This window comes from Chrysemys picta, chromosome 2 (assembly GCF_011386835.1).
Source record: "Chrysemys picta bellii isolate R12L10 chromosome 2, ASM1138683v2, whole genome shotgun sequence".
Classification (NCBI taxonomy): domain Eukaryota; kingdom Metazoa; phylum Chordata; order Testudines; family Emydidae; genus Chrysemys; species Chrysemys picta.
The window spans coordinates 109,354,887-109,426,975 of record NC_088792.1 but is presented as its reverse complement, the minus strand read 5'-3'; the positions used below and the strand labels follow the sequence as shown (position 1 = coordinate 109,426,975).

Below are 72,089 nucleotides of genomic sequence, written 5' to 3'. Positions count from 1 at the left end.
AACTCATTGTCTCTGATTTAAGAGATTTGCAGATCCCAAGGCAAATAGTATATTATCAAGCACAGCCCATTCTACGGCTAGTTAAAAATGTCTTGCTCTATCAAAGTAACAAGAGATCAAAACGTTCTAAAGGTGGTTTTCTAAAGACATTAGAATTTAAATAGGAATTTAAAACGTATGTAAATCTTGAAGGGAACATTCAACTATCATCATCCAACTTGTTTCACCCTCATGATTCCACAAAGCTTAATAATATAAATGTGTGTGTGTAACACTGAAAATCACCTCATAATCTGATCTAAGTGTTTGACACCTTGCCTTTTACACCCCAATGGAAAACTAAAGATTTAGATGCTAAAGGCACATTAGAGGACTGATTGATTTGAGAAGACTTCAGCACCTCACAGGATCTGTGGATAAGAAAGGCCAAGGCACACAAAACAAGATTAAACTAGCTAGAGACATAAAGAATAACAAGAAAACATTCTACAAATGCATTAGAAGCAAGAGGAAGACCAAGGACAACATAGGCCCGTTACTCAATGAGGTGTGAAAAACAATAACAGAAAAGGTTGAAATGGCAGAAGTGCTAAATGATGTTTTTGTTTCAGTTTTCACCAAAAAGGTTAGTAGCAATTGGACATATAACAGAGTGAATGACAGTGAAAATGAGGTAAGATCAGAGGTTAAAATAGGGAAAGAACAAATTAACAAATACTTAGACACCAGAGCCTGATGAAATACATCTTAAAATACTCAAGGACCTGACTGAAGAGATATCTGCGCCATTAGCAATTATCTTTGAAAAGTCATGGAAATGATTCCAGAGGAATGGAAAAGGGCAAATATAGTGCCTATCTATAAAAAGGGGGGAAAGGACAACCTGGGGAATTACAGACCAGTCAGCTTAACTTTAGTGCCCAGAAATATAATGCAGCAAATAATTAAGCTATCAATTTGCAAACACTTAGTAGATAATAAGGTGATAAGTGACAGCATGGATTTGTCAAGAACAAATCATGTCAGACCAACCTAGTAGCTTTCTTTAACAGGTAACAAGCCTTGTGCATGGGAGGAAGCAGTAGATGTGGTATAATCTTGACTTTAGTAAGGCTTTTGATACTGTCTCACATGACCTTCTCATAAACAAATGAGGGAAATACAGCCTAGATGGAGCTACTATAAGCTGGGTGCATAACTGGTTGAAAAACCATTTCCAGAGAGTAGTTATCAGTGGTTCACAGTCAAGCTGGACGGGCATACCGAGTGGGGTCAGTTCTGGATTTGGTTCTGTTCAATATCTTCATCAGTAATAAAGTTTATGGATGATACCAAGCTAGGAGGGAGTGCAAGTGCTTTGAAGGATAGGATTACAATTCAGAATGATCTGGACAAACTGGAGAAATGGTCTGAAGTAAAAAGGATGAAATTCAATAAGGATAAATGCAAAATACTCCATTTAGGAAGGAACAATCAGTTGTACAAATACAAAATGGGAAATGACTGCCTAGGAAGGAGTACTGTGGAAAGGGATCTAGGGGTCTTAGTGGATCACAAGCTAAATATGAGTCAACAGTGTAAAACTATGGCAAAAAAAGTGAACATCATTCTGGGATGTATTAGCAGGGGTGTTGTAAGTAAGACCCGAGAAGTAATTCTTCTGCTCTGTTCCATGTCACTTAGGCCTCAACTGGAATATTGAGCACAGTTCTGGGCACAACATTTCAGGAAAGATGTGGACAAATTGGAGAAAGGTCAGAGAAGAGCAACACAAATGATTAAAGGTCTAGAAGCATGATCTATGAAGGAAGATTGAAAAAACTGGGTTTGTTTAGTTGTGAGAAGAGAAAACTAAGGTGGGAAACATGATAAAAGGTTGTTACAAGGAGGAGGGAGGTAAATTGTTCTTATTAACCTTGGAGGATAGGACAAGAAGCAATGGGCTTAAATTGCAGCAAGGGCAGTTTAGTTTGGACGGTAGGAAGAACTTCTTAGCTGTCAAGGTAGTTAAATACTGGAATAAATTGCCTATGGAGGTTGTAGAATCTCCATCACTGGAGACTTTTAAGAGCAGGTTAGACAAACAGCTGCCAGGGGAGGTCTAGATAATACTTATTCCTGCCATGAGTGCAGGGGACTGGACTGGATGACCTCTCAATGTCCCTTCTAGTCCTAACGATTCTATTATAAAGCAAAATTACACCAAACTATATGAGGTTTTTTGTTTTGTTTCTCCCCATTACTGAACGCTTTTTAGGTAATGGGCAAGCATCCATCTTTTTAGAGCAAGGTCTCCCCAATCCATTATCCCTCCTGCTTGACTGATTTGTGGGTTTACTCTAGCTAAATACAGGAGAGCATTTTTTTAAAAAAAAGATCCTCTAGACTCCACTATTTTCACAGGATTAGCAAAGGGATAAAAGTGATAATTGACAAATGTGTGATAGGTACATCTGTTTAGATCTAATCTAATCTATCTAATTTCAGTGGGAGCTTTAGGGTGCCTCAGCACTTTTTAAAATCAGGGTACAGTAGAACCTCAGAATTACCAAAACTAGAGTTATGAACTGACCGGTGAACCACACACCTCATTTGAAACCAGAAATACACAATCAGGCAGCAGCAGAGACAAAAAAAGAAGCAAATACAGTACAGTACTGTGTTAAAAATAATCTACTAATAAAATAAAGAGAGTCTAAAAAAAATTGGACCAGGTAAAGAAACTTTCTGTGCTTGTTTCATTTAAATTAAGATGGTTAAAATGCAGTGCTTCTGCATAGTAAAGTTTCAAAGCTCTATTCAATAAACCTTCATTTGTAAACTTTTGAAAGAACCACCATAATGTTTTGTTCAGCGTTACAAACATTTCAGAGTTATGAAAAGCTCCATTCCCGAGGTGTTTTAAACTTGGAGGTTCTACTGCACTTATTTAAGTTCCAGTCATGCAAACACTTTCATATGTCCTTATCTTTAAGCATGGGAGCAGTTCCAAGGAATCTAATGAAACTATTCATTTGCTTAATGTCAAGCATCTGCATAATGTTTGCAGGACTGGAGCCTGGGGTGCATAAATATGGACTTAAGAGGCTAAATTTAGGCACTCAGTTTAGAAAATCTTGGACACATTATAATGCCTCTTAGTTGTTAAATGTAAGATACATCAGATAGTTATTACAATCTACATTATTTATCCCTTCTTGATTTTTACAATAAGGCATCCTTGTGTAGTCAAATTTCCCTGACTAGGGAAAAAAATACTTAGTGCCTTCTAACCCACAATTATAATTAATACTGTATATATTCTTCCTAACAAAGAAGAGATGAGCTGCTCAGTTGTCTTCTGACTTACATAACATACCAAAATATTGTTTTGTTTTTCATTAGAATCAGTATTTGAAATTCATGCAATTGAAGTGGTTTCCCCCACCTTATTTCTATGCAGTACTCATCTTAAATATTTAGAAGAGCAGCTATTTTTTTTTAAGCTTACACTATAAAGTTATTTGTATAATCTTGGGGGAAGAGGGTTGAGGGGGAGGGGCATCAATAAACATTTAAGAAAAAAGAAAGGACTAGGTATTGCACTAATAAGCATCAACTCTGATAGAAACCTGAAATACAAAGCTTGCTTGTGTTGCTTGCTGAACTTGAGGCTTCGTTGTTATAAGCACAGTAACATCTGAAGAGATTTTAGCTCTCTGTTAGGTCTTTCATAGGGGAAAGGGTGGGGGTTAAGGGGAGATTAGCAGAATAGTATCCTCTTACTCAAAATCTAACAATAGTCTAGAAAACATAAAGCAGAACAGCAGCATCTTATTTCCTGGGATATATGGAGAACACTGGCAATGCTTGTCTTAGTGATGACTTGCATTGTTTCCTATTTAGATACTTTTCACTGGAGCTCAAAGGCATATACAGTTTGCCACTTACTGGAAAATTAGACTGGATGAAATCCAGAATCAATTTTGTTTCTAAATGTAAAAGTGCAATAGAACAGATAGCATGATAAGGGCTTTAGAACATGAGTTAATTGTTTTAGTTGGTCCTTGATGTAAAGGGACACCTTGCTAAAATACATTTAGTAATATTCTTTGTAGTCAGTGCTACAGTTTATTCATCAGAAATATCACAGAGCAGTGGCTTGTTATGCTACTATCTTTAACTATTAAAATAGAAAAAAGAATAAGAATTGAATTAAAAAAAAGCTAGTTTGGTAACTACCAATAAATCTTCTAGCTGTTTATCCAGATAGAATATTTAAATGGATGTCATCACCATAGTATCTTAAATAAGCTTCATTTTCCCTATTCATTGTAAAGAAGCACAGTTCTAACCTTTTCACAGTAAAAACAAAATAATGGATCCCTAAGTGAAAAGTATCCTGAAGAAAATGGCAACAAGTAACAGGGCTGGACCTCATCTTGGTTTCCACATTCTTAATATAATAATACAGATAGTTTGTCGGCCTAATGGTTAACCCAATTGTGCTAGGAGCTTACTCCTGCAGAACTCCACATTGAAATCCACCTCCAGAGCTGAAATTTAAATCAGCAGAACTACTTGGGGAATATAGCACTACTCAACATGAGTGGCAGAATCTGGCCCTATGTCTCTGCTGATACAAGGTCTCATGTTACAAATTCAGTCTTGGTAGAAAACACACACTCTCTTTCAGTGCACCTTCTGAGGCATGATGGCTCCTAAACAAATATACCAGCTTTCTATTGGCTGTGAGCTATTATCCTGAATTTAATCATCTATTAATATATAGGCTCTAAAAATGTGATTCCATGGAATGACAACAGTCAGTTGTTTATAGTTGATGGTTTGATGCTGTGATGTAATTTCCATAAGTGTAATATTCCAGTGGAAGAATGTGTAGCATCACTTAGCATCACTGGCACTTCAAAGACTTTTCCTGCTTGTTAGTCCCCATTCCTGAGGCAATACTTCCAACACCAGCCAAATTATGAATATCACAAGTACCAAAATACACAGCTCATCCACAGTCTCTGCCTCCAAGCACTTTTATATTCTCGCTACCTATTTATATAACTGCCTCTGTAGAATTCAGTAAGGGACCATGTATTCCCCTGTGGGGAATGCCCCACAGAAGGGAAATTGTTAGTAAAATAAATCTATGTCACTGAGGGTACAGAAATAGCATTATCTCCTTTTTACATTTTGTAGACCACCTGGAAGAGACAAGGACATGACCTTATAACATATAGAAACAGGATCCCTAAGGAAATCCTCCCACCCCTGTAGAATGTGAGTGCATGTGAACCCATGTTTTTCCTTAGCAATCTCCCCTCCGCCCCCCTCTCACCCAGCATCAGAGCACATGCTGCCAGTAGCTTCCACTCACTGTCGCTGGGTTCTATTTCCCCCTGTAATAGGATGAGAAGCCATCTTACAAAAAAAATTAAATTAGATAGCAATTTACCATGTAAGAAATTAGGCCATTTTACAAGAGCATACTGTGAAAACTGGTTGCTCATCAACTCCATACCTTTCTGTTTATCCACATTTCCCAAAATGGTGCCTATTTGTTCAATGCAATGAGTTCTCGTGGCAGGTCTTTTGGTGGCTTTGTTTTATGTGTGTGAGTGGAATCCTTACAGCACCCATTTCAGTGAGATTGATGCTCATTTGTTGTCCCTCATTCCTGGCATCAGAAGGGAGCTCACAAGACTAAATCTTTATTTTCAAATGTGGCATAAAATACAAATATTTTATCAGAAAATAACTCACTTGAAGAGGCTACTAACCTAGGGGTGTAAGGATGTTCCCAAAGTGGATTATGTTTTAATTTGTGGTGGATCTTACTGCGGCAGTGAAACTTTATGCACAGAATTAATTGGGAATGTTTTCCACACTGCTTGGGTAATCAATTTCAAATCCTGGGCAACGGGCCAAAGTCTGCAAAGGACCAGAGTCTAATGCCCTTGGCAAGAGCCATTCATCTTTCCTCACACAAATAAGCCCCATATCCCTTAGGAAGAAGAATCAGGAAAACGAGGAACAATTGGACTAACAAACTTATCATTCAGCAGACAGCATGAAAGACAATTTATGGGTATGTCTACATAGCAGCTGGGAAGTGTGATTCCCAGCACAGGTAGATTTACATGCACTAGTTCTGCTTGAGCTAGCATGCTAAAAGTAGCAATGTAGCTGCAGTGGAAGGATGGTGGCTTGTGCGAGCCACTCGAGTACAGTCCTGCCCAACCCCCTGGGTAAGCATTGGGGTGGCTAACCCAAACTGCTGCTCATGCCACGAAGGCCACACTGCTACTTTTAGCACATTAGCTCCAGCAGAACTAGTGTGTGCATATCTAGCTGTGCTGGGAATCACATTTCCCAGCTGCTGTGCAGAATTACCCTATATGTGGAAAAAGAATTCTGGAGGCTGATGATCTTGAATTCTTCTGTTGTCTGTATCTATTAATTTTGATTGGAAAATTAACAATAAAGGGTGGGATTTTGAAAGGAGTCTAAGGAAACCAGGTACAGAATTTCCCTGTTCAAACTCCAAGGCTTCTGGAGGATATGAAGATTCAGAAGATGATGGGAGATGAAGGAAGATTTTCACACATGCCATATTTTACTTAGTACTGTGTGTTTTCCTAGGCTCAGCTGGTCTATCCAACTATTTGGTATTCAGGCATGAATATGACTCTGGTTCACCCACTATAAATGAACGTTTAAATAAATAAATAAATGTACCCTTAGTTTTAGTCTTTTAAAGTTGTTCACAGCTATTTAAAAAAAAACCCACTTTTTTTGGTGCTGCTCCTTGCTTTCCTTGAATAATAAATGTGTAACGTGAGATGGCATAAAACATAGCTGATGTCTCATCATATTTTCCTGAAAAAAAAAAAATTATTAAACAATCAGAGCTGGATTGTCCTCTATCTCCTTTGTCTGAAGAAATCTGTGTAAATTTCATCTTACGGGACTGATAACATTGATACAACACTGAATGAAACAAACAATCTTGCTAAGTGACAGGTTTCAGAGGGGTAGCTGTGCTAGTCTGTATCTTGCTAAGGTTATTTATAATTGTAAAAATATATAAATGTTATGCTTTGGTGATTTTATGAGCTTCATATTCCATGATGCCTACAGTCTATAGAAACAGTGTGTTTCAAATTAATGGCTAACTTGCCATCTGTGGGATAGGTTTGCTCCCTCCCACCTCCAAGGAAGTGGTTACCAAAGTGCATCTTCTTATGTGTTACAGTACAGCTCCATTGATTTTTCACTTTCAATTTTATTTGACTTTTAAGTTATGCTAAATGTTCTGGCTAGTCTCTTCATTGGCTTGATAATGGTGATTGGCATAAATTTTTAGAAAACAATAGGACTGGTCCACATAATCTCTCACTAAATCAAGAGAATAACTTTGCCCCTGTGCTGTCCTTTAATTCATTTCCTATTAAATTCTAGTGACTGTTGTAATTGTGACTTGCCTTTAAAATGCCATTTTAGGAGCTTGGGTTTTTTTTTGTTTTTTTTTTGGTAATTAACCTTTTGTCAGTTATGGGCCAAGCTGTAATACAGTCCCAGAATATCTAAGGTATTTGGGCATCTGACTCTGAGGGAGTTTGGCACCTAAATATCTTTGAGTATCTGGCTCACCCTGAAAAGTACCTTGCACTATGAATAGTCCGTGTGAAGTCAATAGGACTTCTCTGTGGAGTAGGATTCTATTCACTGTGAGTACAAGTGTCACAATCCGACTCTAGACTTAAGAAAGAAAGACAAAGAAAGGGATTTGTATACCACAACAAAAATACACATAAAGAATGACAGTCAAACAAATGAAAGATATCATTCCTAGATTAATACATATACAGCATATTCACATAACATAATTCAGAAGCTGAAATGTAACTCTTCCAGGAGAAATTGTAAGTGTAATTCTGGGTTGTGCAGTATCAAAACAACAGCTGTAACTGTTCTGCCAGGTTGTTGACAGAAAGGGCTGGGTTCCAATTTCTAGTGGTTCCTTCTGAAAACTTAACACTGGGCTGACCCTGCACCTCTGGCCAAGAAACCTGGGACATTATAACTGGCACCCTGCGCACCTTTATAGGCAATACTTCCCTACTTGCAAGCAGTGAGTCCAAGGTTTAAAACAAAGAGAATTTTATGATGGAGAAGAAAGTGGTAACAACAAAATAAACCTGAAAAAGTCAGCAATTAATTCATTAACAGTATCTGTAAGCTAAGACTCCCACCCCACCAGGGTGTCTTAATCTCAGCCCTTCTCTTGCACTCATGAGTGGCTAATGCATTCCAGCCACTTCCCTCCTCCCCAGCTCCCGCATACACCGTTTGTTGTCCAGGGCTTGTGGAGTCCAAGAATTCTGGCAGGTCAGTCTCCAGCCCCTCAGGGACATGCTTCCTGGGCTGTTTTGGAGGCTCTACCACCTGACCAGTTAAAAGTGATCTCAGCTTTGATTACTGGCTTGCAGGGCCGGCTCCAGGGTTTTGGCCGCCCCAAGCAGCCCTCCCCCCCAAAAAGCCATGATCGCGATCTGCGGCGACAATTCGGCAGAAGGTCCTTCGCTTCAAGCGGGAGTGAGGGACCGTCCGCCGAATTGCCGCCGAATAGCTGGACCTGCCGCCCCTCTCCGGAGTGGCTGCCCCAGGCACCTGCTTGCCAAGCTGGTGCCTGGAGCCGGCCCTGCTGGGTAGTGAGGCCCACACCAGAATGCCTCAGGTAAGTTGTTGTTTTCTGCAGCTTCAGCCCAGGCCACCTCGACACTCCCCTGCCTCACCACCACTTCAGCTCAACTTTGCCTACTATCTGGATCCCACTTCAGCTCAATCCGCCACCTCGAAGCCACCATCTGCTGTTTTAAAGCTGACTCGGTGCTGAGTCTTCAGAGAGGAATAGGTGGTATATAGGAGCTTTAATAGAGACTTTACCAGCAGCAAGGAACTGCCAGGAGAAAGTAGAACCTTCTTCCCCCTCACTCTCCTTTTAACCCTGTCCAGGCATCCTTACCCAATTGTGCCTGACTGTGGTCTTGGTGAGGGTGATCCCTCACCCCAGGCACTTTTGGTGCAATTATTTTGTCCTTTCATTTCCCAAGAAGGATGATAGAGTTGTATGGCCCACAAACTCAAAACTTAACTGGGTTTTAACCAAATGCCTCTAACCGTCACATAGCTAAAAAGTAAATGAGGCCTGGCCCATTCAGTCAGTTCGCCTTGCTCACCAACCCATGCTGGCAGAGCCCCATTCACACCCTAGCCCCATCCCTGTTTGAAGTTCTCAGGCAGCTCTGGGCTTCTCTTTTCCCTATTCAGCAACAATTCCTGCTCTCTAGGACTTCAGGCCGTAGTGTTTACAGATAATTTAAAATAAGATTTGAAATAGCTCTAATTTCTTTAGTAAGAAAAAGAGCATATAGGTGTATATGGATATACTGTAGATAGTTTTTCAATTTTATTCTGGTTAATATGTGTTCTTCATTTTTGGTATGTTATATGTATAGTTTTTTGTTTCTTTCTTTCTCTTTTCTTTCCATATCAAAAAGTAATACATGGATATAACTAGGAAGAGCAGGCATCCTCAGATAAAACACTGGATCTGGTGGAGGTATAATAGTGTTAGATGAGTCTCTTTCAAATTGTACAAAAGTGCTTACCAGCTCCATTTTGCTGGAGACATTAAATAAAATATCTACACTGAATCCTGTTTATATTTTCTTATTCTTCTGCTGTAGACTACAAAGTACATGATCCATTTTAGGTAGAAAACTATATTGGAGTGTAATGTTCAGATCCAGATTTAGTTTTGCATCCAAATTTTTGAAACCTTTAAGGCCACCAGATATGCAATTTTGGTTCAGGCCCAACTCCATTATCAGGGAGCATTTGAAACTTCTATTTTGCTAGGCAAATTTTTTCAACAAATTGGGCTTAATATTCCAATTTACTGAGTGTTCTGGCCCTGTTGTAATTAAGCATATGTTTAACTTTAAGAACATGACTAGTTTAATTGAGCACAATGGCACTACTCACTTGATTAGAGTCAAGCATCTACTTGAAATACTTTGTCGGATCAAGGCCAGAGTGCTCAGTTCATTTCAACCCTAGAACCCAGGTCCTCAAAAGTGTTTAGGTGTCTAAAGTTAGTCTCATAAATTCATATTTAGGTACTGTGACAGACCCAGACCAGTGGGGTACAGGAGTCTGATAGAGGGCAAATATACTGGTCACTGGATGAGTAGTTTTCTGTTCCCTGAGTGACCAGAGCAGGGGCTGCACTAGTAATCAGGAACCTGCTAGAACCAGTTAAGGCAGACAGGCTAATTAGGACACCTGGAGCCAATTAAGAAGAAACTGCTAAAATCAATTAAGGCAGGCTAATCAGGGCACCTGGGCTTTAAAAAGGAGCTCACTTCAGTTTGTGGTGTGAGTGTGAGGAGCTGGGAGTAAGAGGTGCAAGGAGCTGAGTGAGAGGGTGTGCTGCTGGAGGACTGAGGAACACAAGCATTATCAGACACCAGGAGGAAGGTCCTGTGGTGAGAATAAGGAAGGTGTTGGGAGAAGGCCATGGGGAAGTAGCCCAGGGAGTTGTAGCTGTCATGCAGCTGTTACAGGAGGCACTATAGACAGCTGCAGTCCACAGGGCCCTGGGGTGGAACCCGGAGTAGAGGGTGGGCCTGGGTTCCCCCAAACCTCCCAATTGACCTGGACTGTGGGTTCTCCCAGAGGGGAAGATCTCTGGGCTGTTCCCCACCCCACATGGTGAATCTCTGAGGCAAGAAAATCCGCCAATAAGCACAGGATCCACCAAGATAGAAGAACTTTGTCACAGTACCTAAATAATTATACAGATTTTCAAAAACACTGAGTATATAACAGTTCCCACTGAAGTCCTAGCTTTGCCCACTTGTATCCTGTGCTACTTATTCTGGCCACAGGGATGGGGTTGACATAAAAGCCAGTAAGTTAGTTCTGCACTACTGAAAGTTTCTCCTACCTAGACAGACATGCTAGCTTTAGAGCCAGCCCTGAGGTTCAGGGCTCAGGAATGACAGTCAAGGAACAGTGAAAAATATTCCGTTACTGCATAAATAGTGGCTTCAAATGAAATTAGAGCACTATCTCCTTCAATACAAAATAATTATCAGCTGTGCTTCATTAATCCCAAACAAAACATGTAGCTAGTTAAGGTTGAAAACACCTGAAATAGACTCCAATATGACAAACCCAATGTAAAAGTTGTAGCTATGTCCATATAAACAAATATTGAAAAGACAAGGAATTATATAAATGGCTGCTTGAAAATGATACCTTTTTAATCAAGTCAACTGTTCCTGTGTAACCACTGCCATTTCTGCTGGCCTTACAAAAATACATTTTTACTCTGATTAGCATGTCAGAGTCAGCACAGTTACATGAAAGTGAACTGGATTCTACTCAAGGTTGTAACACATCAACAGAACTGTTAGTGAATTTCCAATCGCAGGAAGCTTACTATTGGTAATGTAGAGCCAGAAAGAACCCAGCTTGGCTTTCAGGTTACAGGCTGAATCTACAGGGCTGACAATTTGAAAACAAAACAAAACCTACCACCAATGTCTTTTACTAGTAAACTGAGGAGCTTTGATCTCAAAGTTTTCAAGAGACAACAAACATGGAATCTCACTATGTCATTTTCAAAACTGGTTTTCATAGTAGTCCCCATAAAACTGCTAACCCTTCATCTTTCCTTTATTTGCTACCTTTATGTCTCTGCCTTACATTTTCATCAAAGCCTTTCTTTGCTGGCTAAAAGTAATGCTGAACCTATGTTTGTGACCATCTTAAAATTAGGAGAAAAAATGTGCTTAGCAATTTATTTATTTACTTCTTAATTTAATTTAATTTTATTTTATTCCAACCTTTAGGTTTACTCCACTGAGTGACCAGCAAAAGCTACTCTGTAATGTTAGAAGTTTTAGATGAATTAGTGAGCAGAGCAGGTGAGGCACTCTGTAGTGTATGATAAATGTAATTTATCACATTGCTATTACTAGCACGCCATTGGTATGTGGAAGATACACACCACATTCCTCCTTTTAGCTTCCTTTCTCTATATGCAGCATCTTTTTTTAGCTCCTGTTTCCATCTCTATTTCTCCATCTTTCACTGTGTGTAATTGAAAATATTCTTAACTGATTTTCCATCCCTTTATCATGTGTCTGTCAGACTTGAAGCTCTAGGGCCAAAATGTCTGTCTAACCTAATCACTACTGTCATGTAATCTTTCATCACTCATTATCACTCCACCTGACTTACACTGCCCACCCAAACTGAACTTGCCCCCTAAATTATTGCCAAAATATATGCCTAGGTCAAGATAACTAATTAGGAACAGATAACAACATTGATTCAATTGACACATTTCCAGTATCTCCTAGTCATTTTTTCTTATTATTTTTTATTATAAATAGTAATGCTGTTTGTCTTTTAGCATATTTTAGGGGGTATAATTATATCCAGGTGGGCAGTGTAAGTCAGGGGGATGATAGTGAGAGATGTCAGTATGCAAAAGAATACCTAGGGTCAAATCTTTATTCAATTCATACCAGCTAAGCATCTGATCCCTGATTTATATGTATTTTGAATATCACTAGAAAGGTTCCTTTTGTGATTTGAACTTCTAAAAGTTTACATGAAAAATATAATACCTTCAACTGAAATATCACTCAGCACATTCATTGTAATTGTTGAACTTCTGTTCCATAAACCTTCTTTGAAATAAACTTCTTAAATCAAAATGAAAGTCAGAGTTTGATACAAGTATAAATTACAGTTACTACTTAATTCCTTTCTGTGGATTTCTCTTTTATACATCCATGAAAAGTGTCCTGTTTATATTACTCTAGGCATAGTCTTTTAAAATGTCTTAGGTTATTGTTGGCAAGGGAACATTATAATGCTGATAATGATGGGATAATAACTTTGATTTTGAACCTCTATTACATAAAATTTTGCAGCATTCCCAGAACAGGATGCACACTGGGGCTTGTTAGCATTGTAATTGCAAACCTTACCTTGAAGGCATTTTTGTATGCCCACCATCCAAACAGACAACCCAGGGAATTAAAGTCTGAGGAAGATGTATTATTAGTTCTTTTGATTACTCTCAGAGTGTCTGGATTACACAATGATTTTATAGGCTCCCTGTCTGAAAGCTGTTGGAAGGACTTTCCTAGAGGCCAGCACATTTTTATTGCTGGTTTATAACTGAAATTTATCCATTCATAACAAATGAGCATGCAACTTTATTACAATGAATCCTAATTTACATGTCTTTGTATCACAGGATGGATTAGTAGATATTTGCTAGTTCTTTAACCCAATTAACATAGCAAATCTACTTACAAATACCTATATACATACATACATACACACACACACACACACACACACACACACAAATTCACATCAGCGTTGACTACTGGAGTGAGTTTCAGATTATCCGTGCTTTCTTTTTTGCTGTAGCATTAGCTCAGCACCAGCTGCAAATATAACTTATCCCAGCAAAGTATCATTAATGTTTTCATATACACAAATCAATCTTATTTTTCATCCTGTTTTACTGTACTGACACATGTTAAGGACAGGATGAAAAAGGATGCCAAATCACCTGGTGACTGTAAGAGAGTTCTCTATTCTTTATGGTGGGGGATTGTTCATTTGGATTTTCCTTGCTGATCATCTGAAGAAATTTCTATCAACCCTTCACATTTAGACTGCTGCACTTAACTGAACGTTTTATCTATTTTTAGCTACTAGCACAGCCTACACATATCCCACCCTGTGCTGTGATCCCATCACTGCTCACAGGCTAAATATAGTTGGGCTAGTTCAGTACTTAGATGAAAATTCTCTAAGAAACGCCAAGTTGCTGGAAAAATGGTCTTGGCAATGCAGCAGGTGGCACTCTTCCCTCTGAGTCAGTAGTGAATTGTTTTCATAAGGGGAGAATAACTTGTTGATAAACAATATATAGTCATAAAATATACCGCTCCCTATCACCACAGAGATTTCAGCAAAATACATGCATTCCTGTAACCTTTCAGTACAATATTAAAAGCCCATTGTATCCAAAGACAAGGGTGTGATTACATTATGTATTCAGTTTCAATGCACTAAAGCTAAGGAATATTGACACATGGCAGAATGGTCACCCTTAAACTGAAAAATGGATAGCATTAGCTCACTTAGCATAGGAAATATCTATGGAATATTGTAGCTACTAAAGCAATATTATCCATTTATATAAGACAAAATTATTAGGTTTTTAAGGGTGTTCTTCAAAACAACAGCTCTATTTTGGCCTTTGAACCACACCCCACACAAAGAAAATATGTTGACTCATTGAGGATCCTGGTACTGAGACAGGACACACAGCACTGGCCATTGCTAGAGGGTGCATCGTACACTCCTCCAATGATGGTTAAGCAATGCTGGCATGAAAGAAGAGTGCAGGGGTACATCAAGGTAGGCACAATGCATCACACAACAGTGGCTATCACTACACCCATTATCAGGATTCATCATGCATTTTTCCAGTGGCACCTCAGCTTTTTTGGTTAGTATGAAATATACCACAGTTGGCTGACTATCTGCCCTCACAAAATATCACCACTGGATGAAGTGTGCCAGACCGACCAATGCATGTGATCATGTCTCTTGTGGCTAAATCCTACTACATAAGCTACAACACTGACATCCCTTTGTATGGGTGTGTATTTTCTATAAAATCATATTGCTGCCTAATGGCTTCAGTCCATCGAGAACATAATCCCTATTACTAAAAGCAAGAACATACCAAGGGTTATCACTGACCTGCTATGGAAATAACACTGAAAATATTAGGACAGTACTATTATGAAGGCTTGAGACATGACTTTATAATTAAGGATGCATCTAGTCTTCTACTCTAAACTCTAGATTTTTAGACCCTTTAATTTTAGATTGAGAATAACTGATTGATTTGCACATTGGAGAGAGAAGCTGGGAAATGGAGAGGGGACCCAGAAGAGTCAAGGAGTATATAAGGAGGGAGGAAGCAAAGGGACAGGAGGTTTGCACTGGAGCAGTGAACTGATGTGGGGCATGAGTTACATATACAAAGAGATTGAACAGCCAGAGATTATTTTACCTGATATTTTACCTAATAACAAGAGCATTGATTTTGGTATTCTAAATTATAAAGGGTATAAGGAATACTCATCAGTCTCTCCTTTCAACCTGTTGCATAAGGAAACAGTCAATTAAAGTAAGGGCAGAAAATTTAAAACAAATGAAAGGACACAGTGCTTCTTTACACAGTGCCCAACCAACCTATGGAATACACAGTCACTGCAGGTCACCTAGACAAATACTGTGGTTGGATAATTCTATGACCAACAATAACATCTGCAGTTATGTAAATGTAGATGACGATATGAAGGAAATCAAAAAGACACCCGCAAGATCATGGCCCCAAATCTCAAATGTCTGCCATGGCATTTGGGGTTCAGCATCAGCTTGAAATGTCACAATGTTGATCACATTTTGAATTCAGATTTTGCCTTTGTCCAAACCTTAAGGACATAATGTATGCAGGGCATTAAATATTATTCAATTTCACATTCAGAATTTAATGTAACCTGCATGTCTTTGAATACTCCCATCTGCCTTCAGTAACATAGGGGTGATATTACTAGCCCTCATGCCTTCCAGACTTCAATGTATTGACTGAAGGAAAGTGACAAAATTTCCTGCCCACCTCAAGCAGGAGAGGGACATAAGCGGTGGGCAATTGAGGAGCATCTTAAAATGATCTTCCCATTAATGCAGGTTTTGCAGCTTTTGTAGCCTCTAGCTAATGTTGCAATGCTGATTCTTTACTGCACAAGCTTACCCTGCAGCCATCACAAAGTTGAATAAAGACTTCAGAAATCATCCCTGGTAGCAGCCTGTTCTAAACTGGCTGCCTGCGTTGACCATCGTGATTCCTTTTCTAGCTTATGCAATGACTTGACAGCATTTGAAGACAAATCTATTTGGCTTCGCTTTTGCTCTCAACAAACATGATTCAACAGAATTATCTAATGGCTTTAATGACTGCCACTGTATGGATTTAATTCCAAGCATAGGAGATCAGAGATGCAGTTATGCAGTTACTGATAGCAAATGCTGCCTTTCTAATACTAACTACTATACATATGCTCATACAGGGGGACTTTAGTTAAAAAATGTGTCCAGCATGAACCCCATTTTGTACACTCAGTCCAGATAAGACTGTTTACTTCTCTACCAAATATAGTAATTGTAATTAACATCAGGTGGGAGATTAATAAGGATTCCACGTTAAACTAAAAGAAAGCAATAAATCCACTCAGCTCTTAATTTTTAAACACTGATTTTACAAAAGAAACCTGAATACAAATAGAAAACAGCAGTGCTCATTTAAGCGGGTTTTTGCCAGTCCCGTCTTTCAAACTGACCCCTGTCATTCACATTCTATTCACAGTGATCATCAGCACTAAATTTCCATAGCAGCAGCGTGGGCAGTAGCTCAGGGAGTGGTACATGCTCTGTGTGTGCGTGCGCACACGCGCTGCTGAAGTGCCGGAGGTTGAGTGATTGATGACTGTGTCATTGGTTTGAAACAAATGTTGTCAGCCTGGACCAGAACTGCTGATGATTATGTTTGCAGGCTCACAAATTCTGTGGTGAATATAAAAGATTAATCATGTACTTCCTCAGGCCCCAGTCCTGCAAAGACTTGCATGTGGGCTTAACTTTATGCAACATGGATGAAATCCGAAGTCTACTGAATTCAATGGGAAAGAAATTTAAAGAAAATGTGTAGTTATTTCTAGTTTTAACCTCAAATCTCAGCATTGCCAGGCACACAGCAAGGCCCTAAGAAAGCTCCTTTATTAGTTTTACTTCTCCTTTGTGCTAATTTGACAGGATAGGGTAGATAGTCATTTGCCTAAAATCTCACTAATTCTAAGGTCAGATCAAAGCTCGTCCTTTGCTTACTTTCCTGACATCTCCATATGTATCTAGCATGTATCAAAACAAAATTATGACTGTGCTCTGACAATCTGAAGACTCTACACCAGAGACCTGTACTATTTTCCATAGTGTAATGTATCTTATTGTCATGTTTTAACTAATCATCTCCCTTAGCACCTTGCCAGGGAATCACTTGTTATTATGTTTTAAACAAAGTTTCCCGTCACTGGAAAAAGTTCTCATATGCATTTGACTGGAAAGAAAGGCTAAGGTAGTTGTAGGGGTGATGTGCAATGTCTAGGTGTCAAAATCTGCAGAGTGGGGTCCTGATCTCCCTTAATTGTGTATAATAAAGTCATAGCCCATCTGGCACCCGGACTGCAGTTTTCAAAAGAAAAGCCACTAAATTATGGGCTTGATCCTACAAAGCCTGGAGCACTCTGGCCCTGATTCAGCAGAGCACGTAGGTACATGCTTAAATTAAAACATTGAAGTAGTCCCATTACCTACCCTGTTAAAGTTAAATATGTGTTCAAGTGACTTTCTGAATCAGGGCCAAACTGCTCAGCACCTTGCAGGATTGGACATCCATATTGAAAAATTAGACTCCAGTTCACCTGTTGGGGGATTTACCATCATAAATGTGGAAGATACAGAGGGCTCAGCTGTGCCACTCTCTCTCACACATAGGGACTGTCTACATGTTTTTTTTAGTCCTCAAAAGAGGGGTGTTGTTTTAGTCTGCATCAACAAGTCTCACTCTAACTGGCCTGTATGGACCCTGCTGGCATACCTTAGTGCACATTAACATAATTCTGTTTTATTGCACACCAGCAGGGTTCATACAGGCCAGTTAGTGTGCAACATGCTAGTGCAGTGCAGACTAAAGCACCATGTAGACAAGCCCAGAGTAGTGCCTTATTACAAGAGTTGGGGCCATCCCTACGGGCGTGCAAGGCCCAGGGCGGAAGTGACGGATTCGTCTCTTCCAGGACTGATTGTACCGGCCAATCGCACTGGCCCGTGAGGCCCCCCAAAGCGCAGGGCCCGGAGCAGTCGCCCCGATTCGCCCTACCCAAGTTACAGCTCTGACAAGAGTGGTCCCAGTGAAATCAATGGGACTCCTTGTGAACCTTAAGTAAGGTATTAGTCAATGTGATTAAGCATGGCAAATTTGCCCCAGAGAGAATAAGGAAAGGGTTTTTTGATTAAAGGTCGTGACTGGGAGTCAGGAGACCTGAATTCAGTTCCCAGCACAGTTACAGACATCTTATGTGACTTTGAGAAAATAATTTAAGCTTTTTATGCTTCATTTTCTCCATCTGTAAAAGGAGGCTAATAATAAACACATACCAGTCATATACGCTATGTCTATACTTGAGTGATTCCCCATTTACTCATGCATGTATTGCTAGTGTAGGTACCCCATATCCATGCTGAATGTCCACATATTGTTTGCTGTACACTGTTGTATACCTCAGTCCACATATCCCCTTTTCAGTATGCTACATTAGCACTACCATTTCAGGGGAGGTGGCCCAGACTCCTGTGAGTCACATGAGAAACTCTAGGAACTGCCTTGCTGTGTGTTGCTGGAACTGTGCACTCCCTTCTTGTATTTGGCCATGGCAGCATCCACTCACCTTTCCCTTCTGCCAAACTGCATGGAAGACATGTAGTAAGTCCATGATGATGCGGTTCTGCTCTTTCTACCACTTGCAGGACAAATGTTCATGTGGTGCAGTGCCGATGACTGGACAGAATCAGTACAGAAATATTTCACATGGCAAAGACAGCAGACTTGGCAGGTGAATGAAAATCCTCTAGTGGTTGTACAGATTTGCTATGCTATCGATACTGGTATCTACCCACAGGTAGTTGCCATAACCTAAACCCCTGAAATTATAGCTAGATTTCAAAGGATGGGGTTTCTGAACTGTGCAGGAGCCATCAATGGAACACACTTACCTATACTTTTCTCACCAAAAGAGGTGAGTGACTACATGAACCATAAATGTACACTAAGCCTTATCCAAGCCTTGGATAAGGCTTAGTGGACCACAGGAGTCAGTTCATGAACCCATATGCTAGGCATGCAGGAAAGGGCTAGGATGCTCAGGAGATTGGGTTGTATCACAGAGGGAAAGAAGAGACTTTAGTCCCAAGAAAAAAAAGTTGTTCTGTATAGTATTTCTGTCTCCACAGTTATTTTGGGGATGGTGGCCACATAGCTACTCCTAATTTGGCTCATGAAGTCTTACCCTGATATCTCTTATCCAAGAAATAGGGACTTCAGTTACATACTGAGTAGTAGTAGAATGGTGGTTGAGTGTGTGTTTGGGTGGCTGAAAACATGTTGGTGATGACTGCATACCTATCTTGATGCCAATGTGGACAACGTGGTTTGCATAATCCTTGAAGAATATGTGAAACAAAAGGTAAATACTTTTGGACAGCGTGGACACAAGACAGATCCAGTTTTCAAAGCCTGTACAGGAAACTGGATCCTGCCGATATGCAGATTGCTCCTGGTACCTGGCAAGCAAGGGAAATTTGAGATGCCCTTTGCTTGCATATATTGGAACATCAGGGAGTCAGAAGTTGACTTTGGACTGTCCTAATGGACATGTGACATTATGGTACTTCAGGAAAAGCTCAATAGGCCACGGCCACTTGTGTTGTGACATACCTGGGTAGATTTTGATCCTGTGCAGCCCACATCAATGTACCACCTGAGAGCACAGAGTTGTGTCAGGGCCCCTCATCAAGATTAACACCTTTGGCCAAGGTTTTGTGCTGTGTAGATTGTATATATATTTTAATTGCCAGCATTGAGCAATGATTTTACTGTATGTTCAAAGCTCTGTTTTATGGTGGTTTATGGGAAGTATTTAGTCCTTGTGAAAGTAATTTAAAACAGTTTTACAACAGTCTGGAAAGTGCTTCACGCATTACTTCTTATCACTGTCTTCTGAAACCAATACAGACAGCACTTAACAGCTGCTATGCACGAATACTCCCATGATTGGTAATGGTGACTGTTTATTGAGGGTAGGGGAGCAGGGGTCATTGAAGCACCACTCAATATTATCTTCCTTCATTCTTAATGTGGTTTGGGTTTCCTTTGTATTGTTCATTAAATTAGGTGTGGTCTACACTACAGATTTACATTGGTATAACTACATCACTCAAGGGTGTGAAAAATCCCCTCAGCAATGTAGTTATACTGAACTAACTCCCAGTGTAGATAGCACTGTGTTGATGGGAGAGCTTCTCCGGCCAACAAAACTACTGCCTCTTGGGGAGGTGGATTAACTACACCAATAGGAGACCTCTCTCAGGTTGGTGTAAAGTGTCTTCATTAAAGTGGTACAGCAGTGCAGCTGTACTGATACACCAATGCAACATTTTAAATGTAAACCTGCCCTTATTTACAAAGCCAGATGTTTACCTAAAGGTGATTTTTCTGGAGGGGAAAGGGTTCCATGGTGCTTCTGAAAAGCAGAGCTTAATTCACAGTTTTCAATCCTGGGTCTTTCTTTTCCCTTCCTTAGAAAAAAAAATGGGGGGGATGGGGATTTTTATAGATTCATAGATTCTACGAGTGGAAGGGACCTCGAGAGGTCATCGAGTCCAGTCCCCTGCCCGCATGGCAGGACCAAATACTGTCTAGACCATCCCTGATAGACATTTATCTAACCTACTCTTAAATATCTCCAGAGATGGAGATTCCACAACCTCCCTAGGCAATTTATTCCAGTGTTTAACCACCCTGACAGTTAGGAACTTTTTCCTAATGTCCAACCTAGAACTCCCTTGCTGCAGTTTAAACCCATTGCTTTTTGTTCTATCCTTAGAGGCTAAGGTGAACAAGTTTTCTCCCTCCTCCTTATGACACCCTTTTAAATACCTGAAAACTGCTATCATGTCCCCTCTCAGTCTTCTCTTTTCCAAACTAAACAAACCCAATTCTTTCAGCCTTCCTTCATAGGTCATGTTCTCAAGACCTTTAATCATTCTTGTTGCTCTTCTCTGGACCCTTTCCAATTTCTCCACATCTTTTTTAAAATGCGGTGCCCAGAACTGGACACAATACTCCAGCTGAGGCCTAACCAGAGCAGAGTAGAGCAGAAGAATGACTTCTCGTGTCTTGCTCACAACACACCTGTTAATACATCCCAGAATCATATTTACTTTTTTTGCAACAGCATCACATTGTTGACTCATATTTAGCTTGTGGTCCACTATAACCCCTAGATCCCTTTCTGCCGTACTCCTTCCTAGACAGTCTCTTCCCATTCTGTACGTGTGAAACTGATTTTTTCTTCCTAAGTGGAGAACTTTGCATTTGTCTTTGTTAAACTTCATCCTGTTTACCTCAGACCATTTCTCCAATTTGTCCAGATCATTTTGAATTATGACCCTGTCCTCCAAAGCAGTTGCAATCCCTCCCAGTTTGGTATCATCTGAAAACTTAATAAGCATACTTTCTATGCCAATATTTAAGTCGTTGATGAAGATATTGAACAGAGACGGTCCCAAAACAGACCCCTGCGGTACCCCACTCGTTATGCCTTTCCAGCAGGATTGGGAACCATTAATAACAACTCTCTGAGTACGGTTATCCAGCCAGTTATGCACCCACCTTATAGTAGCCCCATCTAAATTGTATTTGCCTAGTTTATCAATAAGAATATCATGCGAGACCGTATCAAAGGCTCAGATACCTCCTCTATTAGCTCCTTGAGTATTCTAGGATGCACTTCATCAGGCCCTGGTGACTTGCAGGCATCTAACTTTTCTAAGTGATTTTTAACTTGTTCTTTTTTTTATTTTATCTGCTAAACCTACCCCCTTCCCATTAGCATTCACTATGTTAGGCATTCCTTCAGACTTCTCAGTGAAGACCGAAACAAAGAAGTCATTAAACATCTCTGCCATTTCCAAGTTTCCTGTTACTGTTTCTCCCTCTTCACTAAGCAGTGGGCCTACCCTGTCTTTGGTCTTCCTCTTGCTTCTAATGTATTGATAAAAAGTCTTCTTGTTTCCCTTTATTCCTGTAGCTAGTTTGAGCTCATTTTGTGCCTTTGCCTTTCTAATCTTGCCCCTGCATTCCTGTGTTGATTGCCTATATTCATCCTTTGTAATCTGTCCTAGTTTCCATTTTTTATATGACTCCTTTTTATTTTGGAACAACAGGGCAGCTAAGGATTGTGGCAGGGACATCAGAAAGTAAACGAGTTCTTGCCACCTACAGATGTACACTACCAAAGTTAAAAGCAGTGATTGTGTGCTGGGGGTTCGGGTAGGAGGGATCACTGAAGCACAACTCAATGACAGATGTCTGGAATTTTTGATTTTTCCATTCCCCCCCCCCTTTGCTCTTCATTATCACTTAGAACATTTAAAAACAATAAATAAGTTTATGGACACATCTATTCAGTGCTTGGGTGCTGTGCACAGCAACAGTTACTTCACAGCTTAACCCACTGTCATGCACCAGTGCCTTTTTAAAACATTAGAAAACTTGTGTCTTGTGGGGGAGGTTGAAGAGGGAGTGGGAGGAATAGAAAATTAATTGCACTTCTGTAGCAACAGATGCAACCCACAGCCATGTGCCATGAGACCTGCTGACCCATCCGCTATATGTGGAAAATATCCAATTCATTATACTCAGAAAGGAAAGTACACATACAAGGGAATTGAACAGTAACTTACTTATTTAAAGACCTGCATGGGACACAGAACTAAAATGGTTTTTGAAAGGAAATGCAAATGAACCCAGACATGGATCAAACTCACCAATCAATGTTCACACATAAATGTAATTGGACCTATCTCCTGACTCTCAGAAGGAGGTGCGGGGGGGGGGAGGGGGAGGATAGGCTGTGGAATACTGTGAGGGGGATAAAATGGGGACATCTCCTCCATCGGCTACAGAGACTGGATCAGGGCTATCATTCCCCAGTTGTATGATCAGGGGTGGGAGTCCACTGTGAAAGGTTTGGGGAGCCAGCATAGGCTGCTGTGCTGGCCACCCACATGCTTCTCCCTATAATGGGTATGGGAATGTTGGATTCATGATTTCAGAAACAGCCTGACCAGCAGCTGAAGGGGGGTGGGGGAGGATAGGAGATGGTAGTGGTGCTTGTTCCCAAATAAGGGCAGCAGCTAAGGCAGCAGACGAGGCCCAGAAGTGATCCACCAGCAGTTGTACTAGGGACTTCATGAGTGTCTGATTCCATTCTCTCTGGACACACAGCCACCTCCTGTGCTGCATCTCCATTTGTAGGAACTGGTCAAGATTGGCTCATCCTGTCTAATAGCCCAATCCTCCCATGACCTAAGGAAATCATTGTTCCCAACTCCATCAATGCCAATGAGTAGGTCCTCCAGGAACCTTTTTCTTCTGCCTCTGGTCACTGCTCTTGCCCTACCGATGGACTGTATTCCCTGTTGGCATGAGAAGATCCTGTCAATTCAAAGACAATGGCTGTCATAAATTTAACTATTTAATTTCTTCTTTGAATGAACCTAACAGCTCAATCTTCTCCTCCTCCCTCATAACATACTGTGCTGTGGCAGGCCACAATATTGGTACTTTTAAGCATCTGAGGAATGCAAATGTTACAGCCCTCTTCTGTCTCACAAATCTTTTGCAGTCCACAAGGAAAGAGTTAAGTATAACAATGGTAAGATACCTGCAATATTGGTATTAAAATGTTGAATGCATTGAGAAGCTGGTTGGGTTAGGGTTTGGTACCTTTCAGGAACCAGTTAACTTTTTGTTCTTTAGAGGCTGGACATCATTTTGAAAATATAGCAGTTTTCAAGGTTCCAGATAGAAAACAGAAGTGTCTTTCCAGTCTTGTGGAGGGGGATCCAATAATCTATGCCAGAGAGACATTTCTGCTAATGGTCACCTCTCTACCTATTCCTAAGTGGAGGGGTTTGGTGAGCTATGAAGGTGTACAAACCACATTTGCCCTGCCGTTCAACCTGAGGGACCAGCTTGAGTCTTTGCTACACCAAAATTTTGCTGAGTTAAGCTTGCAGGACTGGGAGGCAATTCAAGAGGAAATTGAACGTATTCTATTCTAGCAGATTGAGTTCCCATGGAAGAGGAACAGAGAACCATAGAAAATGCCACACCCCAATCCCTATGCATCACCAGAGAATCTATCCCTTGTGTCCAGGGAACAGCCTTGAAAGGTACATGGAAACAGAGAGACACGTTGCAAGAGTCTAGTCTTCTCTGACCTTTTTGATGAACACACAAGCCTGCTGGCTCTCAACTGCAAAGTGATTTGATACTGTGTTTAACAACTTCCAGAGCAGATCCTTCAACCACTACCCACTTCTCCCAGCTTCTGCAAATGGCTCAACATGGGGAGAGGCCACACATAAGGGACTGCTCATATAGTCCTCAGACAACCATATAGTTCTTTTTATCTTTTTGGACCTAGGCAGGGCCACACACAAAACACTAATCCCCCGCCTTCTGCTCAACTCCCATTTGTAAGGGAAAGGAAAGACTGGGAGGAGGGGTGGGTTTGGGTCTTTGAACAAAAGTATGTCATGAAACTATTCTTTCCCCACCCAGGCCATTTCCAAACCAGTCCCCTGCCTCTCTCCCACTTGTCTACCCCGTTTCCCTCTCTCCCCTTCCCCCCACCCCACATGGGTTGGGGACTATCACTGCCAGATTGCTGTCCAAGAAATGCCCAGACACAGGGGCACAGTGACATTCATAACTCATTTAAAAGAAGCTATAACAAAGATTATGTGGTTCCTGGGTTTTCACTAACACCATTAATTTATAACCACGTGTTGCTAAGGAACCATGTCAGGCTGGACAGAGATGGGCATGGCCAGGTTGCAGGCAGCAGGCTTTCTGCAGAGTGTGAGGGTGGGTCATAACTTACCAGCCTTGGGTTCTGGTTCCTGCAGCCGCTCTGGGTCTTCCTCTGGCAGGGTTTCCTCAACTGGGTCAACCAAAGAGGATGCAGAATCACATGCTCCTCTTCTTCCGGGTCTTCCTGGGCTTCCTCCAAGGTTATTGCTGCCCTTTCACACTGCCACTTATCCGTGTCCCATTGTATGAAGAAGCTAGTGAGGTCGAGAAGTGGGTCGTGAGTCACTTCAGTACTCACAGCCCTGGAGAGCACCCAGAGCAGCTCATTGTAGCATGGGCATGTATGAGGTTCCCACACAGATCAATTGCTTCAGTCCTTCACCCTCTGGTACAGGAACCTCAGGTGGTTCATGCACTCCTAGCACTGGGACAGAGTGTGGTGAAAACTGCCTCCTCCAGCCTCCATGAAATCTCCCAGTACAAGTGTATGTTTCTGCTGGTCCAGGCTAAGTCAAGGGGGACAGTACTCTGAACAGCAGCTGATTTCAGACCATGATGACCTGTACTGATCAATAGATTTCAGCAGAAAATTGTTCTGAAATGCTCAACACAGGTCGCTAGTACAGATAGAAACGGGTGGGGTCAAGGACCTTTATACCTTTGGGTAAGGGTCAGGCAGCAAAGGGATCAATGCATTGTGGGAGTGGCCCTGGAGGACTATAGATACCCGTGACCTGGTAAATGATCCTTCCCCATCCATGATGCACTGTAGAATGGGTACGAGGCCATGCCACACCAGAGGCATGTACATACTTATACCCTTCAGGCCTGCTAGTTTTCCCCCACACTAAACTGTTCTTCAGGGATGTGCTTCAGATGTGGACAATATGGGATTATGGCACACAAATAACCATGTACATTTGCAAGGGCAGACATAACCATAGTGTGAGTACAGCTGTGCAAATAAAGGATTTTTTGGTTTGCTGCCAATTAAAAATCATTTCTGGACAAATCAAATATGATTTTTTCCAAAATTTTCAGAATACTGAAAAGAAAAAGAAACTGTTTTGGTTCAAGCACTTTTTGTTCAACCCAATGCAAAATATTTTGTTTCAATTTTGAGCATTCAAAAACACTTTAAAAAATAAATTTGAAGGAAATTTCAAACAAACAAACACAAACACCAAAATGTTTCATTTCAAATGATTTAATAAAACATTGCCTTTTTCAGAATTTGTTTGTTTTGTTTTTTCAATACTAAAAAGTCAGTGAAACGGACACAAATTTGTGATTTTTTTTGGTGTTGTTGAATCTCCATTTTTCACCAAAAATAAAAGGTTTGACCAAAAAATTCACCCAGCTGTAGTTCTGAGATTCAGTTAATTACAATTTGGAAACTTCTTTGAGATTCTCAAAGGAAAGATGTATTAAAGTGTAAAGTATTATCTGCAGACCCACATTTTGAGGGCATACTAGAGCTATTATTGTTATTAACTGAGCACGGACTAGATGAGTGGAGCTGTACAAAATACAGAAGAGACATATGCACTTTAATTTTTTCACTTTCACAGGTTTTATGTCAGTGTAATGTCATTGACTACAGTGGAGTTACTTCAAATTTACTTTGACATGAGAGCACAATTAAGCCACGTGGATTGTTCTCATCAAGAAATTACAGCCTAATACTGACAGATTGTTAGCTAACCAAGTATAAAGCCCTCAAAATTCAAAAATATATGGTGCATATCTGAGAACACAGTTAGGCATGTATGCAATATTTTAACTTCAGTGTATATATAGGAGCTGATATTAAGGCCATATATATCTATATATACACACATACACACATACATATACACACACACACACCCCCACTGCCCACTTCACTCCCTTTTCATCAGTCAAGCAATGCAAAGGGAAATGATGCTGGCAACAGTGCCATAGATGGTATAGCTGACTTCTTGAGTACCTTCCCTGCTACCACCAGTGCAGGGGAGTTTAAGAGGGGAAAAGGGGCAGGGAGGAGGAGTGGCCATTGTGCACTGCAATCCAGATAACCTCAGCTGCCAAATGGTCATGGGAACTATCACTGGTTGATGCAAGTTAGGGTATAGAATCATAAAAATATAGGGCTGGAAGGGACCTCGAGCCATCATCTAGTCCAGCCCCCTACCCTGAGGCAGGACTAAATAAACCTAGACCATCCCGTGCAAGTGTTTCTCCAACCTGATCTTAAAAACCTCCAATGATGGGGATTCCATAACCTCCCTTGGAAGCTTATTCCAGACCTCAACTACCCTTAGACCTAGAAAGTTGGTCCCAATATCTACCTTAAATCTCTCTTGCTGCTGATTAAGCCCATTACTTCTCATACTACCTCCAGTAGACATGGGAAACAATTGATCACAATCCTCTTTATAACAGCCCTTAACATGTTTGAAGACTGTTAGCAGGTCCCCCCTCAGTCTTCATTTCTGAAGACTAAACAAGCCCAGTTTTTTAAACCTTTCCTCCTAGGTCAGGTTTTCTAAAGCTTTTATCATGTTTATTGCTCTCCTCTGAACTCTCTCCAGAATGATATGGGCCAACTTCCACTGCGTTATGTTATTGATCCATATTCAATTTGTGATCCACCATAATCCCCAGAACCTTCTCAGCAGTTCTGCTGCCTGGCCAACATTGCCCCATTTTATAGTTGTGCCTTTAATTTTTCCTAAGCATAGTAATTTGCACTTGTCTTTATTGAATTTCACCTTGTTGATTTCAGACAAATTCTCTAATTTGTCAAGGTTGTTTTGAAGTCTAGTCCTGTCCTCTAAAATGCTTACAATACCTCCCACCTTGGTGTCATCTGCACATTTTATAAGCATATTCACCACTCCATCATTCAAGTTATTAATGAAAATATTGACTAGTATCGGACTCAGGATTGACCCCTGTGGGAGTCCACTTGATATGCCCTCCCAGTTTCAGAGCAAACCATTGATGAGTGCTCTTTGAGTATGGTCTTTCAACCAGTTGTGCACCCACCTTCTTATAACTTCATCACCACATTTCCCTGGTTTGCTTAAGAGAATGCCATGTGGAACTATTTCAAAAGACCTACTTTAAAAAAAAAAGTAATATGATATGTCTACTGCTTCTTTCTAGTCCATTAGACCAATAACCCTGTCAAAGATGAAAATTAGGTTGGTTTGGTAGGATTTGTTCTTGACAAATCCATGTTGACTACTCCTTATAACCCTATTATCTTCTAGATGCTTACAAATTGATTGCTTAAGTATCTTTCTAGGTATCAACATTTGGCTGACTGGTCTATAATTCCCTGAGTCCTATTTGTTCCCCTCTTTAAAAATAGGTACTATGTTTTCCCTTCTCACCCATCCTCCATGAATTCTCAAAGATAATTGCCAATGGTTCTGATATTGCTTCACCAAGTTCCTTACATACCCTAGAAAGAATATCATCAGGGCCTGCAGACATGAATACATGTAACTTATCTAAATATTCTTTAACGTCTCATTTCCTTATTTTGGATTGTGTTCCTTTCCCCTTATTTTTAATATTAATTGTGTTGAGTATCAGGTCATCATTAACCTTTATATTGAAGACTGAAGCAAAATAAGCATTAAATACTTCAGCCTTATTGATATGATCTGTTATTAGCTCTCCTTTCCTGCTAACTAGAGGACCTACACTTTCCTTCATCTTTCTCATGTTCCTAATGTATTTAAAGAACATCTTCTTATTGCCTTTTAAGTCTCTTGCTAGGTGTAGCTCATTTTGAGCTTAAATCTTTCTGATTTTACAAAAGATAGCACAAGCATGTACGGATAGTCTTCCTTAGCAATTTATCCATGTTTCCACTTTCTGTAGGATTCCTTTTTGATTTTCAGATCATGAAAGAGCTCCAGAGGGAGCCGTTGGGATAGTTTGCAGTTGTGTCTTTAATATTGTTTCTTTGAGAAACTGCCAGCTCTCCTGACAGTTTATCCTTTAGATTTTCTTCCTATGGGAACTTACCTATCAATTTGTTTGTTGACGTCTCTTTGAAGTCTATTGACCTTAAGCAGCTGCTCTTAATCTCTCATTTCCTTAGAATCATGATCCTGGTTTCATTTCATGATCACTGTTCCCAAATTGCCTCCCACCTTCAAATTCACTACCAATTCCTCACTGTTGGTCAGAATCAAGTCTAAAATACTTGTCCTTCTGGTTACTTCCTCCACTTTCTGAAACTAAAAGTTGTCCCCAATAAATTCCAAGAATTTATTAGAAATTTTGTATCTTGCTATATTATTTTTCCAACAAATGTTTGGATAGTTAAAGTCCCAATTAAAGACAACCTGGTCTTGTGTTTTGGATATTTCTGTTATTTGTTCTATAAATGGCTCATCCATTTTTTCAGTTTTTATCTTCCCCCAGAGACTTTCAACTACTCTGCCTCTTACCTCCTTTGGATCTCAGGATAAGTGTATATTGTGTTGATGGTTAATGCAATACCTCTTTTTTTAACCTTGTCTAAACAAGGTACACCCCTCTATCAATAGTCCTGAGATTTATCTCACCAAGTCTCTGTGATGTCAATTAAGTCATAATTTATCATATGTATTATGACTTCCAGTTCATTCCCCATATTTCTTGCATGTGTGTGTAGACATTTAAGATGTTAAACAGATTCCCCCACTGATTACCCTGTTGCTTCTATGACCCTATTCTAATTTGCCATCCCAACATCAAGCCCTTGATTAAGGTCATTTTTTTTTAAATGCTTACCTACGGGCTTTGTAATACCTGCCATCTTTGAACCTAGTTTAAGCCCTCCTTACTAGGTTGCCAAGTATATATACAGGGATCATCTTCCCCATCTCTTCCCAGCAGTCCTTTTTCCTGGAACACCATCCCTTAGTCAAGGAAAGCAAAGCCCTTCTATCAAATAATCATCATAGCTATGCATTTATCTCCAGGATGTGTGCCCCCCTGCCTGGGCCCTTACCCTCACCCTGAAGTGAGAGGACAGATGAGAACAAAACCTGTGTCCCCTATGATACTTTCATACTTATTTCCAGAGCCCTGTAGTCACTGAGCTGCTCTGGGTCATCCTTGGCAGGATGAATAGTGCTCACATGGATGAGCAGCATGGGGTAGTGGTCAGAGGGATGGATGAGTCTTGGCAACCTTTCCATAATATCTCAGATGCAGGCTCCAGGCAGGAAACACCATGTCAGATTGGTGGATGTATGCCTCCATTCCCCTAAGAAGGGACTCTCCGACAACCAGCAGCCTAAACCTCTTCATCTTGGGTGTGGTGGCTGTGAGCCTCCCAGCTTTAGAAGCAGGTGGCTTCTCCTTCTCAGCCACTGGAGTCGGTTCCTCAGCTCTTGACTGTGATGGGTAGGGAATCTGGATGGGGAGTCAATCTCCTCCCTATAAAGCATCCAATTCTCCTTCCTCCTTTGGTGCTTCTGTAGTCATGGGCAGTCAGCTAGCACTCTTCATCTCAGCTGTATCCATGTGTCCTGTCAGTGAAGTCCTCATGCTCCCGGATGCTATACAGATAAGCCACGTCCTCCAACGGATTCTTACCTGCTTCCCCAGGGGCTCCACCAACAGACACCTCTTACACTGGGTCTTTTCCCCTGCCTAGCTTTTGTCAGCAGGATGTGAAGGCCACATTCCCAGCAAGTCAAGACCAGGGCCTTGGTGGAAGCCTCCAGCATCAGGCTGCCTGTCTGTTGGGGCCCCTCACAGATTCAGGCAGAGGAAGAGCTAGCAGTGGTGTTGATGACACACCATTTTCCTCCCACTATGAGTTCTTCCTTGTACAGTATCTGCAGCTGAAGGAAAAGAAAACAAACAAACAAAAAAACCCCTGTAAATGGGCAGGACTCACCTATCAATTATCAGTGCCTCCTGCTGGTCATCTCAGGAAATTAGCTCTTTTCCAGCCTGTGCGTCCTCTGCAGGCCAGTGTCCTGCTTGTTTCTGGTCCTGTGTCCCTCCCAGACCCTGGTACCCCTTTACCCTGGGGCTGCCCTCTGGCAATACCCCCACCAGTCTATACATCTCCCCTCTCTAGGAAACCCCCAACCATCTAATCCCCACCTTGCCTCAGTCTGTGCTACTGCCAGTCATCGCCGAGCCCCCGCTCCCTGGGGCAGACTGCAGCATAAAAGCCACTCATCATAGGCAAGGGGGTTCAGGCCTGCTGCCTTCTTTCCAGGACCTCTATGGGCCTTGGACCAGGCCCTGCAGCCTGGGGAGTTGTTAGCCTGGAACTCCCCTACTCCTCTGGCCCTTCCCCAGCCCTGCTTCACTCCCAGTACCCTTTCTGCAGGCAGCCAGGCCCTGCTCTCTCCCAATCTGGAGAGAGACTTCTTGGCCTCTGGCTCACAGCCTTTTTATGCAGGCCAGCTGCGGCCTGATTGAGGCGTGGCCCAGCTATGGCTGCTTCCCCCAATCAACCCAGCTTAGCAGCTCTCAGTCACAACTTTTTCCCAGGGCTGACTTTAACCCCTTTTCTGCTGGAATGGGGGAGCCCTCTCACTACACCCCCCAACTTCCTGACTTTTTTAGCTGACTAACTTTCTTACTCTCCTATCCACCTTTGTATCACCAGCTACAATACCCCTTAGGCCACTCTATCTGCACAGGGGCCAGAGGCTGGGCAGAGAAAGAGGGAATTGTCATTAGCTCCCTGGTTTTCCCTGTGTCTTTGATTCACCGACTGTAAACTCTGCCCCATAGTTTTGCATAGTGAACCTAGTGTTGCAAGTGAACTGTGTATTTCATATTACCTACTGCTGACCCTGCTGCTGAATTCTTGGCTTGAAATGTAGCAGTATGTCTTTAATGTTCCTGTTTCTTTTATAAGCAAACAGAGACATTTTAGAAATAGCACACTAGATGCTCAATCCAAGAAAAAAAGCCAATAAAGAAAAAGAAAAGGCAGCTTGGTAAAGATGGAGCATCTGTAAAAAGACCAAATTAGAAAAGGGCTAGTCATTTAAATGGCCATGATAACAAGACCTAACTAGAAGCTGTTTATCCAGCTTATACTACAACTAAATTAATAAGTGCATTTCAAATGTAGTTTTCTTTATATTCATTGTTTTTAAACAAGTAGAACAGAGAGAGAGAGCAGCTTTTAAGGCAAATTCTGTTCTTGGCTATCCCAGGGTAAATCCAGAATAACTCTCTGGTTTATTGTGATTACTCTAGATTTTCCCTGATGTAACTCAGAGCGGAATTTGACTTGAGATCTGTAACACAAAGGAAAAGAGAAGAATGTGTCTTAAAAATGATATTATTTGCTGCCAAACTGAATTCCCCTGCCTTGACAGTATAATACAGTGGAAAAGAGCAAGAGGAGTTCCAGTCTGCCAAGAAGGGCTCCCGGTGGCTTGGTATTATACAGCAAGGAATGACGGGGTTATCACATTTCTCTTACTGCTCACCATTTGTGAAGACGGAAATATGATTAGTCTATTTACCCACATTCAACATGTTGGCACCTTATTTTTTTCTTTTAACAACTTAATGTCTTACTGCACAGGATCAGTATGAGCATCTGTTTTAGCCAGGGCAGTAAGGAGCTGCACCAGCCCAGGCGGAGTTCCAGGTGATTCCCTGGCGAGCAATGGAACACAGCAATTTCTACACATCTTTAAGGGATGTAGTAAACTCTCCAATGCATGGCTAGACACCACTAGTGGCCAGTGCTGAGATGGAGACAAGCAAAGGCTCTGATTACTGTGTCCCCTCCTCCCAGTTTGGGGCAACAGGGATGCAATTAGGGAGCAGGCCCTGTGGTCTCCTGAGACAGGGATTGCAATTCTGGCCAGCCCTTATATGGGCCATGTATGGAAGGAGGCTTCTTACTTCGTCTTCTCCATTGCACACCAAACTAAGGATGAAGCAGCATCGAGCTCTTTGCCATTGACTGTCTTACCCTTTTCCAGCAAATGGGAGGCTAGAGCTAAGTCTCCAAATAGGAATGAAATCCCTTAACTCAGGTGCCTCCAGGTCAATGGCAATTCCTAGCATATGAATATTTTGTGCTGTTAAGTCCCCCCAATCAATTTCCAGTGATCCAATTCCACCATTTTTAAAATTAAAACATCCCCAACTTTCTGTACCAAAGTTATCACTTTATTCACTGACAATGCAGGTTCTTTAGAAAAGAAATACCAAGATTTTTCATGGCAATTAGCCACCAGAGGGAGCCCCTATAGCCTCTTGCATGTAATAGAAACAAATTAACACTGGCAAACACAAGTATGAATTAACCACTTCACAGCACATTGTACAATAGCTAGTGATATTCTGCCCCGGTAAAGGAAAGTAATTTTTGATACAGCAGCAAAGATGCACACAGACAAAGGAAAGGGAATTCTCTGGGGAAAAAACAAAGAAACCTAGAAATACTGGGGGGGAGGGGAGGGCAGGAGCAGATTCCCCAGCTGCTGTAAATCAGGATTGCTCCAGAAGTGGAGTTTTGCTGATTTACACCAGCTGAGGATCTGGATCATAAAGTCTAGAGAGTTCAGATGTCAAGCATTTCTTCTTCAGAGCACATGCTACAAGAATTCAATATGTTGTTTCAGAGTAGCAGCCGTGTTAGTCTGTATCCGCACAAAGAACAGGAGTACTAACTCGCACAAATACAGACAGACATCATCTTCCTTTCCAAATGCAAGCAGATGGACATCATACCAAAAGGAATGCTCTAATAAATTTGTTAGTCTCTAAGGTGCCACAAGTACTCCTGTTCAATATGTTGTGACATTCAGACTGAAGGTAATTAACTAAATATGCTTCTTTAACAAGAATGCAGCAGGAATATTTTCACCAAGTGCCTCATCATTTTTGTTTGGTAAGGTTAATTAAGAGGAAGGATTTAGGTTAAAATTCTGCATCTTCTTCCATCCCAGTCCCCCAGCGATCAACCAGCTGAAACTCAGTAGAACTGCTACCACCCTGCTATGCGAGCAAAGAGCCTGTGCAGGAGGATTCTGCAATACTGTGGTGACAAGCTTGGTAGCAGCCCATTCAGTGGGAGCACAGATGGGTGATTTTGTCCAAAATTAGAGGGAAAACAAGCATATGGCCATTAAATCCCAGAACTATGCAGAGCCACTGCCCACAAAACCTTTTGGGGGAGAGGGGCATAGTAAGGCTATGCAGAGGTCATGTATGTGCCCAGCATCTGTTATCATCTGCTGTTTCCCAACCCACACATAAAGCCATACCACCTTATGCTGGAATCAGAGATAGGTTCCCCTGATTATTTGCTTCTGCACGAGAACAACAGAGACCAGTCTGGACCTTGTTAGCTGAACTAGAACCTTCTCTTCACGTACATTGAAATTCAGGGGTGAGAGGTTGTGTGGGACTTGGTGTTCTGGTTTTATATCACCTCTAATAAAAACTAGCTGTATGTACTAAGATGAATGGATAAAGAGAATCAGATTTTAGGAGGGACATATCAGGATGTAACTAGAAATGTAAACTTGGGTATGACTTACTCCTCCCGAGTGTGGTGTGGAGCAAAACAGCAAAACCTCAGTATGTAACACTAGTTTCTTAGTATGGTTGCTTCATTGATGAGAGGTAGCCGATTTTGGGCCCTCACAACTTTCCCCTGTTGGAGGGGAAATCAGTGACTGAGTCTGGGTATATTTTTAGTGTAACTTGTTTTATTTACACAGATATACCAATTCTGGAGTCAAACAACGTACAAGTGATCCCTCCTTTCATGATTGTCAGGCAGAACACCAATGCCCAGTTCCCACAGAGTAACTCTGCTAAAGGAATGTACTCTATTTAGAGAGATTAAGACAGAAAGCAAACACTCCTGCTACTTGCAACAGCTTCCCCCAAAAGAAAATAATCAATAAACAACAATACTGGTGTTTCTTCAAAGACTGAAGAGTGCTTTCACACTAAGAACTTGTAAAACCCATTGTAACATCGCCACCTGGAGATTGCCACCCTAACAGTATGTTTGCTAAATCTATTTCTTACTGCTTTCTGCATCCCTTATTGCTAATAAAACAAAGAACAGCAACTTGCAATATTAAACAGCCTTTTAACCCCCCTCAGAAGACCTCAGGGTAGTTGGTGTCTGTGACATAAAACAGAAAATTTTCGTCTAAGAAAGCAGAATATTTAGTAAACACTAACATTAAACATCAGTAAATAAAATATGACAAAGCAATAAACAGTGCCAAGTTTAAACACTACAGATGTCAAACCTCAGCACAACAGGTTTTTTTAAATAAAAGAGGCACAGTGACAAATGAAATCTAAGTGCTGTTTGCACATAAATTAAATAAAATGCAGCCCCATCTTATTAATGTGTTCATGTCACTCAGGCTTGTAATTGATGGACATGCTAGATGGCGATATAGTTTTATTCAGTGACTTAATTTTTAAAAATGTGTACTAGGTCACATTGAGCTAAATGACAATACATTTATTTAAAATATATTTAACCCAGCATAATTTTTCTACTAGTAATTTAATAATCATGACTAGAATTGGTAAAAAAAAATGGAATTGTGATTTTTTTCAATAAAAACAGGGAATAAATTTTTTTCACAAAAATGTCATCCCATTTTCAGCTCTAGAGCTTGTGATTTTATAATTGCAAATGTGATGAAAAAAGGGGGATAAATATATCAGAACTTTTTTTGTGAACAATTTCCCCATTTTTGGACCAGTGCTGCTTGTAACATTTAATTTATTATAGATATATTGGTGTGGTCATCTGGCTTAATCATTACAGGCAGGACAATAAGATAATATTTTAAAAGTGAGAATTCAAAATTAACATCTAGAGAACTAAAATTATATCATATATGCCATCTCTAGCAGCAACATGTGCGTCTCTTCACAGATCTCCACTGATCCCTGCTGTTGTTTTGTTCAAATTTCATTCACACTGTGTCTTCCCCATGATGATCCCTCAACAGGGCAGAAGATTTGAACAGCATGGAACGGGGATGCTTTTACTTGGTTACCTTCTCCTCTGGAAATCTTCAAAGACATGGAGTTGCAAGATGGGAAGAAGGGAGCTGAAAGCACCTATATGGATACCATATTGGGAGAGAGGTGAGGGGCAGGGAAGAGGCACTGGTAGTGCAGGGGTTTGAGGAAACTCATGGAGAATAAAGAGGAGTTCAAAAAGAGAGAATGATTGAGCAACAAATCTGAAATTGCCCCTCAAGCCATAGAAGCAACTTCTGGGGCAAAAACAATGAAGAATCCTTGTGGCACCTTAGAGGCTAACACATTTATTTGGGCATAAGCTTTCATGGAATATAACCCACTTCCTCAGATGCATGGAGTGGAAAATACAATAAGCAGGTATAAATATACAGCACATGAAAAGATGGGAGTTGCCTTACCAAGTGGGGGGAAGTCTCTCCTACAATTATATTCATTATAATTTTTGTATTTGAATATTTTATAACTTAAGTATTTTGTAAGTGCCTGAGATTTAGAGCAATCTGGTGCACTCTAAAGGCAGATTGCTTTGAGATCTCAAAGCCTTTTGCAGTCTTTAATGTATTTCGTCTCACAACACCTGTGTGAGGTAGGGCAGTGCTACTGTCCCCAATTTACAGATGGGGAACTGAGGTGCAGAGAGGCTACATGACTTGCCCAAGATCACACCGGATGTCCATAGCAGCACTTTTCAACTGATGAAATACCTGGGAGCTTTTCATCTGAAGATCTCACTGCACTTTACAAAGCTGGGTAAGTATCTTTATCACTGTTTTACAGATGGAGAAGGACAGGCACAATGAGGTTAAATTACTCACCTAAATTCACACTGCAAGTCACTTGCAGAGGCAGAAGTAGAACCCAGGTTCTCCGCAGGTTTAGCCTTGTGCCCCATATACTGGATTATACCACTTCCCTGTCAATGTCCAGCAAAGATGAGCTCCAGTAGAAGCAAAGTGTCCCCCTCTTACTGTGCCACCCATCAGCTACAAAACTTCAGTTCCCAAACACAAACTTTAGGTGCGAAGTCACAGAAAAAAAAAGCTGGAAACACGAGAAATTGAACAAAACTAAAAAAAAAAAGTCACTCATCTGACTGATATGTTGGTGGACTTTGGTTCAAGGTAATTGTCATTAGCTTATTTCTGAAATGTATTAAGTGAAGCAAAGAAACCTGACAACCTCCTACAAAAGCACAGTAAAGTTTTCATGGCCACATTGAATTTGAAAGACATTTGGAGCTACAAGCACCAAAATAAAAGTATCAGAGGGGTAGCCGTGTTAGTCTGAATCTGTAAAAAGCAACAGAGGGTCCTGTGGCACCTTTGAGACTAACAGAAGTATTGGGAGCATAAGCTTTCGTGGGCAAGAACCTCACTTCTTCAGATGCAAGTAATAGAAATCTCCACTGAAATGGAGATTTCCATTACTTGCATCTGAAGAAGTGAGGTTCTTGCCCACGAAAGCTTATGCTCCCAATACTTCTGTTAGTCTCAAAGGTCCCACAGGACCCTCTGTTGCTTTTTACAAAATAAAAGTGACATTTCTACATTTATTTTGGGTGGCTCACACACAGCTGCTGAGAGAAACAGTGAAAAACCATTTGTAAATTAAAGGTTTTTAAACATTATCATCAAGAAATCTGTAAAATATCAGGATGGTATCCTGATGCTATTGAAGTCAATGGAACTTCTGCCATTGATTTCAAAGGTGCTAGGATTTCATCATCAGTCTTTTATGTCCTTTGGGACAGATTGTGGGCCAACATTAGGTGGCTGCGCAGCTTCATAAGACATAGTAGGAGTGGCCCCTCCTGCATGGCCTCGCTTTATCTCAGGGTGGAAAACAGGGTTTATGCTCCTGGTACAGGTCCTGTCCCCAGGCTAAGAAGGCAGGAAGTGGGCTGTTGGGAGCTGGGAATGGGTGCTGGCAGAAATCCAGTGTATCTGAGCTGGAACTGGGGAGGTGAGGTTGGGTCACCATTCTTGCCTGGAGTGAGTCTAATCTGATTTTACTTAGACCATGCTAAGAACTCTCTTTCCTCCCCCAACCTACACTCCCAAAATGCTTTCCTTCTAATATTATTATACATCTGTCAATATCTATTCATAGTTGGATTTCATTCCTATCACTGTACTCCCATGTATTAGCCAGTATCAGAAATAGCATAGTAATAATTATGAGTCAGATTCAATAAAGCCTTTGTTGGCTCTTCTCCAGATGGGCCAGGCAACCATCAGGACAGTTAATCTTCCATGGCTCCTTGAGATTCTGCAGGTCTGTTCCTATGATATAGAAACATGGTATTAGCAATCATTTCAAAACATTTATCTGCTCTTTCCTTTTGTTCCTTTTGTCTACATCAGCTTGAGCAAAGTCTTTTTTCTCCTATTACCTTTATAAGCATCTTATCAGTGTTTCATATTTCCTAAGGGAAAGGGTTTTTTTTTTAACTCCCAAACAATCTTATCTGCTACAGTTTAATATGGCCTACAGTTTGGCATGAAATCATAAACTATTTCTTAAGTCCAGACAGTAATAATTGGGATGATGAGATATTTTAAACATATGAAATGAAGAACATTCTGTCATTAAATGCAGGATCTAATATGTCAGTGATACAGGTGAAAATGAGGTAGAAGTTTGTACACTGTCACACCAAGAATGTGGAGATGTTTGTTCTTACTCAACTGTGATGACCGGTCAGCTTACACTTCTCTTCACACTATGTCAAAATGTGAAAACAAAAAAATAGTTATTCAGACTGGATCTTTTGGTTTTTCTCACACTTGCAGTTTAAATTAGCTATGATATTCCTCACTTTCTATTGTAATTGTTGGATCGTGCACTGCTAACCAGACGTAATGTTCCACTTCAGAAGTGGCTGCATATCTCTTGATGGGTATGTCTTCACTGCAATTAAAAGGTGTATTCTTATTTGGGTTAGCTAATGTAGGTTAAAATAGCAGTGAAGGCATGATAATTTGACTTTTAATTTACACCTGAAGTTCGAGCTCAAGCTGCTCTTTAGACTTTAACTCGAACTGTTAATCTGAATTAAAAGTGAAGTTGTCATGTCTTAACTGCTATTTTATCCAGAGTTAGCTAACCCGAGTTAAGAACACACTTTTTTTCGCACTGAAGATATACTCCATATGATTTGCAAAGGGATTGAAAGAAGGCGGTGATATGATCAGAATGGAAGGTTAGGAAGACGGTCATAGACCCTGCGTTTTGGATGGATTGCAGATGCATATAAGTGTTGGGGATCCCAGAGATGAGGATGTTGTAGTAATCCAGATGGGAAATGATCATGGCATGTTTGAGTGTTTTAGCTGCCAAGCATCTCTGTAGTGTTTTAAAGGGAGAGACAGCAATATTTGGACATGTTATTTACTACATTCATAAAGATATAAATGCACACGGCACTTTGCAGACAAAACAGACAATATTCCTGACCCAAAGAGCTTACAGTCCAAGGGCTCTCAAGTGCCTGTCTCCTACATGGGTATGGAGTTGGGAGAGCATGGTGCAGGGAGCCTGTACTCCTTGAGCCACTGCATAAGGGCCAGGCACAAACATAGCCCTTGTGCTTAAGTTGGATCCCCACTAGAGTGTATCTCAACATGTTAAAACCACAACTGTTTTGTCTGCACTAGGATTTTAACATGTTTTATTATTTATTCATTATGCAAAATTCTTAACATAGGCACGGCTTCAAAGGCTGTGGCTTAATTCCACTATTGAGTCCTAAATTGTTATCTTCAGGGCCTTCAGGGCTGCAATTTTCATATGCTAATATAATTGGAGGCATCCTGAATGCTAGTGCCATTACTTCTTCAAATGACTCTAACTTGTAGTCAGAAATGTATGTTTCTCCCCTGCTATAAACATCTATGCTGGCTTGACAGACCAAAGAAACTTCTCTCTCTCTCTCTTCCATTCTGACATTTTAAAAACAACATTTATTCTCACTCAGGCTGACTGCATCATGCATTGCTAGCTCTCAAGCATGACAAAGTTCTGTGAGGGAAGTGTAACTTCAGCAGAAGTGCACACAAATGGGCGGTGTGAAAAATTTACTGCCAGTCTAAGCAGCAAGCTAACATATTTTCATGTCTTTACAAATGTCTAAGATATTTGGTGGATTTCCCTTACATTATTAACTGCTTTCTGCAGGCAACACATTGAGCCTTAAAAACAGAACATGCTGAGAATATAAATTTGTTTTTACATATGGTTATATTTTGCCATGATAAAAGCAAAAACTGGTTTCTGCTGGCAGAAAGGAAACATCTCAGCCCTGATCAGGTGTTTATAATTATCTCAAACAATTACCCTACTAGAAATATTTTTAAATGATTCAAAGCAGTTTTTTGGTTGCATCTTTTTTCTGCCTGTGGTGGTGTGTGGGTATGCAAAAAATGACAAAAATTATTGCAAAATTAATATAGGGGGGGGATTTAATGGTGCTTTCATTTAGGGGTTTCCCATGTCTAAGTTTGTCTTTTGTATTGTAAATGCTCAGGACAAAGGTTTGTCTTTATTTGTATCTTGTGCAAGATCTAGCCTTTCGTTGTACTTAACAGATGATGAGTAAGGACTGAAGTCTATGGCTTGATTTCAGTGACAGAAAAATCAGACTCCAAGTACTCATGAAAATGAGGATTTAGTCATAATAGTGTATCCCCCAAGCTTAAACACATACACAAACTTACACACACAGCATTGAGCCAATCAATGCACCTTGGTCCTGATGTGTAACAACTCTGCTATTCTAGTCCTTTTTACCAAATATAGTTAATTGCATGGTTTTTGCTTTCAAGAAGTAGGGTCTAGTTCTGCTACCTTTACTAATATTGAATAGTACCTTACAACCTGATTTGTTCCACTGAAATAAATGGGACAGCTCATGTAGTAAGATACTGATCAGTGTAAGGAGGGCATAAACAGCCACATAGACAGTAAGCAATGAAATTACAATCTGGCTTTCTCTTGTGACCTGAGATGCCATTTGAACTAATCTCCAGACATAGATGCACCTGCAATCTGTGTTCCCTAGCTCATTTTAAAACAAAAAACCTTCCCTCTTCTTGTGGTCATGGTTTGCTGCATAAGAAATGTCACATTCTAAACCAGGGGTCTCAAACACGCGGCCCGCGGGCGAGCTCTTCCCTGTGGCCCGTGGAGCTCCCCACACCCTCCCCACCCCGTTACTTCCTGTCGCCGCCAAACTCCCCTCACCCCCGCCCCCTCGAGTTATTTTCTGTGCCTATTAAGCTCCCCGTGCGCTGCTCCCCAATGTTTGGGGCACCTGCCACCACCATGCGCCCCCCCCCCCGGAGTGTCTCCTGGCACCCACTTGCTGCCTCCTCACTGCCCCGGAGCCTGGAGCCTGCAGCACAAGTTGAATCCGCTCCACTCTGCAGGCTGCTGGCTTCCGGCAGGTCCTAGTGTCCCTCTCCATTAGGGCCAGGGCAGGCTGCCCTTCCCCTGGCCTTCTGCCCTAGTCTTGAGCTTCTCTCTTCAGTGAGGTGCTGCCACCCTGGAGTTGCTCTAGGTAAGCGGCGCCAGGCCGGAGCCCACACTCCGCACCCCAACCCCCTGTCTGGAGCCCCCTGCCACATCCCACACCCTCCCGCACCCCAACTCCCTGACCTGAGCCACCTGCCACACCCTGCACCCCAACCCCTTGCTGCACCTCTCGCCTCTCCTGCACCCCAACTTCCTGCTCTGAGTCCCCTGCTGCACCCTGCACCCCGACCCCCTGCCGCACCCCGCACCCCTCCTGCACCCCACACCCCAATTCCCTGTCCTGAGCCCCCTGCTGCACTCCTCCTGCACCTCAACTCCCTGCCCTCAGCACCCATCACATACCACACCCTTCTGCACCCTAACCCCCTGTCTGGAGCCCCTGCCACACCCCACACCCTCCTGCACCCCAACTCCCTGCTGCACCCTCACCCCTCCTGCACCCCACACCCTAATTCCCTGCCCTGAGCCCCCGCCATACCCTACACACCTCCTGTACCTCAACTCCCTGCCCTGAGCCCCCATCACACCCCACACCCCTCCTGCATCGCCTGGGGGCAGAGAGGGGGCAGAGTTGGGGTGAGGACTTCGGGGAAGGGGTTGGAATGGGGGCAGGGAAGAGGTGGGGCAGGGGCGAGGCCTCATGGAAGGGGTGGAGTGGGGTCTGGGCCGGGGGCAGCAAGGGGCGGGTGTCAGTGATGCGGCCCTCGGGCCAATGCACTAGTCCTCATGCGGCCCTCATGGTCATTTGAGTTTGAGACCCCTTCTAAACCATTCTATAAAAACTGGAGGCTAAGTGTAGTCTGACTGCTATATAAGTCAATCAAGTGACTGCTAATGAACCCTATTACATGTCAAAATGGAGTCACCCTGACATTCTAAATTAAAGCAAGAGTTTGCTCTTCCTTTGCTGGTTGATAAGCCAGTTCAAACACGTGACTCTATGCTTCTCCCGCCCTCTCCTATTCTATCTTTCTGGCTGACTTCATAGGATCAAATGGCTTCAATTAACATATCCACATTTATCTGAAGATTTACCGCCGCACTGCTGACTTCATTGTCAAAAGTGACTTAGGGCCCATTAAAAAGCAACAGAGAGTCCTGTGGCACCTTTAAGACTAACAGATGTATTGGAGCATAAGCTTTCGTGGGTGAATGCCCACTTTGTTGGATGCATTCACCCACGAAAGCTTATGCTCCAATACATCTGTTAGTCTTAAAAGTGCCACAGGACTCTCTGTTGCTTTTTACAGATCCAGACTAACCCGGCTACCCTTCTGATACTTAGGGCCCATTGACTTTCCTGAGGCCCAAATCCACAACAGAGATCCAGGCACCTGACTCCCATTGAAATCAATGAGAGTTACGTGCCTAAATAACTGAGGATCTGTGCCTGCATCAATTTGGCCATGTTGGCACTTTTAAAAAATTGATCTCAATGTATTTTCCCTATATCACACAGCAAGTCAGTGGCAGCCAGAAATAGAACCCAGAAATAGACTCCACATTCTTTGCTCTAACCATTACCAAACACTTCCTCCAACTCTTCAAGTTAATCTTGTCAGCTGTAAAAGGAGCGCTCATCTGCAAAAGCTTTTTTTTTCCTCCTAGTTTATTTCACTATGGTTTAGTACACAGAAAAGAAGCATTGTGGGTTTTTTTTTTAAGTATTTAAGTAAATTGTGGAATTCCTGGTGAGCCAGCTGACCATATGCAAAACTGGAAGCCTACATATACACCCCTACCCCGCTATAACACGGCCCAATATAACATGAATTTGGATATAAGGCAGTAAAGCAGCACTCTGGGAGGGCGGGGAGGGGCAGGGCTGCACACCCAGGCAGATCAAAGCAAGTTCGACAATACGCGGTTTCACCTATAATGCAGTAAGATTTTTTGGCCCCTGAGGACAGCGTTCTATCGGGGTAGAGGTGTATATATATTTTAAATTTTTTTAAACAGGATGCTATGTTTCTGTCCATTCCTTTGCAGAGTCTGCAATGCTTAAGAGAGAACAGATGTTGAATAATATGAGTACGTATGTGTTGAATGTTTGTGTACACTTTTTCTGTTACTCAGCTACCCACTTCTGGCAATTCCCATTTCACAACTGAGAAATAGCCATATTAGTCATATACATGTCTGCCAATTACAAGACACATCAATCTACTGAATACAACACGTGGTGTAGGCATTAGTGAAATAGCAGATATCCCTGTGCCTGATTGTAGCATTCAGAAACCCCAGAACCATCAAAGCGCTGCTCACCTGGGGACTGATCCAAAGCCCATTGAAATCTATAGGACAACACCCACTGATTTCAAGGGACTTTGACTCTAGCCCTGTGTTACCAGTCTGAGCCAAATTATATGAGATGAATATTACTCTAATGCATGGGTGCTTTTCACATTACAAAGGCTTCTGACAAAGAGCTCCTTCACTGAGTTTATTTATACTACCATTTTTAAGCGTTTGGATGCTCCAGGGTATATATGTTTGGTCTTGGCAGATAAAAACAAATAAACCCTTGGAATGGATACAGATAGGAAAATCTGGGCAATTGCTCAGCATATGGCCATCGATAATATGTTTCTGAGATACTCTCTTTGGCAGGTTATTGGGTCTTGTCACAAAATGTTTCTGTGAAACTATAAAATGTCATGGCAGACAAACACAAAAAAATCATGGAGTTACACAATGTGAAAGTATAATTGCTAGAAGTAACCTCATATTCTAGGGTTCATTTCTATACGTAGCTAGATAAAGAAATGTCTTTTAAAGGCTGATGTTTCAATAATAGGGCATGATGAAGTAACCTTAAACTATTCAATAAAATAATATGTATATGACAAATATCTGGATGCTTATGGAGACAATAGAAACATTTAGCTCTTGTACCCACATTCTTTGACCATTCTAATTCCTACTGATGCCAGTAAAAGCCATTCTCCCTACTACAATCAGGTGTAGTCTTCAAATCGCTCAGCCTCCTTGGCTCCCCTAGATCAGAAGTGATTGTGACCACATTGTGCACCACTGACCATGAAGAACGAACAATCGTCACTTACACGTAACTGTTGCTCTTTGAGATGTGGTTCACATGTGTATTCCTCTCAGCTGTACATGCACGCAGCACACCCTGAGAAATTTCCATGGCAGTGCCTGTCAGGGCACTGCACATGCCCTTTATTTCCTGGTGGCCCCTACTGAAGCTATTTAAGAGGGCACCACCTAGCACCCCCTTGATTCCTTTGCATCAGAATGTGATGCTAGAGACTCCAGTGTAGATTGGATGGAGGGAGAATCATGGAACACACGGGTGAACCATATCACTGAGGACAACAGTAAGTAACCATTCTGTCTTCTTCTAATGGTTCACACACGTATTCCACTCAGGTGACTCACAAGCAGCTCAGATACGTGGTGGGGCTTGGAGTCTACTTGAATAGTGACGGCAAAACTGTTTTTCCAAAACTTGTATCAGCTCTGGAAGCAGTCGTGATGACATAGTGCTGAGTAAAGGTATGTATGGAGGACCAAATAGAAGCCCTGTATATGTCCAGAGTAGAAACATCCCATAAGCAGGCCACAAACGTGGCCTGTGCCCTTGTAGAATGAGCTAAAAGCCTTTCCAAAGGAGGAAGGTTCGCTACCCCGTAGGCTGCTGTGATGCAAACTGTAATCCACTTGAAAATAGTCTGTGCTGAGGCTGCCTGGTCTTTCATTCTATCAGCATCAGAGGCAAAACGGCAAGGAGATACTCAAAAGGGCTTAGCTATGTCTCAATAGAAGGTCAGTGCTTTTCTCACATCTAATGTATGAAGACACTGGTCATCACTACTGGAGTGGGGCTTTGGGAAAATACAGGTAAATATATTGTTGGTTAATGCTTTAATCAAAAAGTTAGGATGTGGCCTTAAGGGTTTATAGAGGATCTGACATAAGGGCCTAAAGTTCTCACACTCCTCTTGCTGATGTTATTGCAATGAAAAAGCTATCTTTTGACAAAGGTGAGTCAGAGAGCAATTAGCTATAGGCTCAAATGCCAGGCCCATAAGAGCTCCCAGAACTGTGTTTAAGTCCCACACAGGAACAGTGTCCTTTACAAAAGGATAGAGACAAATAATACTTTTGAAGAATCTATCCATGCTGGGATTAGAGAACACTGACTTTCCCTCAGTTGGAGGATGGATCACTGAAATTGCAGCTAAGTGGACCCACAGGGAACTGAGAGAAAGATCTGAGATGTAATAAGTACACAAGGATATAATATCTGTTAGAGAGCAATGTCTGGATACTTCAAGAAGTGGTCCAGGTAGAAAAGTGTTTCTATTTAGCCAAGTAGGTAGACCTACAGGATTGTTTTCAACTACTTAGCAGGATCTGCTGACCTGCAGTCGAAGAGTCCTTCTCTGCTTGGTCTTGCTACCAAACAGCCATGCTGTGAGGTGAAGGCTGCTCCAATTTGGATGTTCTGACTGTGGGGTTGTAACAACAGATCTGGAACAGATGGTAAAAGCCATCAGGGGGACAGTCCAAGAGACTCAGACAGTCTGAGAACTCACATTGTCTCGGCACTCCGGGGCAATGAGGATTATCCTGCTTCAGCTTGAGGATGATCTGAGAGATGGGAGGATGGAGGAAAAGTGTACATGAAGTCCAATTCCCACTTCAGCAGAAAGGCATCAGTCAATGAGGCAGGACTGAGACCTGCTTGAGAACAAAACTGGTGACATTTCTTGTTGTGTATCATAGCAAATACATCAACCGATGGAATGTCCCAAGCTCTGAAGATAACCCTCAGCACTTTGCTGTTGATGGACAACTTGTGATTCCAGGAAAAGATCCTGCAGAGAGGTCAACCAACTGGTTCTGAGAGCCAGATAAGTGAGAAGCCATTGGGCTGATGTTTTCTTTCATGCAAAGGTGCCACAGTTTCATCACCTCCTGACAGAGTTGATTGGAGTGTGCTCCCCCTTGTCTGGTCACATAATAGATTGTCGTCATATTGTCGGTAAGGATATGAATCAACAAGCTACTGATATGAGGAAGAAAGGCATGACAGGCATTGAAAATGGCTCAAAGCTCAAGTATGCTGACATGCAGAGATGCTCCATCCATGCTGCCTGAGCTCACAAAGACCCTAAATGTGCACCCTGTTTGGGAAGCATCCGTAACAATGGTCTTTGTGGAGGTGGATGAACAAAGGGAATGTTTCTGCATTTGTTACTCTGATCTGCCCACCATTATAGGGATTTCAGAACCAAGGGGGAAGGATGGTCAACTTGTCAAGTGTCTGAAAATTTGGTCCATAGACAGAGTTTAGCCATCCTTGAAGGGTGCACAAGTGCAGCCTCAGATGCAGGAGTATGTAAGTGCAGGATGCCATATGTTCCAAGAGTCTCAAACATACTCAGGTTGTCATGGTGAATTGGGACACGAGAGACAAGCAGAGTTGGTGAATTACTTGAAATCTGTCCTGAGGAAGCAAAGTCATCAATTTTGCAGAATCGAGTAGAACCCCAATGAACGAGATTTTTGTATCAGAAGTAAGGTGGATCTTCTTCTGTTTAGCAGACAATCAAAGAGATTGGTGATGACATGGATGTGATGAAGAACTTGTCATCCAAGTAAAGGGATATATGAATCCCCTTTCTTCTGAAATGGAAAGCCATGGCTGCCATACACTTGGTAAATACACATGGGGCCAAAGACAGTCTGAAGGGAGGCCCCATGCACTGATAATGGTGACTTCCAACACCAAACTGCAGTAATTTCCTGTTGCTTGGTAGAATTGCCACACGTAAATAAGCAACTGGATGATCAAGGGCAGCAACCCAGTCCTTGCAATCTTAGGAAGGAAGTATCAATGCCAGGGTAATCATGAGGAACGTTCTGTACTTGATAAACTTGCCGAGGCCACAAAGGTCGAGAATGGGCCTCAGGTCCCCTTTAGCCTTGGGGATCAGAAAGTAGCAAGAGTAAAATCCTCTTCCTCAATTTTGTGGCAACCCCCTCTGTGGCCCCTGATGCAAGAAAAGTCTGGACTTCTTGATGAAGAAAAGACTCATGAGGTTGGTCTCTGAATAGGAATGGGGAAGTTGGGTGGGGAAGGAGAGTGGTAATGAATTGGATGGAATATCCCAGTCTCCCATTACTTAGGACCTATTTATCAGTGGTTATAGACTCCCAAACACTGAGAAAATGGGACAGTATGTCCCCAAATGGAAGGGATATGACTGTTAGATTGCTGGCAACTAGATCACTGTCCTCAAGGGAGAAGTCAAATAGGCTGTTTCCCCAATGACTCATGAAGATGAGATGGTTGGCAGGAACTGGCTCCGGCAGACCTCTTCCTCTGAGGCTTGGTCTACACTACCCCCCTAATTCGAACTAAGGTACGCAACTTCAGCTACGTGAATAACGTAGCTGAAGTTCGAAGTACCTTAGTTCGAATTAGTTCGAACTTACCTTGGTCCACACTCGGCAGGCAGGCTCCCCCGTCGACTCCGCGGTACTCCTCTCGGCGAGCTGGAGTACCGCAGTCGACGGCGAGCACTTCCGGGTTCGACTTATCGCGTCCAGACTAGACGCGATAAGTCGAACCCAGAAGTTCGATTTCCAGCCGTCGAACTAGCGGGTAAGTGTAGCCAAGGCCTGAGAGTTGTGTCTTCTCTTCGAGAAGTCATGTTTTCTGCAGGGGGTAAGTTGATTGTCTGTAGAAGGGCTGCACTTACTGTTGCTCATACTGTTGTTGTTGAAGTCTGTACTGCCATCTCTAGACTTAGTGGATGGTGCGTAAATAACCTAGCAAGCGTTAAATAGCTCAGGAGTCTTTGAGTAAATGTAGGTCTCGTGAGTCTTATCCAAAAAATATATTGACCATTAAAAGGCAAGTCCTCTATAACTGTTATATGTTTGGGACTACGCCAGAATTCTTCAACGATGAAGCCCTTCTCATTGCTATTAGAGACAATGACCCTAAAAGAAGCATCTGCAACATCCAGCTCTAACTGGAGAGATGTTTTGGCTACTAAGCAGCTTTGAACTTGCCCCATGAATCTTCAGGGAGCTTGTCTTCAAATTTTGACAAGCCCTAATTAACAAAGTCATATTTCGATAACAGAGCTTGCTGGTAAGTTATGCACATTTGTAACAGTGAAGTAAAATAAATTTTCCTTTCCACCAAATCAAATATTCTAGAGTCTTTTCCCCTGTGCATAGTTTTGTATCTTCCCTGATAAGATCTCTCACTGGCAGCGGTGACCACAATGGAGTTGGGATCTGGGATCTGGGTGGAATTAAAAACACTCAGAGCCATGCATAGTGACATGGTAAATTTTCAGTGCACTTAGCAGTAACAGTTTTGGAAAACAGTATATCCCACAAGATTTTAACTTTGTTTGTTGGGAGGGCAACTCTTCCAAGAGCTGATGACTGCAAGCGGTCCAGAAGTTTCTGAGCACTCTCTTGAACATACTCAGTTTGAATGCCTAGTGTTGCAGCCATTTTTATTTAAAGATCTTGGTATGATATGAAATCCTCCTGTACTGGGAAGGAGGAATCTGGGGCCATAGAGTCATCAGGTGAAGAGGGTGACAAGGAAACAAGACACATATGCACCTCTATGGCACAACTAGAAACTGGGGTACCAATTTTACTTGTTATGATAGTGGTTTAGTGGGAGGTGCCTTTGTACATTGTTCTAAGAAAAATATCAGAGGGGTAGCTGTGTTAGTCTGGATCTGTAAAAAGCAACAGAGAGTCCTTTGGCACCTTTAAGACTAACAGATGTATTGGAGCATAAGCTTTCATGGGTGAATACCCACTTCATCAGATGCATGTGACGTCTGATGAAGTGGGTATTCACCCACGAAAGCTTATGCTCCAATACATCTGTTAGTCTTAAAGGTGCCACAGGACTCTCTGTTGCTTTGTTCTAAGAAAAAATACTCTAGGGGGAGGCTCACTGATGAGGACTTTTCCCTAGAATCCATCAATGATTGTGACTTAAAGCCTGGAGAACTCCCCAAGGGTTCCAGTAAGACCACTGAGGCAAAGGATATGGAACTCAGGGTCAGTATAGACTTAGCCAAGATGCCCTGTCTCCAGTATTGAAACAGTCTTGTTCTTGGTACCAGTGCTGATCTTGTAATCTGGAGGCTCTTGTTGACCTGAGCTTCAGGGGGAGAGGAGGAGGAGGAGAATTCTGACCCAGACTTCAAGGAACTCTCTGAATACTCCAAAGGCAGCAGAGGAGCTAAGCTTAGGGGACTCCTGAGAGTCCATAGCCCAGTGGGAATGTGCCAACATTGCTACTGATGATGGTACAGTGATCAGTACCAGAAATGGACCCCAAGACATTGAAGAGGCTATCTCAATGGTCGGTACTGGGAAGGCCTTTTCTACCAGCAGCAGCATCATAGAAACAGATGGAACCCCTACAGATGAATGGTTTTGTACTGAAGTCACAGGCACCAGAACAATCACTGGTATAGATACTGAACTAAGAGACAGTACTGATACCAAAGTTGGTGTTAAGTAAGTGACCTTACTGCCCACCTCCCCAAACTCCCCGATGGAGAATGCACCACCAGAGAATTCAGAACCAAAAGGTAAAGCAAGTCAGAAGCCACTTGAAATGCTTGTGGAATAGATGGTACTGAAAGGACTGGTGCCAAGGTTGAGTCTGTAGACACTGGACTCAATGGTTTTCCCTGTGAGGGTGACAGAGTTGACAGTACAGTGGGATGGTCCCTTCTCCATACCAGGGAAACATGGGATGAGGGCCTGGCTCTACACTGTGAACCTAAGGAATCCTGGCAGTCCAAATCCCTCTTTGATGAAGAAGGGGAGCCATTTTTGGATCTGGAACTCCTGCTTATCTTATGGGTCCTCTTACATGGCGGGCCCACAGAGGTAGATTAACTCATCTTTCTATGTGGAGAGTTCCGGTACTGAGGCAGACCTCATAATTTGTTCCATGAGGTGCTGTTTTAGGCATAAGTCTCTAGAAATCTGCATCCTTTTTGAAGGAACAACAGATACTCCACCTCTCTTTAATCTGCCCCTCATAGAGGCATAAGAGGCAGCATATGAAAGGATCACTGTTAGGGATAGCTACTCTACATGACAGGAAACATCTGAAGCCTGGTGGGGGAATGCCACTGGGTGCTAATCTAATCTAATAAAATAACTACATACACGATCATGAACTACTGGGTACTACAACTAAACTACTACTCAAACTGCAAAAATTAATGAACAATAGCAGGGTAAAAGAAAAATATCTCTAACTGCATCATAACCATGATGTAAACCACACAGGGAGCTCTGACATAGGCTGTGGGTAATGAGAAGGAATTGAATGGAGGGAGGGCAAGGTGCCACCTCCCCTAAATAGCCTTAGGAGGAGCCACAAGGAGGCATAGGATGTATGACTGTCCCTACGGGTACTATTACAGAAATTCTCTGGCTCCAGGAATGCGCACACCTGAGTAGAATACACATGTGAACCATTCAAAGAAGAAACACACAGCCTAAGATAAGGTATGAAGAAAGCCGGCATTGCAAGATAGACTACCAAACCATTACGCTAAATGAGATATTCACTAATGCTGAGATCACAAGTAAGTTAAGGAGGCCTGTTAACAGCACCCACTTTGTGCTGGTGATGATGTTGGTGATATTATTAATTATTATTATTATATGCATTATGGTACATCATTGATGCCCTACCTGAGACTGGGGGCCCATTGTGCTAGGCACAGTACATACACATAAGATATGTCTACACTGCATACTTCTTTCATTGGCATGTAGTACACATACTCATGTAGCCCACCCCCAGCAGAGGCATAAATAGCAGTGTATCTGGTGAGGCACAGTTTAGGCAAGTAAAACCATGCCTGAAGGGTATGGGTACATATATACATAGCTCACAAGCTCTCTACTTGCCGAAGCCTCGCTTCACCATCTACACTGCTAAAAATAGCAGTGTATTGTCCTGCTGCTTCCCTGCAACTGGAACCCTTCTCCACTTCAGAGAAAGATTCTGGCAGTGGGGAAAGTAGCCACCAGTTCCCTGTTGCTGGAGCCTTTACCCACAGCAAGGAAAGACTGGAAGCAGGGAAAGGTTTTGGCAGTAGGATTTTCCCCACTGTCTCTCCCTACCAGAGACTTTCCTTGGCACAGTGAAAGGCTCTGGCAGCAGGGAGCTACTTAAGCCTTTCCCTACTGCCTCCCATTGCCAGAGATTTTCACCAACGCATGTAGGTACATACTGCACTGTGGACGCAGCTTGCTTTTCACTGCAGCGTGTAGCTACATGTACCCTACCCACCACCAGCAGCAGTGTGTAGTATGGATGTAGCCAAAGTAAGAGACAATCCCTGTCTCAAAATGCTTCCTATCTATCTGGACAAGAGAAACAAAGGATGAGAGAAAGGAAGTCCTATTATCCCCATTTTACAGCTGGAGAACTGAGGCACAGAAAGATTAAGGGCTAGATTGTAACACTGCACTCTGCCCTGAGTAAGTGTGCATAGCTACACTAGCCCAGAGACAATTCTTCTCTGATCTCCTCTTGCTCTGGGGGAGGAGTATGTTAATTCCATCCTTCCCATGGAGCAGTTCACTCAGTTAACTAATCTGGCCTGTGAGTTAGGGAACAAATCCAGGGCTCCTCACATTCTCTGCCCTGTCCCTACCAATCGTTCACAGCAGGAGGATTGGGTGAGTAACCCCTGCTCTCCCCACCACAGCTAAAGTCACAAAACAACTGGGCCACAAAGGGAACTATGAGGGGAGTGGCCTGACTCCCTCTTGTGACAGATTTATGTTACCAATCTGTCTGAGGCGTCAGGTGATCAGGCTGAGGCCACAGGATCTTTAGGGGAGGAGATGACGGAGCACACCAAGTGTCTAAGTTTTAAAGCTTTATTAATAAAATAATAAAATAACAGCGGAGAGGGCTGGGGATCCTCCACATCACTCAGAGGTAAGAAGAAAGTGTTAGTGCCCCAAGCCCTAATCCATTTCATACTCACACCCGCACTACCTGAGGCTGGCCAAGAAGAAGAGGGGGAGAAGGGTGGATGGGAGTTCTTGTCCCGTGCACAGGTCATCCAGGGTCCGCTGTTGATCTCCAACTTGCTTTGGCTCTCAGGAGGATTTTTAAGTCCTGGGTTCTTTTGGGGGTGTTTCGTTCAGGGAACCTCTGCTCCTGGTGCTCTTTGTACCAGTCCAACCCAGCTTTCTATGACCTTCTCAGCTTTCCCAAAACACACCGACTCCAGGGACGTGAAACCTTGTTTCCCCACCCCCCCCATTGGCCTTCACCGTCTTGCTTGTTTTTGTACTCTTTGAAGTCCTGCTTCACTTAGTTCTCCTTTTCTCATGGCTGGCTGGTGTTGGGTAAGATACGAACACAGACACGGCTGCAAACTGCTTGTCGAGCAGCATGACCTTGGACTGGCACCAGTGTCTTATCTTCGCACTAAGCTAGCTGAAGTGTCGCGTTAACCCGTTCTCTGCTCTCTTCCTCCCCCTGTGGCAGAGCTGGGAAATTAGCCCAGATCTCCTGAGTCCTGGCCAAGTGCTAAATTTCTTTTTGATACTCAATCCAAAATGTTTTAGAGTTTCACATTTTTCAAGCCAGGGCTTTTTCTTAGATCTTTTCCCCTCCCGCACAATACAGGAATTCTGTTGATGGCTGCTAATACACTGCAGTCCTGTACCAAATTAAATTGGTGCTAGTGTCATAATATTAAATTTTGGGTTGCATTTGGCAATGTTTAGGGTCTTTTACTTCTGTGGAGCACTCTTGTGACTGTATGACATACTGTTCACTTCATATAATACAGCTGTTATTACCAAAAAGCTTTCACATTATTCTTTTATGGCAGGGATGAACAGTTTGCTTAAATACTGTAACTGCAGGCAATTTGCTCTGGCTGCATTTCTACATCCTTGTGTTTCAGTTGTAAAATGTTGAGAAGTATCGTCTTTGAGCCAATTATTCAAACAAAGGGTAATTACTTTTAATTTTTCCACAACTCCTATTTTCCACGAAGGTACTCTGATACATTGCCTGCCTTTTGTACTCTCTCTGGGAACAAATCACAGAATTTAATAATACAGCAAGTGCGGAGATGCACAGACAGTGCATTAGAGTCACCTCCACTTTTCATAACAAATATATTGCCATCTGCCATCTTCCTAACAGCCTGTGAAGGCAAAGAACTTTGGGGATGAAGAAATGGTCTAGAATCAGCTAGTTACTGAATTTGCATCTGTTATTGCAAATAGCTGTGCTGCTGTAAGACTAAACCTGAATTGAAACCAGATCTCTGATATATTTTTTTTTTATAATCTCAAAGAAAGGGGTAGGAGGGAAAATGGATACTGAGGGACAGGGATAATTATAATGTCTTCCTGTCAAATGGTTGCAGAGTTAAAATGTCATCTTCCTGCATAATAAATAAATTAAAATTTCAATATTTAAGACCTTGTCAGAGAGGAGATCAGTCACAGAATAACATTAATTTCTATACTGCCTCTAGGGTAATCCTTTGCCATTGGGGGCATTTGACTGCTAAATGCTAATTTGAATTAACTAAATGCTTATGAAGTCTGAGATTTCTAATCAGAAAACCTGGAAAAGATTAAAATGATATTTTCCCCATCTTCTTAATATAGTAGGTTCTGATTGGTGGTACCTGACTGTGACAGCATTTGATGAGTAGAAAATGTATCTATTTTAGGAACAACTGGAGCATCATCACTATTGCCGGACAGTTTATTGTGGAAAAAGAGAGAGAGAGGGTTCCCACTTCTTCACCAATGTCTTATCTTGGATTGATCCCTGCTGAGTCTCTTATATGATAACTAAATAACATTACCTCAGTGTTGTCAGTATTCACCAGGCATTCCCTAGAGCAAGTATAGGAAATACTGTACATAGTGAGGTAACCGTATCTATTAAGCATGATCAGTGGATGGTGTTCTTTGTTGATGGCATCTATAAGAGCTTATCCCCCTCTTCTTATGCAGACCTTTTCACCCCTTATTTCTCCCCTCCGGGTCTTCTCTCTCCTCCACTGATCCTTTCTCCCTTTTATGTTCATACACTCTTTCAGCTGTGACTTCCTAAATGTTTCTTTCCCTCATCCATTGTACAGACTTTGTCTCCCAGCATTGTCCTCTTTGGTCCTATGTATCCCTCCCTCTCCTCAGTATGCTCCTATGGCCCTATCTTTCTTCCCTACCCCCTCTCCCTCCGTCATCTATTTCTCCTCTTTCTTCTCCTATTGCCCAGATGTTTGTATCTGACATGCCAAACCTGTGGATTAAATGCAGAAATTGGTCTTGTTTTTGGCTTAATTGGCTTGTGAGTTGCTTGTTGGCTAGGTTTTGGCTTGTAGCTTGTTGCTTGTTTGGCTTGTAGGGGTGCACACTACAGTCCCAGACTGCACGCCTGGAGGATCTAATCACATAGAGTGTTGGGGTTCTTAGGGATTGGCTTGGTTTGGCCTTGTTTTGAAATAGGATTAGCTTGATTTTTGGCTTCTTGTGAAAGTCGGGGTACTTATTTACCACATGAAAGTTGGCAACTGTGGCTTGTATCTGTTCCTCCCCTTTGAGTTCTGTCTCTCCCGGCTTCTGGAATATGGGTGGGGCAGGGGGACTGATACTGTGTGAAAGAATGAGGAGGGATCAAGTGGGAAAGCAGACAATGGCCTCCTAACTCCTATCTGCAGAGTAGCAAGAAGTGGTGAGAAACTGGCAGGGCAGTGGAGAAACAGCAAGAGAGTATGCCCAAGCCGTCTGCACAGGAATTCCCACAGTGACTCATAGGCCATGTTTACACTACAAAGTTATGTCGACCCAAGTTATGTCGGCATACAGCTGCCACAGTTAATACATCACTTATGTGCATGCATACTTGGCTCTTTGTGCTGGTAGTGTGCATCCTCACCAGGAGTGCTGTATCAATGCAGAGTGTGGTGCATTATGGGAAGGTATCCTACTGTGCAACTCACCACTGTCCAATGCACTTTTGAGAAGTTTTGGCAATGCATGATGGGGCTAAAGCAAGTTGCACCGGGGTGATTGACAGTATGGAGTCAACTTCCCATTTTGCAACTGTCCCCATCTCATATTGTTAATTTTCATGCCTTTTTTTTCAAAATCCACAAACCTATGCAGCCATTCTCACTGTCCACCATCTATGACAGAAGTATGGATACTGCAGAGTTTTGCAGTATTGTTATGAGTGTTGTAAGCACAGGACTCATGATCCTGGAGTATTTGCAAAGCCACAAGAACCGAATGAGTGGGGACCATGACAATTCCTTAGATGACACATCGCTGTGGGACAGAGTGAGTAACAATTCAAGGTTGTTGGTGGTGGTGTTCACGAAGCACCTGCAGACAGCGAAGCACCACTTCTGGGCTGGAGAAACAAGCACTGACTGGTGAGATCACATTGTAATGCAGGTTTGGGATGATGAGCAACAGCTGCAGAACTTTTGGATGTGCAAGGCCACATGCCTGTATCCATGTGCCGAGCTCGCCCCAACCCTCCAGCAGAGCGACACCAAAGTGAGAGCTGCACAGATAGAGGAGAAGCAGTCACACTGTGGAAACTTGCAATGACAGACTGCTACCGGTCAGTCAGGAATCAATTTGGAGTTGGGAAATCCTCCATGTGGGGCTATTGTGATGCAAGTGTCCAGGGCCATTAATCACCTTCTGCTAAGCAGGACTGCGACTCTCGGCAATGTGGAGGACATAGTGGGTGGCTTTACAGCAGTGGGATTCCCAAACTGTGGTGGAGCAATAGAAGGCACACATATCAATATTTTGGCACCAGACCACCAAGCACATCAACAGAAAGGGCTACTTTTCTATGGTTAGGCAGGCATTGGTGGATCACTGGGGTTGCTTCAGCAACATCAACATGGGCCAATTAGGGAAGGTACGTCAGGCTCACATCTTTAAGAACACAGGACTGTTCAGAAAGCAAGAAGCAGGGACTTTCTTTCCTGACCAGTGGATTACCATTGGGAATGCTGAAATGCCAGTAGTGATCCTGGGGGACCCAGCCTATTCCTTGCTCACCTGACTTAGGAAGCTGTACATTGGCCACCTTGACAACACCAAGGAATGATTCAACTACCAGTTCATCAGGTGCAGAATGACAGTTGAATGTGCTTTTTGTCATTTGTAAGGTCACTGGTATTGTTTATTCACAAGTTCGGACCTCAGTGAGAAATATATTTCAATGGTTATAGCTGCCTGCTGTGTCCTGGATGAAATCCGTCAAGCAAAGAGGGAAAAATTTCCATCAGGGTGAAGAGCGGATGTGGAGCAGCTGTCTGCTGAGCTTGAACTGCCAGATATAGGGGCTATTATAAGAGCTCATCACGGAGCTATACAGCTTAGGGAAGCTTTGAAAGTCCATTTTAACAGCAAACTAGAATAGTGGGTGTTGTAGTGTGCTCTACCTGGCCCTGCTCTTTTGTGACCTGTTAGAAATCGTGCTGATTGCTGTACAGTCAGAATATAACATTGTCAATATATCTATTAATTTTGTTTGTGAATGATCCTATAAACTCTGTGACAATGTGCAGTAACAGGGAATCGGTCGCTTTCCGAACTGCTGAGCACTCGGCAGCATATGTTGTGAACTAATAAAGATAAATTATGTTCCAAATAGTAGAATTTTAGTCTAACAAAATCAGTGCAAAAAACCTGTGCAATTTTAAAACAAATACATTTAAAAATGTAATAAAACTTAAAACATTTGAAGAACAGAATTTATGAAGGGGAAAGAACATTAATTTTAATTGCAGCTACACATACACCAATCATGGCTTTCACAGGTCAATGTATGTGAAGCTGTGATTGTCTTCAATGTCCCCTAGACTGATGCCATGTGGAATGTTGAGGGGGAGTATAGATAGGTCCCAATATTGCATTCTCAATGGGTTGCAGAGGGAGGCAAGCCTCAGATTGTTGAACCTGGTTGTCCACCAGATTCTGCAGCAACTGTGTTTGCTACCAGAGAAGCCCCATTATGTCCTGTGCATCTCCCTCTTCTTTTCCTGCTGGGATTCCTGGGCCTTTCTCCTTTCCACTTTTTCATCCTCCAGGTCCTGTGCTCGCGGTCTGATGCGTCACTAGCTTGTAGGACCTCATTGAATATGTCTTCTAGAGTCCTCTTCTTTCACCTTCTTATCTAGCTCAGGTGTTCCATGGGTGGAAGGGGAGACCCTGAAAGCCACAAGGGCACCATTGTCAGCATATTCACTACAGAAAGCAAAATTTAAGATGCTGAACTCGCTCCCCTAGCTCCCCTAAAGATTTACGCACTAGCTTCTCACTTCTGTTTGGGATTGTTTAGGAACAGCGCCAGTCATAGCACCAGCCATGCTGAGTATGACCCACCAGGGGTTGGAGAAATGAGGAAGGAATTGTTTGGTGGCACAATTCTAGTAGTACAGGGCAATGGCACGGAATACTGGCACCGTTTTCCACAGACAGAGGTGATTTTAGCTGATACCTCACTCCTGAAGGTAACAAAAGAAAAGACAGAACAGCTGGTGGTGGTGTCCCATATGCTGCCAGCCTGTGTACTGCAATGGTGTCTGCTGAAGTTATCCCAGAGTGGTGTGGGAAAGTGTCCTACCATGATGGAAGAAATAAAGCAGCCCTCCCTAGAAACCTTCGGCAGACTTGATCCAGGGGAGTTTCATTGAGATCTCCCGGGAGGATTCCAGGGACCTCCCTGTGCACATAAACAAAGTGCTCCACATGGACCCCCTTTCTTAATGTTAGACGAGAATGAAAAACATATTAGCAACTCTACCTCTCTTGGTTGTACCACTACATCTTCTAGCACAAGTAAATTAATGAAAAGTCAAAAGACATGTCCTGCTACTTTGGGGGTCCCATCCCTCTAACTGAAAATTTATCTACACATTTACCAGAGGTTCCTTCCCCTGCATTGGACTGATTGGAATGAGGTGGAGTCAAAAATAGGTCCTGGCTCACTGCCCAGCTCGATCCCTCAGTTGTCTGTCCCTCATACTCCTCCTCTTCCTTGTCCACCAAATCCTCCTCCTGGCTGTTCCTGGCAGGGACCTGTGATTCGGGCTCTTTGGAGGTATCCATGGTGCTGTGTGTGTGTGTGGGGGGGGGGGGGGTGATGTGTATGCGAGTATGGGATGCAGGACTTCATAAAAGTGACAGGTCTGCAGCTCGGCATGGGATCGATTGTTGGCCTTCTGCTATGCCTGCTGCAACTCCTTGGCTTTCACGCAGAACTGCTCCTGGTCCCTGTCGTGCCACTTCCTCCAAATCCCCTGAGCAATCTGCTCATAGATATTGACATTTCTATGGCTGGTTTAGAGCTGTGCTTACACAACCTCTTCTCCCCACAGGCATGGAAGATCCAATATTTCCTGTCTACTCCAGAAAGGGGCATGTCTGGAGCGTGTTGCTGGCATAGTCAGCTGGCCTGTTGTACTCAATGGAGAGCTGATAGGTGTGCTCACCAAGCTGGGCAATTAGGAAAAGGAATTTCAAAACGTTGTGGGGCTTTAAAGGAGGGGGCGGGGGGCTTCCAGTGTCAGTCACCCCGAGTCATTGGAGTTCACAATGGTACCAGAGCAGCTGGTGGGAGAGCTGCTGAAGGACAGTTATGGTCAACATAAGTAATGCGGTGTCTACACTCACATTGCATTGATCTAAGTACACGGACTCCAGTTAGGGAGGTGGTGTTGCTATGTCAGTGTAACAGGCCACCTCCAGCAGTGGGAGACCAATTTAAGTGTAGGCACATGCACAGCTAGGTTGATTAAAGCTGCCTTACATCATCCTATCTTTGTAGCGTAGACCAGGCAACTGCAGGAGAAATCCCTGGACATGTGAGATTTCTGCAAGGCTGCAGGAGAGGGTGACGTGAGGAGGGGTGAGCAATACGTATTAAGTGAAACATGCAACCCTTGCCTGAACGGCTTGCCAGGATTTGACCTTATTCCCTACTTCTTTCTTTCCTCAGATGGAGGCTGGGCTCAGGATTTGTGTAGTTCAAAAGCTGCAGCAAAAGTGGCAGTAGCCAGAAGAACAGCTGTACTGGCTTTCCTGCACGCAGAGCATTAGTCCCTTACCCTGCATGGCAAGCTACTGATCACAATTCCATCCAGTCTGTCTAATCTGGGTATCCATCATCAAAATATTTATTTTTTCCTATCTGTTACCATAGAGATGGAAACACTAATGAGAGAGCAGCAATCTTTAGTTTACACAGCATGGGAGATGGAGAGTGTGTACTGGATTTGCTTAAAGGGAGTGTCTACCTTGAAAAGAGACTTTTTGATAGCATTGTAGGGTTTTTTATTCACTGTGTCTCAACAGATGGTTTTCTGACAGTCAGCCTGGAAATGTACCCTGAGCTCTGGCCACCAATGGATGCATTCTTTCCATCTCCCAAATCATCATCTCAAATTATAATCTCAGAGGGCAAATTATGCCTTCAGATACACCTGTGAACCTACACTCTCTTCAGATTATGCCCTCAGTGACACCTGTGCAATCCCAATGGCCTTACCTGAAGCGGCCCAGGTGTAGCCTAGGGTATAACTTGGCATGAAAAAGACTGTACTACTGGTGAAGTTGCACCCAGCTTAACTGTCAGAGCCCAGGGTTAGCTTCCAAAAAAATCCACCAAACTTTTTTGTATTGAAAACTCATCATGCCATTTTTACGTTAATTTTTCAGGGGGGAACCACAATTTCATTTCTAAGTACAAGTTTACACAACAATTTCACATAATCCCTGGATAAGCAAACATTCAGACTTCAGTTGCATGTTTTGCAAGCTTACCTGCCTGATTTGTGTGTGCAGTCACTTTGAAAACTGGGCCAATAGAGTTAGGTCCTCATTCAGAAGAGCTGCCCTCTTCAAATCAAGTCAACGGCTTTCCTGAATCATTAGTTTTAAATGTGTTTCCTTATAGCAGCATCAAACCATCTGCCACTCCTGATGGAAATGGTTGCTGCATAATTTGATCAGTGGGCAACACCTTCATCGTCTTCCTTACTTCCAATCCAAGAGCTCAAAATTGTAGTTGGGACAAAGCAAAGAATGGGCCTTGTGTTAATGAATGCTCAGTGCAATAAACTTGTGTCCAAGGACATTTTATATTCTCTTGCCATTAGTGTCTTGCTTTTTATTCAGCCAAAAGATCAAAAAGGGTGTAAAATAAACCTGCAGAGAACAGGCTGAATGGGTTACAGAAGCATTTCATTCTGTTTTAATAGTTTCCTTAAAATAGTGCTGTGTAAGCATTATCACATAGAGTGCAAAGCAGGCTGCAAAAACCAAGTTCCACAAAAACAGGTCCAGAGTAGTAAAAACTTGAAGTTACTTCATTCCACTGTATTCGGTTATAAGGCAGGACAGTATGCAAGACTTATGAGCAGTGGAGAAGAAAAAAGAATTTCATTTTCTGGTGTTGTGCTTGAGAATACCAGAAAATTGAACTCACTCAGCTCATACTGGACTTACTTCAAATATCTGCTGCCAGACGGAATATTCCTTTTGACAGGATTCTACTTACTGAGTCCTTTGCAATCCAGGTAATCAATCAACGAGAAAGGAACATAATGCAGGAGCTGTCACCTGCTATGGATCACTGCAAACTCAACATGCCTCTGGGAAGTTTTGTAGAAGAATGCTATTGTGGAAGGGTTTCTTTGGTGGAATTAGATTAGGCTGTAGGTAAAACTGAACACTGATTCTTTATCAAAGATACAAACAGGAAAATTTATAGAAGAAAAGGATAATGCTCTATCAGGTAGTAGGAAGCATGCTTTTAAAATTCAAGCTATGCACCATCCACTAATTCTGTATCTAAATGAATAACTTAATAAATAGCAACCAGAACAAAAAACAGAAAAGTTCCTTTTATATACTTTTATATATAGCATGATGTAGTATTTATGTCCTTCTTTTTGCTTATAGAAAACATTGGGCCTTATAAACTATAGATGAGAGTTATCCCTGTCATAAGGCACACTGGCCAATTCCACATCACAATGGAACTCTAGAAGAGTATCTGTTTGAGAGGTAGAGCCACCCAAAACCCTCTTCTGGTGTGCCTGCATAACTAAGGGTAGGATTCAACTCACATATTTGTTGATGATGCACTAGGATCTGCTAGCTAATTTAAAAAAAATTGTCATTTGCCCATAGAGTATATACAAATATTTTTTGCAGATCAGATTGTTATAATGTTATTCATGTTCAAACATGTTAGTACTGTTAATTCGTCACATTACATAATAGTTACACATTTGGTTCTAGGTATTCAGGAACTATTAGCAGCCTAATGGATGGAGAATGTTGCCTTGCACTGAAGTTGTATAAGGAACTTTTGCACGTACACATCCCAGAATAATGACATATGGCACAAATATAATAAGTCCCAAGACAGGGTTTGTATTTAATGTGACTAGTGATGCACATTCCACAGATGCGTTCTTAAAAAAAAACAAGAATACCTATTATTTTATAACATCTCTATAACAGATGTGCATGCATTAAATTGACATAAATCTTTTACTTTAAAATGTTCTAGTGCCCAATACTAGGACTGACAAATCAGATAATCATTCATAAGGTTCCTAATCTCAATTAAATGTCATTTTGCATCTTTATACACTAAATGAGAGCATACATGACTAAATCAGTAACAGATTAGATTAACAGAGCTATAAACCAGATAAGGCTTCCAATTAAAGTGATCTGTCAGGATATGTACTTCTGTTTAACTTATAGGCATATCAGTATATATGTTAGGATGCAAACTTTGACCTTCGTCTAGCAGCAATGGCACTTCTGACAGATAACACAGAAAAAAAGATTGCTTGACACATTAGAGCACTAGCTTTCGACTTCACAGGAGAACATTCTCTTTAATAATGGGAGCTGTCACTGAGCATGGTGTTAAAGGAGACCCCAGACGATCAGTGCTTCATTTGAAATGGTACAGAAGCAATACTTAGACCATATACCTAGTCAAACTCAAGTTTAGTAACTGATGTGCTGACTGAAAAAAAGAGAAACTGCAATCATTCTCAGTCTCTGGTTTTCATCCCATATGGTCTGCTCTCAATACTGATGACTGTGGGAGCTATAGAGCTTCATCATATGGATGAAATAGATTCACATTATCCAAGTCTTCCTGGAATATGTACACATTTATCTCCCAGAATGACTGGGCACCAGAGGGGGGTTAGGGTGAATGGGGAGGAGTAAAAAGAATGAGACAGAGAGAGAGAGAATTCACAAACAGGAAAATTGATAGGCTGTACAGACCTTATAGTCCAAACAGTGCAAAATAAAAGATGAACTAACTTAGGGAGCACAAAGTATATCTTAGTATCCTCAAAAATTAGACTCACTTGTCCATATACCAGGAATTCCTTTTGTGTTTACACATCCAAGGTTTCCCTAGGAACAGCAAGAGCCAGGGAGGGACTGAGAAGGACAATTTTGCCAGCTCCTTGCTACAGCTGACATAGGAAGCCTATAGTTGGTTAAAAAAAAATCCTTAGTTTAAAGGAGAATGTGCTACTTCCTCATGCCATCTGTAACCATCAGTGAGTGACATATTTTCCCACACTTCAGCTCTCCTCTCATTACTAATTGTATTATTACTATTATATTATCTATTATTTATTTATAGTAGTGCTTGCTAAGTGCTCAGTGACTAAGTCTCAACAGGGCAGCTCCAGTTCCAAGGAAAACAAGTAGACTAAGATTAGGGGAAAGAAACTGAGATTAGGCAAATTATAGCCAATTTAGAGATAAATCTTGACTCAATACACAGTGAACTATTTAGATTCAAATTTATGTTGACATCCTAGTCCCACGGAAGTCAATTGAAAAATTCCCATTGACTTCAATAGGATCAGGATTTCACCCGTATTCTTTATCATGATAATATGGTCTTTTCTGACAATGGTGTCACTGATGAATTAATGTCACAGTGGTAATCCTGCACCACTAGCCAGTGGAAGGTCTGGTCATGCTTAAAACAGGTATTTTCCTGAAGCCCTTTGGCCTCCTTTCTTTTCTTTCTCCCTCTCTCTTGCTTTTCTCCTCCTTTTAGTTCTTCATCGGTAGAGCGGCTTGAAAGAAGACATTCTGGCCTTCCTTTAACTGAATTTGAGCTTTAAATAACACGTGTCTGCTGCTTTTCGCATTTGGAGTGGAAAATAATACTCAGGTTCCTACCAAAGCGCCTTATAAAGTTTTTTTTACAGACCACATTTTATAACTTCTTTCTCTGGCCAATCAGCTTATTCATCTTACACATCAACCTACCTCAGTCTACTTGAAAGCAAATTTTGAAACAAAGTTATTTAAAATTGAAAAATCAAAATGTTTCCATTCAAAATGTTCAAAAAAGAGCATATAATTTTTTTTCATTTTTTTTACTGAAACAATTGAGTGAATTTGACATGAATTTGCAAAATATTTTGGTTGACCTGAATCTGTGTTTGTTGTGAAAAAAATGTTTCAGATGAAAAATTTCATCAGCTCGATTCACAATGTTAGGGGAGGGAAATTTGGTATCTATGATTGCAAGCTTTTGAGTCAGGGAATGTCTCTTATTACGCGTACTTGTAGCACTTAGCACTATAAGTCTGAGTCTCTAGATGATACAAGTAATTCACATAAATGAAAAGCTAAAGTAACAGTTCCTCATTAAGCAAAATATTAACTTATTATAATAACCTAATGCAGCTTTAAAGACGTGTCAGCGTTTTAAAAATGAGTTTTCCGAGAAAAGTACACTGGATGATTAGATCCTACAAAGAGCTGGCCTGGCAGTTTGTTCACTTTGTGTTTTGTTGGCTAATCATTTGATTTATTTAGTCAGCTTTGCTGGGTTATTATTAATTTAGATATATAATGAAATCTATTCTAAATACTAACAATAATCCAATATTTAAGGGGGCATGGTAACGGCGTAACTTTATACATACTTTATTATTGCATTTAATTGCCTCTGAGCTGATCTATACTTTGCTCAAAAATGCAAATAATATGCACATTATATGCACCTAAAAATAACAAATGCTAATGTTCATAAAATCCTTTTACTCCAATACCTAACCAAATTGTATACTGTACACATCTGTAAGTTTGACTATCTTGTGTTTGTGCATTGGAATAAGAGAGGGGTCTTTCTGCATGCAGGAACACATTACATAAGCATCTTTCATAATCAGGATTCTATACTACTTAAAAGGGCACTGTTATTATGAGATTACTGGGGTAGTGATGGAATTGTAAATATAACCACCATGTTATCTGTAAAAGGTTTATTTCTATGTGCACTATGCAAGACAGCCTGACTTCCAGATGTAGACAGGGTTTCAATTCACTGTCTCCAATTAAAGTCAATGTTAGTTATGCAGCTAAAACACAGAGAAAATGTATCTGGCAGTACAGTAATATGTAAATATGCATGTGTATACACACACACACATACCCAAAGGGGCCAGAATTTCACCTATATTATATTATATTATATTATATTATATTAATGTGTGGCAAATACACAATGCATATCACCTCAAACAGGTGTGTTATAAAACCTTTAAACAGTAAATCATCTTTATAACAGTACAAAATAAATTGAATTTAAACCTGGACCATAATATGTGGGTATTGAAACAATTTGTCTACATATTCATTTTATTCTAAGTCTGTAAAGGGAACAAGCTTCATAGAACACTTTGATGAATGTATTTCTCTGGGGACTATTCATTTTTTTAAGGTGTACTGAGCAAATGTACCACGTTTGAGTTTCAATGACAGTTACTGAAAAGTTGAGTGATGCCACGGTGGGGTATGAATACCACTAACTTGTTAATATTTCATAAAGTGGAAAATCTGTAAGTATATTGTTGTTGTTGATCTCATTATGCTGCAGACAAATTTAGCATTCTCCAATCTAACAGCTCATTTATTTTGGACAAGTAGAGAAAATTGTCCAACACAGATAGAAACAAATCTTCATAGACAAGATATAGAAAGTATTTAGAACAGCTTCCTGATTGGTTTAACTCTTAGACTGACTTTCTTAGAGGAGCAAGGAGACTGAAGATCTGAATTACCTATTTTGAACCTGCTCTTGCTCTCACTGAAGTTAATGGTAAAACTTCCAATAAAATTGATAGGCAACATATTTAAAATGGAACTCATTGTCACAAGATATCATTCAGAGTGAGAGTTTAATAAGATTTTTAAAAGGATTAGTCATTTGAGGATTTAGGCATCTCACATGTAGATTATATGAACATCCACAACTATATTAGATAAGACAAAACATGTATAGGAGATGTAAACTTACATTCCACAGGACATGCTCCAACTACTAGCTGCCATAGGATTAAGAACATCCTCAGGGGTAGGTTATTACATAACAATACATCCATTATGGGTTTCTAGCATCTAGGTATTAACCATTGTCAGAATAACATATTCAAAGAGTAACTTTAAATAGATGGGCTACTGCTCTGTAATATACGATGTTCCGTATTTTCCCTTGTTGTATTGTACAAGAGATATTGGTGTCACTGAAAGTAAAAAGTAAACACAGTGACCAGAAACTACCTGGAAGAAGAAAAATGAGTAATGCTTTTTTAAAAGTATCCTAGTCTCCTCCAGAAAGCAGAACACCAGAGTGATTCCAGCCAGCACTCAAAAATGAAGAATGATCACAAAATAGCTGTCACCTAGGTCCCAGAGTTCACACTAAATCCAGTCAGTGATTGTCCGGAATGAACTTTTGAGATTTGCCTTAGAAATCTCCCACTAATCCCTACCCTCATTCAAGCAAGTAAAATCCCCAACATCTTTCAGCCAAATTGTCTCACAGAAAATGACTAAAAATCTTTGTCTCCCAGATTTGAGATGCTGCGAATGGGCAATAAGATGGATCACTTGATGATTACCTATTCTGTTCATTCTCTCTGAAGCACCTGGACTCTGGGCTAGATGAACCTTTTGTCTGACCCAGTATGGCTGTTCTTATGTTCTTATCTACCTCTCAACTCCAGGTCTGTCTCCTTCTGTCCTAATTAAGATCTCAGCCTTTTCCTCTGATGACCCCTGATGGATGTCTAGCTGTCAGCTTGAGCTCAATAAGGCTAAAACAGAGCTCCCAATCCTCTTCCCACCCCCAAGCTCTGCCAGCTATCACCTGTCTTGATCACTGTGGACAACATCACCATCCTGACTGTCATAACCTCTGGTCCATAACCTGGATGTCATCTTTGGCTCGGACTATTCTTTAAGTTTTTATATCCAGGCTATATCTAAATCTTGCCAAATTTTCTATAGTACATCACTGAAATATAGCCTTTACTATCCATCCACACAGCAAACATGCTTATCCAACCTCTCATACTTTTTTCTGCCCTGGACAAATGCAATCTTGCCCCACTCATATCCATTCAGAATGCTACTGCAATGATCATTTTCAGTTTGTCATTTTGCCATGTCACCCCTCTCTTTGCATCCCTGCACAGGCTCCCCCTTCTCTATCACATCAAACATAAGCTGCTTGTTTCACTCTCAAGACCTTTCACAATCTATTTTCACTCTATCATCTCTCATTCAATATCAATCTGTGGATGCTCACTTCCAATCAGCCCATGATGCCAGCCTCCACTACCAAATAGTTATATTTTCAAATAACCATTTTTGTGCTTCCTCCCATGCTGTTCTCATGCTTGGGAAGTGCTTCCTGTAAACATCCACAATGCTACCTCATTAGCCTCCTGAAAACCCTCCTCAGAACTCTGCCAACAAAATAATAGACAATGGCTGGGTCTGAGCAGGGAAATGAGTGCAGTTTTCAAGTACATAAAAGGTTGTTACAAGGAGGAGGAAGAAAATTTTTTTCTCATTAACCTCTGAGGACAGGACAAGAAGCAATGGGTTTAAATTGCAGCAAGGGCAGTTTAGGTTGGACATAAGGTAAAACTTCCTAACTTTCAGGGTAATTAAGCATTAGAATAAATTGCCTAGGGAGGTTGTGGAATCTGTGTCACTGGAGGTTTTTAAAAGCAGGAATGGTCTAGTTATTATTTATTCCTTCCTTGAGTGCAGGGGACTGGACTAGATGACCTCTCAAGGTCCATTCCAGTCCTACAATTCTATGACTCTGTGATGGAGCTGCTTTGCCAAAGTGATCAATTCTGGCTGGTGTTAGGTTACAAATCACTTTAGTGTTGAGTACAGGGGTAATGAAATATTATTATCCTTACTGTATTAGTAAAGGGCCGCAGAACTGTACTTAGCCTGCCCTGATGGAGGGGGCCACCCTCAACTGTACCTCATTAGCTAAGCAGGGGGTAAGGATGCCAGATCCTAGTGAAGGGGAGAAGGTGGAGACAGGTGTTTTTATCTGATGGTGTGGGCTCTGCTTAAGGAGTCCTAGACAACATTTGACTCTCCACTGTTTAAAAGTAGAGCTGATTAGACTCAATTGAAAGTCTGTGTTTTGTTCAGTGATCACATGAGCCGAAATCAATGATAACAAGGTGCTGAGCCTTAGACTAGGTGTGGGACAGTGTTGCAATAAAAGATACTGCACAGCCTGCACTGGCAGTGAGGTTCCTGCTGAAATCACTGACAGCTGGGTTAAGTGGTGGAATCTCAGAATATGTGTCTCAGCAGAGAGACAGTGGTAGCAGAGTGCAGTGGCAGCAGGATGGAAGCCAGAGGTGGCAGAAACTGGCAGCAGAGGGACAGCAGCAGTGGCCAGCGTCATTGCTCGATGCCTTCCCACCCACTCATGTAAATGCACCGCTGAACTCTGGGTTTTTGCTGACGAAGGACAGCAACTGGTGCAGTGGAGGGAAAGGAGAGTGGTGTGTTAAAGGAGCAGGTCCTCAAGGAATCAATTATGAAACATTTAGAGGAGAGGAAAGTGATCAGGAAAGGTCAGCATGGATTCACGAAGGGGAAGTTGTGCCTGACTAACCTAATTGCCTTCTATGATGAGATAACTGGCTCTGTGGATGAGGGGAAAGCAATGGATGTGTTATTCCTTGACTTTAGCAAAGCTTTTGATACGGTCTCCCACAGTATTCTTGCCGCCAAGTTAAAGAAGTATGGGCTGGATGAATGGACTGTAAGATGGATAGAAAGCTGGCCAGATCGTCGGGCTCAACGGGTAGTGATCAATGGCTCCATGTCTAGTTGGCAGCCGGTTTCAAGCGGAGTGCCCCAAGGGTCGGTCCTGGGGCTGTTTTGTTTAATATCTTTATTAATGATCTGGAGGATGGTGTGGACTGCACTCTCAGCAAGTTTGCAGATGACACTAAACTAGGAGGCATGGTAGATACACTAGAGGGTAGGGATCGGATACAGAGGGACCTAGACAAATTAGAGGATTGGGCCAAAAAAAACCTGATGAGGTTCAACAAGGACAAGTGCGGAGTCCTGCACTTAGGATGGAAGAATCCCATGCACTGCTACAGACTAGGGACCGAATGGCTAGGTAGCAGTTCTGCAGAAAAGGACCTAGGGGTCACAGTGGACGAGAAGCTGAATATGAGTCAACAGTGTGCTCTTGTTGCCAAGAAGGCTAACGGCCTTTTGGGCTGTATAAGTAGGGGCATTGCCAGCAGATCGAGGAACGTGATCGTTCCCCTTTATTCAACATTGGTGAGGCCTCATCTGGAATACTGTGTCCAGTTTTGGGTCCCACACTACAAGAAGGATGTGGAAAAATTGGAAAGAGTCCAACGGAGGGCAACAAAAATGATTAGGGGTCTGGAGCACATGACTTATGAGGAGAGGCTGAGGGAACTGGGATTGTTTAGTCTCCAGAAGAGAAGAATGAGGGGGGGATTTGATAGCAGCCTTCAACTACCTGAAGGGGGGTTCCAAAGAGGATGGAGCTCGGCTGTTCTCAGTGGTGGCAGATGACAGAACAAGGAGCAATGGTCTCAAATTGCAGTGGGGGAGGTCCAGGTTGGATATTAGGAAAAACTATTTCACTAGGAAGGTGGTGAAGCACTGGAATGCGTTACCTAGGGAGGTGGTGGAGTCTCCTTCCTTGGAGGTTTTTAAGGCCCGGCTTGACAAAGCCCTGGCTGGGATGATTTAGTTGGGAATTGGTCCTGCTTTGAGCAGGGGGTTGGACTAGATGACCTCTTGAGGTCCATTCCAACCCTGATATTCTATGATTCTATGATTCTATGATTCTAACATTTGTTCATCAGTCTTTCACACTGCAAGGTGAGAAACTGAGGCAGAGGACACTGCCCAACATACTCTGGGGTGGGTGTTTGCTCATAGTCATATGCTTTCAAATCATGGTTGTGGTATTTTCCCAAATTAACGCTGGTTTCCTTTTCCCTTTTTATTAAAAGTTTTCTTTGATATATAGAGAGGGGAAGTGTCACCCCTTAGAGGTGCCTAGGAGTGGTGTTAGTTTTCCCAGACTGGGTGGGGGTTTGAGCCAGTTCTGTGTTGTATTGTTAACAGGAACCCCTGGATACTGAAGCTGGCCATTGTTACTATCAACTCCACCTGGCAGGAGGGTTTAATAATAATGATAATTAATAATGATAATTAATAATAAATTTGTCTCCAGCAAATTCATTTCTCAAATTCATCAATCTCAAAAACACTCATAACCTTAGTGTTGAAAATTTCTCTCTCAAAACTAACAGAAATGTGACCTCCACCTACTTACTATCTGAACTGATTATGCAAAACCGTCTCTTACCCTCATCAGTGCCAAAATCCAACATATTTTTACTGCATCTGGCCCAAGGCAGACATTGCACTGAGGCAGATTTTCCTATTAATTAGATCTCAAACTATTTCTGATTTCTTTTGCAGTGTACCACCCACTCTCAATATTTCAAATTACACTCTGATGTACTTTTTGCATTGTCTGAGTTACGTGCATTAAGTTTCAGGTAGCACTTAAGTTCCTTAGGTTCTAAGAGAAAATATAGTTAGACAATTACAAACATATTGGGTGAAATTCTGGCTCCATCAAAGTCAGTGGCAAAACTCCCATTAACTCTAGTGAGGCCAGGATTTCACCCCTTATAAATGTACAGGAAGCACAAAGGTTCCGATCTTGCAGTCTGTTCAGTGTGCATGTGTGCCTCCATGCAGAGAATCATTGATGTTGAGAGGCCCCAATGATATATTATAGTGTTCAATCCTATAATGGGAGGATAGATTAAATTAGCTCAAAAGCCTTTAATTTTATGACTCTATTATTTATTATCCTCAGCTCTTTACACCATTTCACTGATTTCTGTAGAAATACATATTCCATGATCACCATTCTACATTTGTCATTTAGAACATACATCTGCTTGTTACATCATTTGTCGTATATTCATCACGACTGGTATTTATATGCTATATTAGGTATCTATGCTTGTACTGCCTGTAGTATATTGTTTGTGTTATCTTTAAAGATTTAAGAAAGTTTTAAGATCACACCAATTCTTAGACACAGAGCAATTCCTAATGTATTTTACACTGCTGTAAAAGGAGTTGCATAAATGTAAAGTCTGAATTTCTCCCATGTTCATCAGTTTAGATATACAGTAAGAACTGGTGCTATTAATTATAAAAATGAGATCCCATGCATTCATATGAATGCTTTGCACTTGGATGGCACTTCCATCAAAGGCTCTCAAATCATTTTATAAACCCTAAGGGTTAGATTCTGCCACCCTTGCTTAAGATGACTATTACCATTCTCCTCAAATAGTTCTGTTCATTACATTACCTGAGGAGTAAGATACTACTCAGTCTAAGTAAGATGTCAGAATTTGACCTCAATGAGTTAAGCCAACTTTCCCAGGAAGATGCTCTGGATGTTCTAATAAATCCATTCCATCTCAAAATAAATTTTATTAAAGTTATTTTACATATGTGTAAACTGTGACAAGATAATTTAAATGACTTTCCCAAACTCACCTAGTGAATCAGTGACAGAGCTGGGAAGAGAATGCAAGAGTCCTGATTGCCAAGCCCCAGCTCAAAGCACTAGACCACACAGACTCCACTATTCCAATTACATCAGATATCACATAAGGATGTAAAAGATATTTTATGATTTTTTTAAAGTAATTGGACAGTCTGGATGAGATTTTCAAAATTGCCAAAGGGAGTTCCATTTAAATTAAAAGGAATTAAATGTCCAAATTCTTTAAATAGCTTTGAAAGTCTCAGTCTCTACATATTGCTTTTATTTTTTAGAGTAAAACTTTACCACCTGTCCAACTCTTTCTTCATAAATGCATAAAGTACTGTAAACTAAATGCCTTGTCAGTCAAAAAAAAATCTGCATGACCTGCTGGCTGTGTCAGTTGGTCAGAAGTTAATCATGCTTCAAAACCAAAGTAATATTGACATCTACATATCATGACCTCTTTGATGGTGTCTGATATGTATAGACATATTTAAGAGGGAAAAGTTTTCAATGGACCAAGCTAATAATATTTTATTATGATAGTTAAAATCCTGCACAGACTATAAAAGGTACAATTTTGCATTTGACTTATAAATGCTTAATCCATTTAAAAGT

At 41.7% G+C, this 72,089-nt stretch overlaps 1 long non-coding RNA gene across 2 annotated transcripts; it reads right to left on the bottom strand.

Moving 5' to 3' along the window:
* Nucleotides 1-22,449: 22,449 nt before the first annotated feature.
* LOC135981111 (uncharacterized) lies at nt 22,450-31,291 on the bottom strand. 2 transcript variants are annotated; one of them, XR_010598074.1, is made up of 3 exons: nt 30,780-31,291; nt 24,957-25,140; nt 22,450-23,503 (listed from the first exon to the last, which is right to left on the bottom strand). It is a non-coding gene; the product is annotated as an uncharacterized LOC135981111 (long non-coding RNA). The 2 variants fall into 2 exon arrangements; XR_010598073.1 differs by having other exon boundaries at nt 22,452-23,484.
* Between the last annotated feature and the right edge of the window lie 40,798 nt (nt 31,292-72,089).